Source organism: Capricornis sumatraensis, chromosome 10 (genome assembly GCF_032405125.1).
Source record: "Capricornis sumatraensis isolate serow.1 chromosome 10, serow.2, whole genome shotgun sequence".
Lineage (NCBI taxonomy): Eukaryota > Metazoa > Chordata > Mammalia > Artiodactyla > Bovidae > Capricornis > Capricornis sumatraensis.
In genome coordinates this window covers 103,456,426-103,523,942 of record NC_091078.1, presented here as the reverse complement: position 1 = coordinate 103,523,942, position 67,517 = coordinate 103,456,426, and the positions used below count along the sequence as shown (strand labels likewise).

The 67,517-nt window shown below is 54.7% G+C and overlaps 4 protein-coding genes across 19 annotated transcripts; 2 read left to right on the top strand and 2 right to left on the bottom strand.

Moving 5' to 3' along the window:
- Positions 1-7,085: 7,085 nt before the first annotated feature.
- On the bottom strand, positions 7,086-13,170 carry CHCHD4 (coiled-coil-helix-coiled-coil-helix domain containing 4). Of its 2 annotated transcripts, none has more exons than XM_068982700.1 (3): positions 13,068-13,170; positions 8,785-8,883; positions 7,086-8,099 (listed from the first exon to the last, which is right to left on the bottom strand). In XM_068982700.1, the coding sequence occupies exons 1-3, from the start codon at positions 13,087-13,089 to the stop codon at positions 7,801-7,803; spliced, it is 420 nt and encodes a 139-aa protein (XP_068838801.1). In that variant the 5' UTR covers positions 13,090-13,170; the 3' UTR covers positions 7,086-7,800. The 2 variants fall into 2 exon arrangements, with proteins under 2 accessions (XP_068838801.1, XP_068838802.1); XM_068982701.1 differs by lacking the exon at positions 13,068-13,170 and adding an exon at positions 12,215-12,329.
- Positions 13,171-13,429: 259 nt separating this feature from the next.
- On the top strand, positions 13,430-32,794 carry TMEM43 (transmembrane protein 43). Of its 9 annotated transcripts, none has more exons than XM_068981662.1 (12): positions 13,430-13,598; positions 22,403-22,552; positions 23,452-23,571; positions 24,115-24,209; positions 25,195-25,244; positions 25,476-25,545; positions 26,262-26,332; positions 27,261-27,382; positions 27,613-27,687; positions 28,127-28,228; positions 28,811-28,928; positions 30,786-32,794. In XM_068981662.1, exons 1-12 carry the CDS (start codon positions 13,587-13,589, stop codon positions 30,986-30,988), a joined length of 1,188 nt encoding a protein of 395 aa, XP_068837763.1. In that variant the 5' UTR covers positions 13,430-13,586; the 3' UTR covers positions 30,989-32,794. The 9 variants fall into 9 exon arrangements, with proteins under 9 accessions (XP_068837763.1, XP_068837760.1, XP_068837764.1 ...); XM_068981659.1 differs by having other exon boundaries at positions 23,437-23,571; positions 25,195-25,243; positions 25,472-25,545; XM_068981663.1 differs by having other exon boundaries at positions 23,437-23,571; positions 27,613-27,684; positions 28,814-28,928.
- Positions 32,795-34,278: 1,484 nt separating this feature from the next.
- XPC (XPC complex subunit, DNA damage recognition and repair factor) lies at positions 34,279-57,666 on the bottom strand. Of its 6 annotated transcripts, none has more exons than XM_068982634.1 (16): positions 57,558-57,666; positions 51,351-51,546; positions 48,953-49,071; positions 46,180-46,303; positions 45,214-45,298; positions 44,180-44,337; positions 43,800-43,920; positions 42,243-42,332; positions 40,807-41,442; positions 39,197-39,357; positions 37,992-38,073; positions 36,995-37,129; positions 36,743-36,912; positions 36,174-36,267; positions 35,744-35,833; positions 34,279-34,988 (listed from the first exon to the last, which is right to left on the bottom strand). In XM_068982634.1, the coding sequence occupies exons 1-16, from the start codon at positions 57,643-57,645 to the stop codon at positions 34,782-34,784; spliced, it is 2,556 nt and encodes an 851-aa protein (XP_068838735.1). In that variant the 5' UTR covers positions 57,646-57,666; the 3' UTR covers positions 34,279-34,781. The 6 variants fall into 6 exon arrangements, with proteins under 6 accessions (XP_068838735.1, XP_068838734.1, XP_068838731.1 ...); XM_068982633.1 differs by having other exon boundaries at positions 34,280-34,988; positions 40,561-41,442; positions 46,180-46,199; positions 48,960-49,071; XM_068982630.1 differs by having other exon boundaries at positions 34,281-34,988; positions 40,561-41,442.
- Positions 50,358-66,410, top strand: LSM3 (LSM3 homolog, U6 small nuclear RNA and mRNA degradation associated). 2 transcript variants are annotated; one of them, XM_068982638.1, is made up of 4 exons: positions 50,358-50,479; positions 59,136-59,246; positions 61,786-61,881; positions 66,043-66,410. In XM_068982638.1, exons 1-4 carry the CDS (start codon positions 50,465-50,467, stop codon positions 66,121-66,123), a joined length of 303 nt encoding a protein of 100 aa, XP_068838739.1. In that variant the 5' UTR covers positions 50,358-50,464; the 3' UTR covers positions 66,124-66,410. The 2 variants fall into 2 exon arrangements, with proteins under 2 accessions (XP_068838739.1, XP_068838737.1); XM_068982636.1 differs by lacking the exon at positions 50,358-50,479 and adding an exon at positions 57,915-57,952.
- The last annotated feature ends 1,107 nt before the right edge of the window (positions 66,411-67,517 follow it).

The window sequence follows — 67,517 nt, the reverse complement described above, 5'->3', positions numbered from 1 at the left end:
GGTTCAATCCCTGGGTTGGGAAGATTCCCTGGAGAAGGGAATGGCACCCCACTCCAGTATTCTTGCCTGTAAAACCCCATGGACAGAGGAGCCTGGTGGGCTACCGTCCATGGGGTTGCAAAGAGTCGGACACGACCGGGCGACTGAGTATACACACATACAGCGTCATCTCTGAGCTGATCTGTTAACCTTGTTCTTTACTAACGCATGATCATGGAGGGGAGGACATGGAGTTCAACTCCAGATACTATTTTAAAAGATTTCATTGCATTAAATGTATTAAAGCCTCTAGAAATAAGACACTTCTGTGTTGTGGTCTCACTGACTTTTCTGTAATAAATAAGGAAATGTATCATAGTTCAGACAAGCTTATTTTATCTGTTGCTCAATAATAGTTTATCTTCTAAAGGATTTTTCACTGTTCCTTCCTCCCAAATTTTAAGTGATGATGTTCTCATTGAGAACTTTCTTCCCAAAATATTGGTTAAGCAGAATTTTAATCCAGTCATTGAATTATCACAGATTTCAAATTTGGGGTATATAAATCAGGCAAATTAAGCATATTTTCCATTAAGTGATTTTGAAGGAGAAGAAAATGACTCAGGAGTACCAGTCTGAAGTGGGTGGGGAAAGATGTATGCCAAGGCCCCCAGTGGATGCCTCAAACCATGAATGGTACTGTTCCCTAACCTATACTATGCTTTTTCCTATGCAACATAACTATGAAGATGTTAAATTTATCAATTAGACATCAGTTCAGTTCAGTTCAGTTCAGTTCAGTCGCTCAGTCGTGTCCAACTCTCTGCGACCCCATGAATCACAGCACGCCAGGCCTCCCTGTCCATCACCAACTCCCGGAGTTCACTCAGAGTCCCATCCATCGAGTCAGTGATGTCATCCAGCTATCTCATCCTCTGTCGTCCCCTTCTCCTCCTGCCCCCAATCCCTCCCAGCATCAGAGTCTTTTCCAATGAGTCAACTCTTCACATGAGGTGGCCAAAGTCCTGGAGTTTCAGCTTCAGCATCATTCCTTCCAAAGAAATCCCAGGGTTGATCTCCTTCAGAATGGACTGGTTGGATCTCCTTGCAGTCCAAGGGACTCTCAAGAGTCCTCTCCAACACCACAGTTCAAAAGCATCAATTCTTCGGCGCTCAGCCTTCTTCACAGTCCAACTCTCACATCCATACATGACCACTGGAAAAACCATAGCCTTGACTAGATGGACCTTTGTTGGCAAAGTAATGTCTCTGCTTTTGAATATGCTACCTAGGTTGGTCATAACTTTTCTTCCAAGGTAGTAAGAGAATATCCAATTTGCCAGAGTATCAGTACTCTTGCACTTTGGGGACATTGTTAAGTATTATAGAAGGGTTGCTGCTGCTGCTGCTAAGTCGCTTCAGTCGTGTCCAACTCTGTGACCCCATAGACGGCAGCCCACCAGGCTCCCCCATCCCTGGGATTCTCCACGCAAGAACACTGGAGTGGGTTGCCATTTCTTTCTCCAATGCGTGAAAGTGAAAAGTGAAAGTGAAGTCACTCAGTCATGTCCGACTCTTCTCGACCCCACGGACTGCAGCCCACCAGGCTCCTCCATCCATGGGATTTTCCAGGCAGGAGTCCTGGAGTGGGGCGCCATTGCCTTCTCTGATATAAGGGTTACTTAAACACGAACACTGTGATACCATAGATCTGATAATGGAGACTGCTAGGTAACCAGCATGGATGTGCTGGACAAAAGAGTGATTCACATCCTGGGCAGAAGGGAACGGGATGGTGCAAAGTTTCATCATGCTATTCCGAACTGTGCGCAGTTTAAAACTTATGAATGAGTTTTTTATTTCTGGAATTTTTTAACTTAATATTTTTGGACTGAGATTGGCAGTGGTAACTAAAACAAAAAGTGCAATTTCAGATGAGGGGGGGTCGCTATAATGGTGTCATCATAATGGAGACTCCTCCCTTCTTGGTTCCAAGTACGTGACCATACAAATTGGCAGAGCGACTTTATAGGGAAATTCAGAAAATCAAATAAGATGGGAATGTGTCCATTCTACAGCTGAGTAGTTCTGTCTCTGGAGAGGCATCTGTGCACAGAGAGCCTGTACCAAGGTGTCCTCACCAGCATGAACTTCAGTAGGTCAGAAATAAGTCAGAAAGCATCTAAAGCCATCGAGAGAATAAAGGCATAAAAGTTTAAGAGATATATTAAAATTTTAATAAGATATACTTACCTCATGTTGTAAGAATGCCATCAAAAGTCAGAGTGTTAGTCACTCAGTCATGTTCGACTCTCTACGGCCCCATGGGCTGTAGCCCACCAGGCTACTCTATCCATGGGATTTCCCAGGCCAGAATCCTGGAGTGGGTTGCCACATCCTTCCCAGGGGATCTTCCCGACCCTGGAATTAAACCCAGGTCTCCTGCACTGCAGGCAGACTCGTTACCGCCTGAGCCACAGAGAAGACCCGAAGAATGCCGTGAAGAATGCCGTATGTTCCTCAGAATGACCCAGGAGTGCACAGACTTTAGAAACAGTGTGAATGACAAAAGTCGGCTATAAGACACTGATTGTGTCTAGTGTGTTGGTGCCAAATGTTTAAAAATTTAGTATTGGTGACAGATGTGTTAAAAATAGATTGGAAGGCGTGCAGCCATGTCACAGCAGCACTATTCACAGAAGCCAAAAGGCGGGAACCACCCAAGTGTCCATGTGACAACATGGATGAGCCTGGAGGACATCATGCCCAGTGCGATAAGCCAGTCACAGGAAGACAGACGTTACGTGACCCCACTCATGTGAGGTCCCTGGAGGAGTCAAAGGCATAGTCACAGGCAGTGCGAGGGGCTGGTGTTTCATGGGGACAGGGTTTCCGTTTGGGAAAATGAAACAGTCCCGGAGATGAACAGTGGCGTTGGCTACACAATGTGAATGGATTTAATGCCACAGAGTTGAAAAAGGTTAAAATGACAAACTTTATGTTACGTTTCTTTTTCCACCGTTTCTTAAAAAGCAGAAGAATAGGGACTTTCCTGGTGCTCCAGTGGTTAAGAGCTGCTTGCCAATCGATCCCTGGTCTGGGAAGATCCCGCATACCACGGAGCAGCTAAGCCCGTGTGCCACAGCCACTGAGCCGGCTCCCCAGAGCCCAGGCCCCGCAGACCGCGGAGCGCAGGCGCCGCACCTGCGGAAGCCGGCGCGCCTTGAGCCTGTGGTCGCCGGCGCGCCTTGAGCCTGCGCTCCACAACCAGAGAAGCCTCCGCGGTGAGAAGCCCTCGCACCGCAGCGAGGAGTAGCCCCCGCTTGCTGCAGCTAGAGAAAGCCCATGTGCAGCAATGAAGACCCAGCACAGCCAAAAAAAATTCTAAAAATATCATAAAAATGTAGATTGGAAAGAGAGCCTAAACTATAAGTTACATCTGAAGACGCAGAGGACAGGAATGGGGGCTAAAGGGATGTCAACCTGTTCAGTGTCTTTTTAAACGACTTTTCCCATCAGCCTTGATTTGAAGCTTGGAGTGTTAATTATAGCTGAGGTCAGGCAGCCACCATGTGGGGCAGAGCGATGTGGCCCTGAATCTCCCCCCAGCATGGATCAACAGTGTTGCTTAGCCTGTGCCTTTTTAACTTTTTCCATGGAAAGTTTCAGACATGTAGGAAAGTAGAATGATTCAAGTACCAGCACCTGGGGGCCCTGGCTCTGTTTTCTTCCTGCCCTGTTTGGATGAACTAAGTGTCCCCTTTCTCTGCTTTTCAGGTGAGCAAAGGAGGAAGTCTGTCTGCTTATCCCCCTGTCAGCTGTCTTCCAGAAGCTCTTCAGACCCAGCGGATCCTGAAAGTTATTGGTGAAACCATCCAGGCACACATGACTTTTCTTTGGTGCTTCCAGGTGAGTGAGGAACCTTTTATTTTACATGAGGCCTATAGTTTCTAATCATTTGAGATAATACGGGTTACTAAAATATTACTAAGTTAAAATGTATGCAGTCACATAACTTCCTGAGGACTTAAAATCCAGGGTCCTGCTAAAAAGCCTGCCTGGTGCACTTGCCTACGTCACAAAATAAAACTGGCACAAACCACTGGGCAACCGGCACTTTCAAGTCAGCTGGTCTTGAGCTGCCGCTCTCCAGAAACCAGTTGTTGTGCAGCTGGTTTGGTGTTGCTGAGTTCTCGTCGCTTTTGCTTTTCTGTATAAACTTTTGATTTCTCTATCAAATCTGAACAGGAGCCTTGTTGGGTAGAGAATTCTTGGTTGTAGGTTTTTCCCTTTCATCACTTTAAATATATTATGCCACTCCCTTCTATCGAGTTTCCCTGGTGGCTCAGTGGGAAGGAGGAGAAGGCAGTGGCGCCCCGCTCCAGTCCTCTTGCCTAGAGAATCCCATGGACGGAGGAGCCTGGTGGGCTGCAGTCCATGGGGTCGCTGAGGGTTGGACACGACTGAGCGACTTTACTTTCACTTTTCACTTTCATGCATTGGAGAAGGAAATGGCAACCCACTCCAGTGCTCTTGCCTGGAGTATCCCATGGACAGAGGAGCCTGGCGGGCTGCCGTCTATGGGGTCACACAGAATTGGACACAACTGAGCAAGTAAACACCACCCCCTTCTAGCCTGAGTTTCTGCTGAAAAACCAGTTGTTAACCTTATAGGCATTGTCTTGTATGTTCTTTTTCCTTTGTTGCTTTTAATATTTTTCTCTTTGTCATTAATTTTTATTAACAGCAATTGATGTCTATGTGTCTTGGAGTGTTCCTTCTTGGGTTTATCCTGCCTGGGATTATCTGTACTTCCTGGACTTGGGTGACTATTTCCTTTCCCAGTTAGGGAAGTTTCTAGCTATTATCTGTTTTGAGTATTTTCTCAGGTTCTTTCTCTCTCTCTTCTCCTTCTGGGACCCCTATAATGTGAACGCTGGTACGTGTAATGTTGTCCCAGAGGGCTCTCAAACGGTCCTCGTTTCATTTTTCTGTTCTGCTCCACAGCAGTGATTCCCGCTCACGTGTCCATCCTGCCGCCTCATTTACTCCAGTGACCCCTTCCGCTGCATTTTTCATTGCAGTTATCGTTCAGTTCTGTTAGCTCTTTAAGTCTCCTAGCTCACCGTTAGCCGTTTCCTGTATCTTCTTAGTCTGTGCTCCCATTCTTTTTGTGAGAGCTTAGATCGCCTTTGCTGTCACCACTCTGAATTCTCTCTCAGGTAGATTGCCTGTCTGCACTTGATTCAGCCGTTCTGGGATTTTACCTTGTTCTATCGTCTGTCACGTATTCCTCTGCCGTCTTATTTGCGGTCTCCATTCTGCAGCCTGCAAGACAGCAGTCCCTCTTGCTTGTGTCTGCCCTCTGGTGGGTGAGGCTAGTCAGAGAGGCTTGTGCAGGCTTCCTGGTGGGACGGACTGGTGCTTGCCCACGGGTGGGTAGAGCTGGGTCTTGACCCCCCTGGTGGACAGGGTCATGTCAAGGATTGTTTAGAGGTGGCTGAGGGCTCAGGAAGACTTTAAGCAGTCTGTCTGCTGACAGCTGGGGCTGTGATCCCATCTGCTGGTTGTTTGGCCTGAGGCACCCCAGCACTTGAGCCTAAGGGCTGATGGGTGGGGTTAGGTCAGTGCCTACTGGTGATCTCCAGGGCGGCTCAGACCAGTGAGCGCTCCCCAGTACCTGTGTCACTAGCGTCCTTGTCCCTGCAGCGGACCACCCCACCTCCCACCTCCCAGAAGACCCTCCGGGACCAGCTGGTAGGTCTGGCCCAGGCGCCTAGGAAGTCAGCTTTTTCCCCAGGTCCCGGTGTGCATGAGACTTGTGTGCCCTCTGAGCGGCATTTGCTACCTCCAGTCCCATGGGGTTCCTGTGGTCAAGCCCTGCTGCTGCTGCTAAGTCACTTCAGTCGTGTCCGACTCTGTGTGACCCCATAGACGGCAGCCCACCAGGCTCCCCTGTCCCTGGGATTCTCCAGGCGAGAGCACTGGAGTGGGTTGCCATTTCCTTCTCCAATGCATGAAAGTGAAAAGTGAAAGTGAAGCCGCTCAGTCGTGTCTGACTCTTCACGACCCCATGGACTGCAGCCCACCAGGCTCCGCCGTCCATGGGATTTTTGGCCCTCAAAGCCAAATGTCCTTGGGGCTCCTCCTCCCACTGCCAGGCCCCCAGGCTCTCAGAACTCTGACTCCTGTGGGAGAACCTCTGTGATATATTCTTTTCGTTTGTAGGTCACCTGCTCAGTGGGTGTGATACTTGGTTATATTGTGAATGCACCCCTCCCTACCATCTTGTAGTGGCTTCATTTTCTTTGGACATAGACTATCCTTTCTCGTCAAAGGTTGTTCAGCAGTTATTTGTGATTTTGGTGTTTTCATGAGAAGGTGAGCTCAGGTCCTTCTACTTGGCCATTTTTTCCTAGCCCCTGGGATCTGCCTTTCTCCCTGCTTTTCTGCTTTTAAGTAAATGCCGACTCCTGGCTGGACTGTATCTTCATGCAGTTGGGGACAAGACGGGTCACCTCCTCACGTCCCTAGGACATGCACCGCAGAGATTCCCTGAATGCATGGGATGCGTGGGGTCCAAGACACGGGCACAGATCACTGACGCCTTGGTCAAAATGTTTCCGGAAGAGGTATGTCTGTTAAACGTGCAAGGCTCTGCCTGCAGTTCAAAGTCCCAGGGCTTCTAGGTGTCAAGGCTTCCAAACCTGGCCACTGCAGCTTCCGGCCCCCATGCCCTCGCTCTGAGCTGGGCCTGCAGGCTTACTCTCTGGTGTCGGAGGCAGCCTCCTGTGCCGTCTCCATGTCCCTTGGGCACTGTGGGCTGTGACTCGGTTCTGATAAATACAACAGAAACATCGACAGCAACGCCCGTGTGCGAGCATCTGCTCACAGACAGATCACCTGAGCTTTGTCTGAATGCGACACGGAAAACCTGACTCAACTGATCTACCTACCGGCGTCTTCAGAGAATTTCAGTTGGGTTTTTCACAACTCCTATTTCCTTGTATCAGAAATACTTTTAATTAGTAAACACAGAGGACACACTCACAATCAGGTAAAAACCATGTTTTCCTTTTAATTGACAGTTTGCTCTCTTGCCTCCCACTCTGGTAATGATTAGGTCCCCACCTCTCAGGAGCGCTGCATCTGGACAGGCTGAGACAGAACCAGTGTGAACACGGTCCCAGAGCAGAGCTTTGGGAATAATAAGAACATCAACAATCAGCCCTTCTTTTCACTTACACAGGGATTCACTCAGAGGGTCCAAAGCTCTGCTTTCTAACCGCAGAAAACCTGGAGCTCAAGGCAAAACTGGAAACCAGAAGGAACCGGAAATGAAGCACAGTGCCTCCTCAAATACTCGAGGCCTGATCATCTCACCTCTGCTTACAAGGAATGGCCCCACCCCAGCATTTGTAAGGGAAAACGTTTTGTTTCTATTTCACTTTCCAACTGGGTATAAAATCTACTAAAAGGAACACAAAGAATCAAAACAAATCAGCTCACTCACAAGAGTCCCTCCCAGATAGTGATTTGCGGTTGCTGAGATGATTCAGCACGTCATTTCCAGGTGGCAAAGTTCAGGACAATCTGAGAACTCAAAAAAGTGGCAGCTGTATTCACCAACAGGTTCATGTGAGACACACATACACACAACCCCATTTTTCAGTGTAAATGCGGCAAGGGGCCAAGACCCCCGATCAGCACAATAACTTATTTTATACATTACAGTGCACGGAACAACGGAGGGAAAGACACTTTCTTGGAGAGGTTCGTCTGGGCTCTGAAGGCGGCTGGAGCCCAGTGCCCCGGCCATCGTTAGCTCGACGCCGCCGCCTCTTTGGTTGCGCTGGCCTCGGAGGCAGCTGCTTCCTGTGAGGGATCTGCTGGCTCCTCCCCCTCCTCCTCCCCCTCCTCCTGGGGGTAGAGGTCTGGGTACTTCTGCATGCACTCCTGCATGGCCCGGAACTGGCCCACACAGTCCGACCCCTTGACATCCTCCTTGCTGTAGTGGAAGCAGGAAAAGGCCGCCTTGAACTGTTCCCCGCATGGGCCACTGGCCATCCCCCCAAGGCACGGGCAGTTCCAGTTGATGTCTCCGTTTGGCAGGATCAGTCCTGGGGAGGGAAGATGGGCAAGGAAGCGAGACAGGTTTCATAAAAAGCAAACCCAAGCCCGGGCCTCACAGGAATAATTGTAAGACGAACTGCTGCCTGGCTGGCACTGGCCGGTGGCCCTGCTTCCCCCACGGGATGGGGTTTACACTCCCGGCAGAAACCCACCGAGCGTTCTCGGCTCAGCTGAAGAGAAGTCACCGAGGGCGACTTTCTCCAGTTGCAGCTCTGCCGGTGTGCTAAGCCGGCCCCCAGGGCTGTGCTCAGGGCTGTGGCCATGCCTGTGCTCAGGACTACACAGGGGAAACTGTTTAGTCCAAAGGCTTGGAGGAGGAGTCCTGGTCTCCCCCTTCCACATGGATGGTCAGGACCCCCCACGCCCTCCTCCAAGCCCCTCCTGCTCCTCGGCTGCTCTCAGCACAGCGTGAGGACTGGAAAGTGAGGCTGGACGGTGTCCAAGGGGCGCTGGGCGTGTCAGAGCACTGAGGCTCCTCCATTTTGTCAAAGTGGAAAACTGTTCACAACTCAGAAGCAACTCCTAGGTTTGGCCTGATGGCCCGGTCAGTGCAAGGCCCCTCCCGCCTGAGGGAGACGCACTCGTGTCCTGGGAGCAGTGCTGGCCGAGGCGGACACCCAGCTGTCCAGGAACACGGGGCTGCCGCCCGCCGACCCCGGCCCTCTCGCTCACCATGCTCCTCGTATGGGTCGTCGGGGTCGTCGGCCACCAGCTCTGCGTTGCTTGGAGTCTCGTGGTCCTCTTTGGTCACAAATATGATTCTATCCTTCCCTAGAGTTTGGAGAACAGAGGGAGCCACGTTTCACCAGCTGTGACGCATCCTGAACCCAAGCAGCCACGGAAGCCTGTCCCATCTGAAACCTTGATGCGCTCCCCCAGGGGACCCACTCACTGCCGACCTGGGGGGCAGTCTAGCAGCACCAGCGCACCACGTGCCTGTGGCTGGAGTGGGGAGGCGGGAGACGCACGTCTCGGTGCCACCGTGCGTCCTCGGCGGGGAGACGAGACGCCCCGAGCCCTCAAGTGCAGCTGCCCTCAGCCCCCAAGCTGCTGGCGTCTCACAGGCCGGTCCTGCCCGGCTCAGAACTCCCACGGCTCCACAGCTTTGCTCCTTCCCGTGGCCTAGAGCACCTCGTCCAGGCCCCGAGGGCCCTGCCAGCGGGCTCCCCCGGCAGAGGCTTGGGAAGAGCGCCAGGGTGACCGTGTGGAGCTGAGAGGCGTGCGGGAGAGGGCGGTGCGGGGAGAGGGGAGATGCGGGGCGGTACACCCTCCCCGCTGTCTCCCGGGCGGTTGACAGCGGTGACGTCTGACACTCCGCACACACAGGCCCACGCCCGCTCCAGCACCCCACACTGGACCTCAGAGAAGGCGGCTTGTCCCACACGGCCTGGGGCAGGACTGGGCCAGGCAGCTAGGGCGTGCTGAAGAACCTAAAGACCTCGGGGACTCCGGCCAGAGTTCAGAACACTCGAGAGCAGTCCACAGAAGTGCTGTGCTAAGCAGAGGACAGAAGCTGACACGACCGCTCAGCTCCGCTCTGACAGTTTTGTTCACCAAGATCTCAGCCAGGCCCAGCCAGTGCGGAGGCTGGTGTCAGGCCCAGAGTCAAGGGGTCCAGGCCTGGGCAGTGACTTATCTTGTATCTCTAGCCCTGGTGCTCGATGGCTATGCTGGTTTAACAGACCAGCTGACAGTCAGGGCTTGACACGGTCTGCAGGAAGAGGGCACGCGCGGCCCTGCGCGAGGGGGGGGCCGGCTTGGGAGGCGCTGGCTCCCGGGGCCATCAGCGTGCCAGAGGCTCAGGACGGGGGTTCAGACTGGGGCTCAAGCACACAACAGCTGCTGAGCGCACGCCTACCTCGGGGACCTGCCAGGCCGTGCTGTCGTCCAGGAGCGCATTCCAGACACTCACAGCCACCTCTCCCTGACTTCAGACCTCCCGCTCAGATGGCACCTCCCTTCATCCCTCCCCATTGCCTCTAACCCGCCTTCTCTCACCCACAATTACGTATCTGTTTACCACCCATCCCCCCGACTGACGTGTCAGCTCCTCGGGGGCAAGGGTGCATCTGCTCCAGTCACGGCAGTAGCTCAGAGCCTAGAACGGTGCCCGCGACACAGTGAGCAGTCAGTGTTCGCTGGAAAAGTGAGCGGGGACATGAGCTCTGAGTTGCCTAGAAAGTGCCCGCGACACAGTGAGCAGTCAGTATTCGCTGGAAAAGTGAGCGGGGACATGAGCTCTGAGTTGCCTAGAAAGTGCCCGCGACACAGTGAGCAGTCAGTATTCGCTGGAAAAGTGAGCGGGGACATGAGCTCTGAGTTGCCTAGAACGGTGCCCGCGACACAGTGAGCAGTCAGTGTTCGCTGGAAAAGTGAGCGGGGACATGAGCTCTGAGCTCAGACAATTAGATCCCAGGCCCCGCTGAGTATGGAGGAGAGATGGCTATCACCATGAAGCAGGTCACAGGGACAAAAATAAAACCTTGCTCGGGTGGTCTCATTTCCCCTAGAACACATCACCGCCTGCCACACCCAGCCTGCCCCCTCCACTGCCTCCACCGTGCCACGGGGCAGACTACCCACCTGTGCCAACTGCCTCTGCCATGTGGTCAGGGCTGGCACATCACAGGTGCTCAGTCACTGTTTACTGACAGAGCAGGAAAGAGCAAGACCAGCACTGGAAAAGGAGGACAAAGACAGGAGCAGTGCGGCCCTGGGCCAGGGAGCCGGCCTGAGTCCCTGCTGCCTAACACCTTGAATGACCCCAAGGCTGGGGGGCGGACCCCTGAAGTCAGGTGCATGGGCAAGTGATTCCCTCAGAAGAGAGGGCAGCCGTGTGTACCGGTTCACTGGGTGACGCTGCGGGGAATGTGGCCCATCTAATGCCCTCAGCCTGCTGCAACACAGACAAGCCCAAAGAGGACAAAAGTACACCAGGTAATTTCCGAGAGTTTAGGATGTGGAAGACACGAAGGCAGGGAAGACCTCACTGAGGAGGTGGCATCTGCACTGAACCCTAAAGGATGAGGAAACAGCCGTGAGAAGAGCTGGGGGGGGATGCACCAGGCCAAGGGAATAGCCAGAGGCCAGCCTGGCTGCACAATGACAGGTGCGTAGAGACCAGCAGGAGCCAGGTCAGGCCTCGATCAGGAAGGAGCTGGGGTCAGTTCTCTAAGTCCCATGGGAAGCATAAGGAATCCATGGATAGAAAAACAAGAAGTGCGGGACTGAGGGGACAGTGGCGTGGATAGATAAAAACCAGGCAAGGCCTAAAGTGAGTGCTTTTAATTCTTATCCCCAAAGAAAGAAAGAGATCTTTGATCCAGGAAAAGATATGTGTCTGAACACTTACCTCTGCTTCCCAGATAACATGTGACTCCTAGAAACCCACAAGAATGAGGATTATAGCCTCATTATACTCACAAGACTAAAAAAAATCTGCTACATAAAGGAGTAAATTAGACTCAGGACGATGAAATAAAAAACTAGAGACCTACTCTCTAACAAACTGGTGAGGGCAGAGGACTTCTGCTCATGGCAGAGTTCAATATCAATCAATGGGAACTGCTTCTCAGAGACATCACTGAGTGTCATGGCTTTGCGGCCCAGGGAAGGAGGGTTCCAGAGGCAGAATGGGGTACTGGGAAATTGGTCACTCAGTCGTGTCCAGCTCTTTGCAGCCCCATGGACTGTTGCTCTGTCCATGGGATTTTTCAGGCGAGAGCGCTGGAGTGGGTTGCCCTTTATCAGAATTCCATGGACTGTATAGTCCATGGGGTCACAAAGAGTCGGACAGGACGGAGCCACTTTCACTTTCCTCCTCCAGGGGATCTTCCCCACCCTGTGACTGAACTCGTCTCCTGCATTGGCATCTGAGCCACCAGAGGAGGCCACTGGCAGAAAGGCTTAGCATTTTAAATTGAGCCGTGAGCTGAAGCTTGACACACTTCTAATTGAAGCATGACCTTGGGGAGGTCACCTCCATCTCTGGGCTCAGGATTTCCTGTAATAACTGAGGGAGCTGGAGTATTCACTAGAGAATTTCCTGGGACTTCCACTTCTCTCTGGAGCTTCAGTCTCAGATAGCCACCCTCCCCCTCACCTGGCATGGAGAAGGTACTTCATGAATATCTGCGGAATGAATGAAGACTAACTTCTCATTTTACAAGACTGGACATCTGGGCCTGGAGGGTTTGGGTGTCAGCTCAGGGACAGTTCGCGGTTGCGCGGGGAGGCCCGCGGACCGCGGCCTGGAGACTTCCTTGGTGGGGGACCAACTTTTGTTTTTTTCTGCGGGATGTCTTCCCAGCGGAGGGCTCGCTGGAGTCCACTGGGCACCAGACGGCGAAGCTCTGGAATCAGACCGCGGGCTCCAACCCCAGCTCCGCGAGTAGCCGGCCGCGTGGCTCAGCCAAGTCTCCTCTGGGGTCTTGGTTTACTCTTGGGATAAGAGCAGGGCCTGATTTAGCAAAGTCGCTGCGAGACAGGCCACTCAAGGCTCCTGGCGCAGGGCCTGACCCGTGCCTGTCGGCGGTACTCCCACCGCCAGCGTCGCGCCCACCGAGGGGCGACCTTCCGGGTCAGTTAGAGGCGGTGCAAACGGGACACGTGGTGTGTGGCGAGCGGCGTAGCAACATAATTAGTAATCAGCACGTTTCCCGTTACCAGCCTCAGGCCCCGCGCTCGCGCCGCTCTAACCCCCGGGCCCAGTTTACGAGTCTCCCCACGTGCCGTTCCCTCCGAGGTCCAGGTTCGAGTCTCTCGGAGACCCGGGACAGCCTTACTGCTCCGCGGGCCTCGGTTTTCTCATCCGAATAGTGGGGCTGGCGACCCCGCCGCCAACCCGCACCCTCCTCCCGAGAACTTGTGCCCCGCGCCCTCAGTGGGGGCGCTGCATGGACCGCGTGTCCCCTGCAGGGCCTCGGAGGCCGTCTCCACGCAGCCCGCCCTCCTACCTTCCTGCCGGCAGTAGGCCATGATGCAGCCCGGCGCTCCGACCTCGCGGCGACCGCCTCACGCCGTGACCTCTCCGCGGCTGGGCGGGCGGCTCGGAGGCCCGCACGGACCCGCCCCCCAGGCCTGCCCGCCGCGCGCCTGCCTCGGCGCTTCCAGCTCGGCGCGCTCACCGGTGACTACATTTCCCGGCAGGCTGCGCGCCTCGCGGCCACGCCCCAGGCAGTGGGAACTACATTTCCCAGGATGGCTTGCAGTGCGCGGGCTCGTCTGTGAGGGGTCAGTGGGTTGCAACTTTCGGAAAGCCCCCGACTACGTTTCCCAGGAGGCAGTGCGGCACGGCGAGCGAGAGCCGAGCAAGCCCGGGCTCCCTGGGCGGTCGCTCGGTGGCGCGTCCCGGGCTCTGGGCTTGCGCCGCTGTCTGCCGCTCTCGGGCGGGCGAGAGGTCGCGGACTCAGTGCTGCGGCGTAAACCCTACTCCGCGCTGAGCCGAGCGAGGCGGGCGGCGACCGGGCCCCACCATGGCCGCGAACGTGAGTGTCTCCTGGCCCGCCGGCCACACCCAGGCCTCCCGGTCCTCCGGCCCCCTCTTCCCGCGGGCCTGTCGCGGCCCCCTGCCGGGTGGCCCCCTCCGTCCACTCGCCCGCCTCCCTCCCACACCCGTGTCCGCGCCTTCCGGCAGCTGTGCCGTCTGTCTTGCTCAGCCCTGCCCGACTCCTTGGGCCCCGCGGTGTTGGGGACCGGGCCTCTGGCCCGTGGCTCCGGCTCGGGGTCCTCTGGTGCGGGGCGCCTCCCCGTAGCCCTTCCCTTCGTTCCCGGTTCCCTCCTGGACCTTCAGGGTTGTCACGTGTGCGGACTTGGAGGGCCGGACGGGGCCGCAGAGAGGTGGCCAGTCCACGGGGGCGGTGGGGAAGCCGATCCGCCCTGGTGGAGCTGTCCAGCGACGTGCTCTACGGGGCGGGCGGTGAGCTCCGTGCCCAGCGGGGTATGTAAGACCGGGGCTGTTATGATACAGGAGCGCAGGCCAGGTGGGGAGCGGAGACTTCAGGGCGGCGGGCAGAGGGGGGCATTTCCCTACGGCCGGGCGCTCGTCCTCCTAGCAGGGGTTTAGTTGCAGAGCCCCTCGCTGAAGGTGGTGCCCCTGGAAAGGCTGCTGGCCTCCTGCCAGGAGCCAGCCTTTCTCAGGAACCTTTCTATTTAAGCCAAACATTCATTCAACAAACCGAGGGGCACCTCCCACCAGGGTGTTGGGAGAAGGAGCTGGTGACTCAGGCTCCGCTCCTCTGTGAAAGTGTCTGGAGCCAGCTCGGAGCCCTGCCAGCCGGGGCACTCCCTCCCTCTTGCTTTGGTTGAGCGTCCTAGCCACTCTCCTCTGCTCTGTTACACCCTTCCAGGCTCCTCCTCTGTCCCCAAGCGTCCTCTCTGCCTCCCACACCCCCTGAGAAGCCAGGGCTTTCGTCACCCACAGCCCCAGTACACCCTGCCTGGTGTAGAGTTGTTTGGGAGGCCGAGAAGCCTTAAGCGGTGCACCTAGAGGTGGTGCCCCAGATGCAGGGTCTGCCCGGGGAGGCCTGGGCTGTGTCAGGAGACAGGCGTGCCCCCAGACCACCGCCACGAAACCTTACAGATGAGGGCTTCCCAGCAGGGGCACGTGCTTGCCCAGGGCCCCACAGCCAGCTCGGCGGGTCATGGGAAGGTGTGACAGGCTTTGGAGTCAGGCCCACCTGGGGAAAGATCCAGATTCTTCCTCAGTAGCTATGTGACCTTAATTTCTTGGGATTTTTGTTTCCTCATGGGCTCGGTTACAGTGAAGTTTAAGGAAGACTCTGCTTTTAGCACAGTGCCTGGTGCACCGTAGGTCCTTAATATATTAAAAAGCATTTATCTTCAGTCCTGATGGGCAGAGAATCTTGGATACATAGGGTCCTGATCTTTGCCAAAGAGTGTAGATGAATTTGGGTATCCTCTGGCACCAAACCTTCGTTGATTGACCCAGTACTGGGGTGCACATTTACAGGGACCAGAAGGCCCGGTGCCGAAGAAAGATCAGAAGATTGTGGGCTGGAGCAGGAAGGACACAGGATTCTTAATCACTCTAACCTCCATCCAGTAATGGAGTTACTGTTGACATCTGTGCTTTATAAATGAGTAAACAGGGTCAGAGGGGTAAAGCAGCTGACCCTGGGTTACACAGAAAGTGATTTTCAGGAGCTGTAGGTCAGCCCCTATCCCGCCATGTACTGCTCATCGCTTCTAAGCCTGGAGTAGGGGAGCGGGCAGAGGGGAAATCTCCACCATCCTTGTTTACTGGGAATTTGGTCTAGAATGTGGGCCGGGTGTGTCATGCCAGCCTGAGGATCACCTTCTTTCTTCTCTTCAAGGCCATCTTTGAGCCGCTTATCTTGATGTTGGCTGTTAGGGGTGGCTGGGGGGAGGCCCAGGAGGAAGCCAGGCCTTCCAGGACCCAAGTTGGGGACTGGCTTCTTTTCCTGTCCTACGTGCCTACCTCGGGCTCCCCGTGTTCAGCTCCTGTTGTGGCCCCAGGCGTGAGGAAGGCAGTCTGGAGTGGAGTGGCAGAGAGTGGCCCCCAGTTGCCCAGATAGGAATCCTGCGTCCGCCTCTTAGAGGCTGTGTGGTGTGAACTGGTGCTGTGACGGCTGACCACTGTGTCCCCATCTGTGACGTGCGGTCGTGACGGTGCCCACCTCCTCCGGCTTGTGCAGGACTGGCGTCTGATAGACTGGCGTGCTTGCCGTTGCCATCATCATAATGGCTGATGCTCACGTATCTGCCTGCAGCGAATTGCTCCACTCACGTTTCCAAATGGCCTGGGAAGTCAAGACCGTCGGTGATGCTTGTGTTAGAGGAAGCTGGGTGTAGAAACGGGTCGAAGTCCATTCAGGTGGAGGAGCCTTTTCAAAATGAGAGACTTGAATCCATGAATGAATGTTCACTTTGACTGAGCAGAGATAAGTTAACAACGGATAAAGCACTTGCTCTCTGTCGTGGTTGCAAAGAATCATTTATTTGATGTCCTTTTCAATAGACAAAATTTCTGTTATAATCCATGATCTGTAGGGTTTTCTGGAAGCTATAAAAAAAACTTGTTACCAACTTTTTTTTTTAAAGCGTCTCAATAAGACCCTGACAGTAATGTAAAGTGTCCCTTGAGCCACCATGGGGGAAAGTTTTCAAAAATACTTCTTTCCCCCATGAGCCATTTTCTCGGGTGCACAGTTAAAGGAGATACGTGCTAGAGTAACGGCGGGTGTGCTCCAGGCGTGAGCCTCATGAGCTGTTTGGTTTTTAAATTAGGTCTAAACCGGATTTGGGTGGTGGGGTCAAAGTCCCCCTTTTTGTGGCCGTGTCTGTCAGTTTTTTGAGCCTGTGAAGGAACGCTTCCGCTGGGTTAGGAGCGTTCCCTGAGAGCAGCAGGCATTCTGGAGGCTGGACAGCGTGAGGATTTAAATCACGGCCTCAGCGCGCTGATTGCTTCTGGCTTCCATAGCGTTGACATTCGAACGCCCAGTGTTTTCAGCAGTTAACTGTTTTGGCAGTTGTATAACGATAACTCTTCCATTTTTTTTTTTTTATTAGGTTGTCCTGAAGAGGTTAGTCACCTCAGTGTTTCCATAGCATTCCAGAGTCGTGTGTCACCCCAGAGGCACGGGGTGTCAGTGTGAATATGTATCTCCGGGTCCTTAGCTAGAGTTGGGGCAGTTCGTTCAGCTTGTGCTTGTTTCCAGTAAATAAAAGCTTCTATGATGCCCACTGTGGGCGTTGCTGCATACCCATCTTGGTAACGTCCCTGCTCCTCCCTTAGACAGGACCATCTGTAAGTTAAATTAGATCAGCATTATCGATACGGGCTTCCTGGGAACAAGAAGACGATCTAACCGGCTCACAAAATGCAGTCGTGGCTGTTTTCTGACTGGCGCTGGCAGCAGAGCTGCAGGTCAGGGCTATCCCGTGGAAGCCAGGCAGCGCCAGGCAGCCACCCTCACGGGGAGCTGGGCAGCTCACCGAGCAGCGCTGCGGTTGGCGAGAGTGCAAAGGAAACGCAGCTGGGTGCAAGACCGAGAAGGCAGCCTGTTGCCGTTTCCTCAGGGCCTTCCCCTCAGGGCCTTCCGGAGAGCTGTGGCCGAAATGGCCCTCGAAGGGGAGGGAGTCCCTTGGCTGCTGAGTCTAGTTTAGTTTGAGAGCCTAAAGCAAGTCATGAAACAGTTTTGTAAAAGCGTCAGTTACTGGATAGACATAACTGTGTATAAATGACAGAAGACTTAAAATCTTGGTGAAAGACCTGGTTACAATACAGTTGTCAAGGAAACTGGCTATTTCTGTAGCATACAACATTTTAAGAGAGTAGCCAGAATCATGACTGACACATACCAGGAGATTTCAAATTTTAGGAACTTCCTGCAATTTCTAGAATGTTTATATTAATATATTTATCCACACAATATGACCTAAGAATTTATCATTACTCAGTGTTTCCCATGTAATGTAACATACCAAATGAGCCCAATTAGCTTAATATTTCTCTTTGAGATGTTTAGGGGTTTTCTGAAGCATCCCAGAGTTAGCTGGAGGTCGAAAGAGCTTCATTAAGAATTTGATTCGAGGAAGTTTGGGAAAGATATCAAAAAGTTTTAAATGTTTGACTAAGTAGGATCATAAATCACTGTGAAACAATATATTAAAATTCATTCATTTAATTAAATTTAGTCTGATCTTAGTCAGTCCTGGCCATGTACAAAAACTTTTCTCAGGGTTCCCTTTTTAAAATTGATTTTTAAAAATATATGTTACTTTATAGTTCAGTCTTTGAGTAAAGCGCAGAGTGTATTTATTAATAGTCTCAAACACATTTAGTCTCTGTGTGTGTGTCGCTCAGTCGTGTCCGACTCTGCGACCCCACGGACTGTAGCCCGCCAGTCTCCTCCATCCATGGGGTTTTCCAGGCAAGAACACTGGAGTGGGTTGTCATAAAAGTGAGTACTTACAGACTTATTTAGCAGCTAATCTTTCAGTATTTTCTTATTAAGAAAATGATCTAGACATTCAGTGAATTCCATCATTTGACTTCATTTAGCAGAACTCTAAATACAATTTCAAATCCCCCCAAATTGGGAGAAACTGTTTTTAGGCATGAAAGTGAAAGTCACTTGGTTGTGTCTGACTCTTTGCGACCCCATGGACTATATGTTCCATGGAATTCTCCAGGCCAGAATACTGGAGTGGGTAGCCTTTGCCTTCTCCAGGGGATCTTCCCAACCCAGGAATCAAACCAGGGTCTCCTGCATTGCAGGTGGATTCTTTACCAACTGAGCTATCAAGGAAGCCCTGTTTTTAGGTACATATACCCTAAAACAAAATTATTCTTAAAAGAATTCACCCCAAATCTTATTCATTATTTATGAAAATATTACCATACCAAGTTAATTTTCTTGTTGACACATTTTATAACCACAATAACATGAGCATATTACCTTTCAGGAAACCTGGGTACAGCTAAAATATTACACTGAATGGTGACTGTAAAGCCATGTCTGTATTAATTAGACCATCAATTTTAACTTGTTTTCTTCCATTAAAGATTAATCCTAGATTATGTGATCCTTTGACATTTTGGTCTAGTTTAAGTGAAATATTTGATTTGTAAACATTTACTTTTAAATCCATTAAGTAGAACTCTTTTACATTAATGTTGATAGTAAGCTCTGAAGTTAGAGATGGATCATACTTGTGTATACAGACATACACACAGATGTATACATCCAGATACACAAAGAAATAGCTGTCCTGCTTGAATTTTACAAAGATCTGTTTTCACACACAGATACACCCCCCCCTTTTTTTTTTGCTTTTGAGTCTACTAATTAAGCCAAATAGACTCTAAAACTGGAAAGAAGAAAAAAGGTCAGTCTTCATCCCAGTTCCCAAGAAGAAAAGTACTAGAGAATGTTGAGACTATCAGATGATTGCTCTCACTTCCCTTGCTAGTAAGGTTATGCTCAAAATCCTTTAAGCCAGGCTTCAGCAGTACTTGAATTGAGAACTTCCAGATGTACCAGCTTAGAAAAGGCAGAAGAACCAGAGATCAAATTGCCAACATTCATTGGGTCATAGAGAAAGCAAGGGAATTCCAGAAAACCATCTACTTATGTTTCTACATTAAAGCCTTTGACTGTGTGGATCATAACAAACGGTGATAAACTCTGGGAAAAATGGGAATAACAGGCCATCTTACTCGTCTATTGAGGAACTTGTGTGCAGGCCAAGAAGCAATAGTTAGAACCTTATATGGAACAACTGACTGGTTCAAAATTGAGAAAGGAATATGACAAGGCTGTTTACTGTTACCATGCTTATTTAACTTATGTACAGGGTACACCACACGAAATGCTGGGCTGCATGAGTTACAAGCCGGAATCAAGATTGCCAGGAGAAATATCAACAACCTCAGATACACAGATGATACCACTCTAATGTCAGAAAGCAAAGAGGAACTAAAGAGCCTCTTGATGAGGGTGAAAAAGCTGGCTTAATACTCTGGCCACCTGATACGAAGAGCTGACTCATTGTAAAAGACCCTGATGCTGGGAAAGATTGAAGACGGGAGGAGAAGGGGACGACAGAGGATGAGATGGCTGGATGGCGTCACTGACTCAATGGACGTGAGTTTGAGTGAACTCCGGGAGTTGGTGATGGGCAGGGAGGCCTGGCGTGCTGCGGTTCATGGGGTCGCAAAGAGTCGGACACGACTGAGCGACTGAACTGACTGAAAGCTCAGTATTAAAGAAACTAAGGTCATGGCATCCGTCTCGTCACTTCATGGCAAACGGAGGGGTAGGAAAGGTGGGAGCCATGACCGACGTCCTCTTCTCGGGCTCTGCAGTCACTGCGGATGGTGACTGCAGCATGAGATTGGAAGACAGCTGCTTCTTGGGAGGAAAGCTGTGACAGACCTGGAGAGTGTTTTAAAAAGCAAAGACGTCACTTTGCTGACAAAGGTCCATATAGTCAAAGCTATGGTCTTTCTAGTAGTTACGTACGGATGTGAGAGTTGGAGCATACAGAAGGCAGAGTGCCAAGGAATTGATGCCTTCGAAATGTGGTGCTGGAGAAAACTCTTGGGAGTCCCTTGGACTGCAAGGAGATCAGACCAGTCAATCTGAGAGGAAATCAACCCTGAATACTCATTGGAAGGACTGATGTTGAAACTGAAACTCCAGTACTTTGGCCCCCTGATGTGAAGAACTGACTCACTGGAAAAGACCCTGATGCTGGGAAAGATTGAAGGCGGGAGGAGAAGAGGGCAATAGAGGATGAGATGTCTGGATGGCATCACCGACTCAATAGACATGAACTTAGGCAAACTCCAGGAGATGGTGCAGAACAGAGAGGCCTGGCGTGCTTTAGCCCATGGGGTTGCAAGGAGTTGGACATGACTTGGCAACTGAACCACAACAGTTAAGCCAACACTATAGACTCAAGGCAGTGTGGGCTGTGTTCACATTTCAGGAACATGATAAGGGGTGTAACTTCAGGCTTTCTCCTAGGAATGCTTCTGTTCCTCAAGGTCTGAATTTGGAAGATGTTTTATCAAGCCAGCTTTCTCTACGGGGCTGGAACATGTAAGGCGCTCCCTCCCGGCCGTTCACGAGTTAAGTGTTGGCAGGCGTTGGTTCTGTCAAGAAGCCAGCCAGGAGGCCTTCCGGCCTTTGAGGGGTGGTTTCCCGTTACCACTTTGGCGCCCAATTATAGGGTCTCGACAGCTTTCTGAGGCCCAGTGACGGGACGTACCTGGCTTCCTGAGGGTTCCCCTGGGGCTGGCGTGGCTCTCCTGTGTCTTGGCTTCTCTCTGCAACAGCTGAGCCTGCTGCAGGTGCTGGGAGTGCCAGGTGGCCAGCTGCCATGGTGCCCCCCAGCAAGCAGAACTTACTTAGTGGCTGTAGTGGGCCCTGTGGGGCCGCTGCGCGGCACGTCCGCTAGGTCCTCTGCCGCCTGGGGGCTGCTCCTGGCTGAGGGAGCAAGCGTCCCTTTACCGTGGAGCTGCGCAGGCTCAGTCTCTCATTCCACTGGCGGTTTGTTCACACCACATATACAGTAGTCTTTCCAATTTAAGTCAATCTGTTAAGAAAGACCAGTGAGCAGAGATCCCAGGTCTCTGCCTAGGAGACGGTCCAGTAACCCCTTTAAGACTCCAAGTCCCAAGAGGAGCAGCTTGAGTAAAACTCAGAGTGGGATTTAAAGCGATGATGTCCAGGCGTCAGGAGAACTCAGGAAAACTCTCGAAAGCACCGAAGGAACACAGAGAAGCGGGTGGTGCCCCGGGGCCCGTGCTGGCACCAGGCCCTGGTTTGGGCTGGACTCCAGCTGTCCGCTGGTGGATGCGTCTGACAGCCCCCCAACTACACCAGTCAAATGTGGATGAAAATTTAGTTAACAATCAAATCAAGAAGAAACAAGGGCATTTTATTTGAGCCAAACAGGATTATAGCCCTGGAGACAGCCTCCTGGAGGCTCTGAGAACGTTGCCCTGCTGGAAGTTGAAGACACAGCTGTGTGCATTTCTGGGACAGAGGGTCACACAGGAGAGGGGCACACTGGTGGCTCACACACGGTTCACCAGGGAGGCCCGTGGACAACGCGAGCAGCGAGTCGCCCTGGCCCCCTGCGGAGCTGCGGAAGAACGCTGCTCCTTTAAGGAGTTTCGCTGCTGACATCGGAAGAGAGGGGAGGAGGTCCTCACGGCTGAGCAGGTGCTCCCGTCGCAGAGAGGACTGCGTGCTGGGAGCGGGGAGGCCCACACGGCACAGAGTTCTCTGTTCAAACTTTCATGTCCTGCCCTCAGACAGAAATTACATTTCACCAGCTTGTAAATGAGTGTTCCTAGAAGCACTGTTCCTAATCGCTAGGAGCTGGAAATATCCCAGGCATCCATCGACTGGTGAGTAAGTTGACAGACGTGGAATTCTGCTCGGCCATAAGAAGGAGCAGACTCCTGATACCGTGACCGAGATGGCCCCAGGCGCTACGCCGAGTCCGAGAATCCGGACAGGAGCTCGTGCTGCGTCACGGCCCGTTCGCACCACGTTCAGGAGGAGGAGGACGAATCGCAGTGAGGCAGATTCAGGTCACTGTCACCTCTGGGCGGTGGGGAGACGGATATTGGCAGGGAGGGGCACAGGGAGCTTCCGGGCGAGAGACGTGTTCCGTGTGTTGACGAACATGGCTCTGCACTTGTCAAAACCGAACACTCAGTCTGTGCATGTAACTGAGTGTAAAGGCAGTTTGGTTTTTAAAAACTAGCTTCCTTTTTTGTGTTTTTCAGTATTCTAGTACGAGTAACAAGAAAGATCACGTCAGAATCACCAACAAGTCCCAGCCGGGCTTCTTGGAGCGGCTGAGCGAGACCTCGGGTGGGATGTTTGTGGGGCTCACGACCTTCCTGGTCTCCTTCTACTTAATCTTCACCAATGAGGTACGATGTTTGGGGTCCCTCTGTGCAGAGGGAGGGTCCCTGCAGGGCCTTAATGCAGAGGCTGGATATGGTAGTAAGGTCCAGATTTCATGGGGATGAGGGTCGGATCAGTCGGCTCGTTCTGTTGTGCCCCGCTTCATGACTAACAGAAGCAGGAGGGGAGATGGATCAATTCACACACCTGAAATGGGGTGAAAGGAAAGGTGGAAAGTGACAGGCGCTCAGTCGCGTTTGACTCTTTGCCGCCCCGTGGACTGTACAGTCCATGGAATTCTGGCCGGAATACTGGAGTGGGTAGCCTGTCCCTTCTTGAGCAGACCTTCCCAACCTGGGAATTGAACCAGGGTCTCCTGCTTTGCAGGCGGATTCTTTACCAACTGAGCTGTTCACACTCTGAAATGGGGACAGCCTCGGCCGCAGGCGTGGCTGGATCCAGGCCTTCACGCTGGGCCACCAGCAGCCTCCGTCTCTCCATCTGCTGCCCGTTTTCCTCTGTTGTTCCGCGGGCTCTTCCCCTGTGGCGGCAGAGGTGGTCCGGCAACAAGCCCAGAGAAAAGAGGCCGCGTCTCTGTTCCTAAGTCAGTTTAGCCAGAGGCGCAGGGAGATCTCTGAGTGTCCTCAGTCTGCTCTGAAGCACTCCTGGGGGCCAGTGGACACAGGATGCGGTTGGCGAGGCCTGGGTCACACTGAACGGCTGTGCCATCAGCCCTAGTGAAGCACATGGATGGAGGGGAGGGGTGCAGGGCAGAGGCAGCCGCTGTTCTTCCTGGTGTGGCTGGTGCTGCGTGGGTGCGGGGAGGCCTGGAGAGCGGGCATCCTGGGTCCTCCTCGCCCCAGGCAGCAGGCGTCCAACAGTTGAAATCCTCACTCTCCGGCGTGCACAGGGCCGCGCGTTGAAGACGGCGACCTCGCTGGCCGAGGGGCTCTCGCTGGTAGTGTCTCCCAGCAGCATCCACAGCGTGGCTCCGGAGAATGAGGGGAGGCTGGTGCACATCATCGGGGCCCTGCGGACGTCCAAGGTAGGCTGGTGGTGCCCGCTGACCACAGGGGCTCGGGCCCCTCTTGGGTGTCATCTGGAGGCCTAGGCCTCGGAAACATACTTCTGGTGTGAGTCGGGCTGCACCGCTTGGCGGCAGGGGACCCGTCTCTCCAGGGCCTCAGAGGCTTCCTCTGTCAGATGGGGAGAAGCCTTGTAACAGCCCGAGTGGGCTCTGCAGATCAGCCAGATTCAGGAGCTCCCGTCCTGGCACAGTGGCCCTTGGCCGGAGCCTCACACAGAGGTGCTTTAACAGTGATGACGGGCCTTCGTGCCTGGGGCGGCGTCTCCTGTCTGAACACCCTTCATGCCGCTGGGCCCTGCAGCCCTGGGCTCGCAGCCTGAGCCGTGCGTGCAGCTTGGGTCACAGGCTCAGCTCTTGGGGCGGCGGCTCTGCTTGGCACCCATATGAGCAGCGCAGAGTTCCCTGGGCTGTCCTGCCCCCTGGACCTGTTTTTCCCCAGCCTAGCTTCCCCTGAGCTGAGTATTCTTGTCCTTCGTTTTCCTGGTCTGTTTCTCTGTGAAGCTCCTGTCTGATCCTAACTACGGGGTCCACCTCCCGGCCGTGAAGCTGCGGCGGCACGTGGAGATGTATCAGTGGGTGGAGAGAGAGGAGTCCAGGTGAGAGGCTGGCGGGGGCTGCGGGGGGCTGGCGGGGGCTGCGGGGGGCGCGGGGTCGGGGGGGCGCGGGGTCGGGAGGCACGGGGTCAGGGGGAGGCACGGGGGCTGCGGGAGGCGCGGGGTCGGGGGAGGCGCGGGGTCGGGGAGGCGCGGGGTCAGGGGCTGGCTGGGGCTGCGGGGGGCGCGGGGTCAGGGAAGGCGCAGGGTCGGGGGAGGAACGGGGTCGGGGGAGGCACGGGGGCTGCGGGAGGCACGGGGTCAGGGACTGGCTGGGGCTGCGGGAGGCGCGGGGTCGGGGGAGGCGTGGGGTCAGGGGCTGGCTGCGGCTGCGGGGGGCGCGGGGTCAGGGGAGGCACGGGGTCGGGGGAGGCGCGGGGGCTGCGGGAGGCGCGGGGGCTGCGGGAGGCGCGGGGGCTGCGGGAGGCGCGGGGTCGGGGGAGGCGCGGGGTCAGGGGAGGCACGGGGTCGGGGGAGGCGCGGGGTCAGGGGGAGGCGCTGGGGCTGCGGGGGGCGCGGGGTCAGGGGAGGCGCGGGGTCAGGGGGAGGCGCTGGGGCTGCGGGGGGCGCGGGGTCAGGGGAGGCGCGGGGTCGGGGGAGGCACGGGGTCAGGGACTGACTGGGGCTGCGGGAGGCGCGGGGTCGGGGGAGGCGCGGGGTCGGGAGAGGCGCGGCCGGCCTTCACCGCGGCACTGCTGGAGGCCACCGTGGGAAGTCTTCCTTGCGGAGGAATGTCAGATTGTCCCAGAGGGACTGGCCCGTGGTCTCGATTGGAGGCGGCAGGGGTCTTCTGCGGAGTGCCTGGGGGAAGAAAGTGGCTGGGCTAGTTCCCGGGGATCGCCGCGTGTCTGGGCTGCTGTGGACCAAGCCTGCGCCATGTGGGGAGAATCTGGCCTGGGAGCCCCGAGGCCACTTCAGGCTGGAGATGCCTGGAGGTGGGGCCGCCTCGGGGATGGCGGGCTGACTCGGGCGCCTGTTTCCCCCGCAGGGAGTACACGGAGGACGGGCAGGTGAAGATGGAGAGGAAGTACTCCTACAGTGAGTCGGGGGCCCCGCCCTGCTCTCTGCAGCCTGTGTCCTTCCTCAGCCAGCATCAGGCCCCCGGAGTGCTGGTCCCGGAGCCCTGCTCCCCCGTCTGTCCAGCGAGGCTCCAGGAGCTGCCCCTTTGGCCCGCGGGTGGTCCCAGGCTTGGATAAGAGGACGGGGGGCCGGCGGGCCTCAAACCTGAGGCTTACCATGGTTTCCCCATGTTCCTTCTGCTCAAAACAGACACAGAATGGAGGTCGGAGGTTGTCAACAGCAGAAACTTTGACAGAGAGATTGGCCACAAAAACCCCAGGTAAGAACCAGCCCCTGGCAGGTTCCTAGCCCCGCCTCCTCATCTGAGTAATGGGGCTGAGTTACTTCTGTCTCGCGGGCTGATGAAATGTGGGCCAGGGTTCGGAGGCCCACTCCGGCACCGTGAGCAGAGGCGGGGCCTGACGCCCCTCGCCCTAGGGCCTGGGTATGAGGCTGGGCCGAGTGCCCAGAGGGGTGGTCAGTGGTGGGTGTGGGGAGACCGTCCACAGGGCTTTCAAGAGCGGCCGCATTTGACGCCCCCGTTCAGGGTCCGGCAGAGGATGGTTAGCTCAGGGGCAGGGGTGAGGATGTTGAGACGGGTGTGACGCTGGACAGGGCCCGTGTGGGCTGTGTGCTGTGATGACCTGGGCAAGGCCAGAAAGGGCCTTGAACATGCCCAGTGAGGCTTGGATGCTGGCAGGAAGGGTCTGGAGGGGAGGGTGTGAAGTCCATGGCAGGGCCGTCTGACGGCCGGGCACCAGGGTGGGACAGGCTGGCAGGGGTCCAGGCAAGATCGTAAGAAGCTCTGGGCGACGGGAAGCCAGCGGAAGCTGCTCTTCCTCGGCAGGGGATGGGGTCAGGGGAAGACAAGACTGCGGGGCCGGGCTGGGCTGGGCTGGCAGGAGCCCCCGGGTGTGGACCCTGCCTAGCACCTCCCCTGGGACGCGGGCAGCTCCTCTGGTGCCCCACATCGCCGACAGCTCCCCCTCTCCCCAGCGCGATGGCCGTGGAGTCGTTCACCGCAACAGCCCCCTTCGTCCAGATCGGCAGGTTTTTCCTCTCGGCAGGTGAGTCTCAGGCCGTTGGGTGAGCCACCGTGGACCCAGAACCCTGCACTTCCACCCGGTTGCCTCCCAGGAGCCGGGGCCCTGACTCAGTCCTTGGGTGGTTGAAGGGGTCTCCCGCGGCCCTGGGCAGGGGCCAGCCAGCACTTCTCCAGCGTCATACTTTTGGGCTGGGGCCAGAGGGCAGGTGTGTCCCCAGGAAGGGGGCCCTGTGTGGAACCCCCCGAAACCTGTTCAGGGAGCAGCTGCCAGGTGTGGGTCCTTGCCAGGCTGAGCAGGCGGGGCTGAGAGCCCCTCCTCAGGCAGCCCTGGAGGGCAGCGCACATAAAGCCCCGGGCTGCACTCCTGAGCCCTGCGGGCCCCTGGCCCTGAGCCAGACCCCGGAGGGCCTCCCACAGAGAGGGGCTTGCAGGGGACAGCGTGGCTGTGAGACTGCCATCGAAACTCCTGGGGCTTGTCCCTGGCCAGACCTGACGAGGGAGAGAGGACACCTAGGGTCAGCGCGTCGAGGGGCAGGGAAGAGACTGTGTGAGCAGGGCCTGGCTTGTCGGCCGTGTGCTCTGGCCCTCAGTTGGTGCCAGCTATGCCGGGCAGCCCGGCCTCGTGCGGGGCAGCAGGGAGCCAGGCCGGGACGCAGGTGACTGGCCTGGGGAGCAGTGGCCACAGGGCTGAGGCCCTCCCGGGCTGCGGTCACTGCCTGACGGGGTTGGCTTCCTGGAGGCGCTGGAGGCTTACGGGGCTGGCCCTGTGGATGGATGGAGCTTGGAGCAGGGCCTCCGGGTGGGAGAGCGGGTGTGCAGAGGCCCCGGGGGATGCGCCGGCAGGCGGCCCCGCAGCCGGGCTTGTGGGGCCGGCTGGGAAGGCGTCAGGCTGCGGGTTTGCAGGCGGGGGTGCAGCAGACACGCACTGTTCCTGACCACCCGCCTCCCAGGGCTCATCGACAAAGTGGACAACTTCAAGACGCTGAGCCTGTCTAAGCTGGAGGACCCCCATGTGGACATCATTCGCCGGGGGGACTATTTCTACCACAGTGAAAACCCCAAGTACCCCGAGGTACCCAGCGGGTTCGGGCGCTCGATGGCAGAGGTCGGGGCCCCTGAGTCCCACCCCCGACAGCGCGCAAGAGTCCGAGCCGCAGCCGGCAAGGGTGGAGGGAGCGGCTGTCTGCGCAGTGGGGCTGCCTGGGCGTGGGTGGGGGTGGTGTGACCCCCTTGTGGGCGGGTAGGCGCCCTGGGCCCCAGGTCGGACTCCCACCTCCCTCACGTGCCTCTCTTCCACCCCAGGTTGGGGATCTGCGCGTCTCCTTCTCCTACGCAGGGCTGAGCAGCGACGACCCCGACCTGGGCCCAGCTCACGTGGTAAGCGGCTCCCCAGGCGGACAAGGGGGGGGCCTCCCGGGTGCAGACACCTGGGCCCAGGTGTGTGCTTAGGGCATACCCCTTCCCATCGTGTGTGCGCACGTCCAGGGGTCCCAGGCGGGCGAGTGGCCCTGGAGGGTCTCAGTGCGGTGCCTGGAGAGGGTCTTCCAGCCCTGTGCAGGCGCTCTCCCTGGGCGCTGACCTCTGCTCTGTAAATGCTTGGTCCTGCGCCCCAGACCCTGTCACCCCCGCCCCGCCCCCACCGGGTCCTCCCCGGGGCTGTGGAGGGAGCAGCCCAGCAGGAGCGCCTCCCCCAGGCCCACATGGCGGCAGGGGCTGGGGCGGCCTGGGGCTCCCTGCTGCCTTGGTGCACAGTGAGGAGGGCAATGGCCCCGCGGGCAGATGGCCCTGCAGCTCTGAGCTAGAGGTCTCTGACCAGGTCACCGTGATTGCCCGGCAGCGAGGCGACCAGCTGGTCCCCTACACCACCAAGTCGGGGGACACCCTGCTTCTCCTGCACCACGGGGACTTCTCGGCAGAGGTGAGTGGTCGCGGCGTGCCGCGTGGCGCACTGGTGCAGCTCCAGTGCTCTGGTCACCAGCTGCCCCCACGGAGGCAGATCCAGGGCCGCAAGGCAAGAGAAGGCAATAGAGGGGTGAGGTGTCCAGAGAGAGGGAGCGGTGAGCAAAGCAGAGAATCCCCGGACCCCCCGGATGCCCAGAGGTGGCAGACGTGGTAACAGGAGCCTCCTTTGGCAGCGGGTGGCGAGCAACATCTTTGCTGACTCCCAAGTGAAGAGCTGGGTGGGTCAGTCTTGTCGCAGCCCAGGGCCCCCGTTGCCAGGGCCAGGGCGCTATGTGGCCCTGAGCACAGAGGGGCAGGCAGAGGCCCCTTCGAGCTGAGTGTGAGCTGGGGCGAAAGAGTGAGTTTTGCAGGACCAGGTGAGTGAGGGCAGGCGCCCCCAGGGAGACCTGCATACCCCCATCCATAACATAGGGCCAGGCCTCACCCACACCACGAGCACAGGGTGCAGAGAGGGGCCTCTAGTCCAGCGCCTGCTGGCGGGGCGGCATGAGACCCCTTGGTGGGCTGTGGCCACCTCCCCTCCCTGCTTGTCCTGCAGGAGGTGTTTCGTCGGGAACAGAAGAGCAACTCGCTGAAGACGTGGGGCCTGCGGGCGGCCGGCTGGGTGGCCATGTTCATGGGCCTCAACCTCATGACACGGATCCTCTACACGCTGGGTAGGTGGGCAGACGGGCACCGCCCACTGGGTGCGCTCAGCCACTGCTGTGACCTCAGGGCCTTGGGATGGGTGAGCTGGGGGTGGATGCTGACCCCCGAGGCTGTGGTCTCCCTGCCCTGCCCACCACCATCCCCTCAGCCTTCACCCCTTCACCCACAGCTGAGGTGCTGTGCTGGGGGGCTGGCCTGCCGGGAGATCTCCAGGTTCCCTTCCTGCCCCAGCCTCAGTTTCCTCACACCTAACTTGCTGAGTTTTGTGAAGAGCTTGGCAAATAGGAAACACTCAAGAGCTGTCATCCTTCACACCCCACCCCCCAAACCCTGAACTAGACTTGGGACAGCCCTAGCAGCTCTGGAACGCAGGGGAGGCTGTGCCGGGCTGCTCACGGGCCCCAGGTTGGCCTGCTTGAGCCCAGACGCTCGGCTCCGGAACCAACCCCAGGGTGGGTGACTGGCGCTGGGCCTGGCTGCTGTGCAGGAGGATGGGGCTTCTCGGGGGACTGAGCCCTGTCCAGTCAGGTGATTATGGTTCCCGGAAACCCCTCCTCCGCTTAGCCTTTCCAGCTGGGAGTCTGGCTACAGCCCCCAGACGATCAGCCCATTTTACAGGTGGGAAGACTGAGGAGCAGTGGGGGTGGGGGAGGCTGCTGCCCCCAGAGGGCGGAACCGCACCCAGGAACGCAGCCCGCATGGCCACGAGGCCCATCGTGGCCACGACCTCGGGTAGGCCCTTTCCTCTCGGGGCCCGGTCCCCCTCGTCAGGTCTGTCTTGGGGGCTGCCCTCTGACTGGTTCACTCCATGGCGGAGGCTGAGCCTCTAGGGTCAGGACAGAGTGAGCACACAGAGGGACTCGGTGCGGGGGAGGGACGCGGGAAGCTGCCGGCGGGGCACCCGTCCACGCCACTCCGCCCTCCGTTCCTGTGACAAGCACCTTCTGAGAGCCTGCTGCGTGAGCATGGGCTGTGGGCCCTGGAGGCCGAGCCGCCAGCAGGACAGGCAGGGGCCCCGTCCTGGAGGCCGTGCCACGAGGACGGGCAGGGTCCTGGTCCTCTGAGCTTAGTGTGGTGGCTAAGAGCGGAGGCTCTGCACTCAGACAGCCTGGATTTAAATTGTGGTTCTGGCACCTTCTGTCTGTAACTTAAGTGCCAGGCCTCGGTGATCTTGTGGGTGAACCGAGGTTAGGAACAGCACCAGCCTACAGGAGGGCGGGGTTGGATGAAATGCGTGGTCCCCCAGCCAGCGCCCACACACGAGCCCTGCTTGTTGCGGGGGCTGTTGGGCCTACGTGGGGCTGGCCCCAGATGCGCCCCAGGCGGCCTATGGGCCGCTGCACCTCGCGGGCCTCTTGGGAACTGAGTGCAGGCCGGCCAGCTGGTACATGCCGGCCACGGAAGGCCTGCCTCAGTGGTCCGCAGGTGAGGACAGGGCAACTGCAGAAGGGCTGATGGAGCCCACGTTGGGTGGCAGCCTGCAGGGGTCTCCGGGTGGGTGGCTCCTCCGGTCCATCGAGCTCTCACAGGTCCTCCCTGGAGCTGGCACACAGGTGACTGGTCACAGCTTGGGTGAGCGACAGGCTCCTCCAGGAAGGGCTGGGCGGCCCAAACAGGCCTGCGGGGGGTTCAGCCCTGCTGCCTTGTCGGGTAGCAGAGAGGTGCTTGCCAGCATCTCCCATCTGCCCCCGGGGCCTGCCCGGGCTGGGCTGGGCTGAGCCGGGCGTGCGCGGGGCTCTTCCTCGTGTGTCCCGGCCGCTGCTTCTCCCTCCACACCTGGTCCAGAGACAGGTGGGCTGCCGGCAGGGGGAGCTCAGGAGCCGAGCTGGGGGCCCGGGAACCCTGACCGCACTCTCTCTCCACAGTGGACTGGTTCCCCATCTTCCGAGACCTGGTCAACATCGGCCTGAAGGCCTTCGCCTTCTGCGTGGCCACCTCACTGACCTTGCTGACCGTGGCCGCCGGCTGGCTCTTCTACCGGCCCCTGTGGGCGCTCGGCATCGCTGGCCTGGCCCTGGTGCCCATCATCGTTGCTCGGACTCGGGTGCCGGCCAAGAAGCTGGAGTGAGCGGGTGCAGCGCCCGCAGACACCCCCGCGCCTCAGACCCAGGCCGCCCTCCCCTGAGCCGCCTGGGTCTTGGATTCCACACGCGCCCCACCCCGGCCGCACACACGGGCGGCGGGTTGGTGTCCGTCAGTTAGCCCTTCACGCCGCTTCTTGCCGCGGGCAGCTTTGCTGGCAGGAGGCAGCTCCCGTCTGGCAGCGTGACCTCCGGCCTCCGCTTGCCTCGTTTTCCTCTCTGGGCACCGCGTGGCCGCCTGTGTCTCTTAGCTGATGTCTGTAGAGGTGGTGACGCTCAGACCAGAGACGGTGCCAGGACCCACCACAGCCACCGCCACACCAGGGTCCAGGACAGGGTGGCCTGGGCACCACAAACCTGCTCTGCGTGACTCAGCTCGGTGCCCCGAGGGCCACGGGGTGTCTCGATGAGTGTGGTCTGTCCGGCTTCGCACGCGTGCTGCAGTTTGGCAGAGTCCTTTCGGTGTGCAGGACCTTCCGAAGGTCTGGCTACTTAATGTTTCTTATCGCTTCGTGTCTCTGCATGAAACTCCCTGACAAGGGGATTGTTTGGGGGGTTGTTAAGTGGGGGTTGTTTGAAATAAGACTTAAAAAACAAAACCCCTCCTGAATGATTCATATCTCAGACTGTTACACGAAAGCCCTCTGTGATCTGTCTGTTGAAGTCAGTTCAGAGCATGGAAGGTGTGACTAACCTGGTTGAGGAAGTTACCTGTCCGTATTCTGGGCCCCTGGGAAGGTTTTCAAAGCTTCAGTTGCTTTGAAACCAGTGTTAGCAGAAGGCTTGTTTTCCCTCAGAGAGGAGACGGGTGTCTCTGCATCTGAGAGAAAGGCATTTCCTTTCTTCTCTGGCATCAAAATGCACTGTTTTCTTGAAGGTGACTTTGCATTATTCAGCCATCCCAAGTGTGTTCCTTCATGGTGACCCCCTTGCACGCGCGCACACACACAGATCGACCACAGTCGGGCATCAGAGGCTGCGTGTTGGGAAGCTCTCACCCAGCTCTGCTCACCACACGCTTTGCCGTTAGCACCCGGCCCCAAGTGGCTGCTCCGGGGGCCTTATGCGCTCAGTGACCACAGCTTCATTCCTAACTCAAATCCACCCACACTTAGTTCACAGTTTCTAAGTTTCCTAACTGCTTTCACACCCTTCGAAAGATAAGTATGTCGATGTTTTAAGAGATGGTACGTCCTTTGACTATTGGAACTTGCTATGCCTTGCTGGGGAGAAGGCGGTGGCACCCCACTCCAGTACTCTTGCCTGGAAAATCCCATGGATGGAGGAGCCTGGTAGGCTGCAGTCCATGGGGTCGCTAAGAGTCGGACATGACTGAGCGACTTCATTTTTCACTTTCATGCATTGGAGAAGGAAATGGCAACCCACTCCAGTGTTCTTGCCTGGAGAATCCCAGGGACGGGGGAGCCTGGTGGGCTGCTGTCTGTGGGGTCGCACAGAGTCGGACACGACTGAAGCGCCTTAGCAGCAGCAGCAGCAGCAGCAGCATGCCTTGCTGGGGTGGCTGCTTTAGTGAGTAATCTCTCTCTGTCCTGGCGGACTTGTGGTGTAAACTGAGCTTTTTCATGTACAAAACAGCCAGCCCCAGGGATGTTATCTGGGTTTGACTGAAATCGTGTTCACTACTGCTTGTTAAATCAGTGGTTTCTTTTATCAACTCCTAAAGGTGCATCTGGAAAGCACAGCGACAGCATGATGGCCAGATACAAAATCCTTGACATTCGCCTAACTTTTTTCTAGTACAGACTTTAAATTACTGCCAATTTCAAGTGTTCTTAAAGAACAAAAGAATGGTAATAAATATTTCAAGCATTTGGAAAATCATAATGAAACTTGTATTACCTTTGTATTTTTGAGAAAAATTCAAAATAAACTTCTAAATATCTTTTGATATAGAACTCGCCATATTCCCCTTTTTGCATTCTTTCTGAAATTTCTATCTCTTAAGAATTCAGCCATAGAGTTTCTTTAGAACCTATGAACTTTGCAACTTATGTATTGCTTTTAGTAGTTAAACTTGGTTTAAGTTTTTTAAAACGGCACCTGGATATTCGCCACACTTGAAAACCTACCTTGTTCTGCGTGGACTGAGTGGCTCCCGAGGCCCCATCTGTAGGTGGTTCTCGGAGGTGGGAGGGAGTGAGTGGGGCCCAGCGCAGAAGGCGTCCCCGCCTTGGCAGATGAGCTGTGTGGCGCCTGCTATGACAGTGGCCTGAGCCTCAGCTTCCTCACCTGTGACGCGGGGGGTGTCTCTACCCCACGGGTGGTGGCGGGCACGGAACGAGAGGAAGCCCACGAGCCCCTGTTCTGAAGCAGCGGACGGCCGCCAAGCGTCCATCCTGCCGTTTGAACTTCTTTTCCCCTTATTACAGGATTCGAGGCAGGTGAGTGCTAACTTGTCAGAACCCGAGGTTGGGCTCCATTTCCACGATGTGTCCCCAGGAGCTGCCTGCCGTCTGCCTGAAGAACAGGTTATTCCTGCAGAAAGCGGCAGTGCTCGACTCCACTCCCAGAAAACAGGGCGCTCACCTGCAGGAGGGTGAGACCGAGCTCTGACTCAGAAAGTGCTGGAGCCAGTGGTTTCCACGGCAACCCCCCGTGTTTCTCAACAAGAGCCTTCCTGCCAGTTCCTGCCACATGAGTCACACTCCAGAGGGTTTTGTCTGTTTCCCTTGGATAAAACAGACTGATTTTTCATGGCTACTGTCAAGACTAAGTAATGCCTCCTCAACTAAACAGAAAAGTATTCCTCTGTAACGCTGAGCTCTCAGCCTGCGGGAAAACAAACTCCGGTCTTTAATGTGGTCCTGAGCTGTGTGCCCGCTCCACGGACCAGACTTGTGGAGCCGTGAGCCATGCCAGTCAGTCCTAAAGGAAATCAACCCTGACTGTTCACTAGAAGGACTGATGCTGAAGCTCCAAGACTCTGGCCACCTGACGCGAAGTGCCAGCTCACTGGATAAGACCCTGATGCTGGGAAAGATTGAAGGCAAAAGAAGGGGGCAACGGAGGATGAGATGGTGAGATGGCATCACCGACTCAATGGACAAGAGTTTGAGCAAGCTCTGGGAGACAGTGAAGGACAGGGGAGCCTGGCGTGCTGCAGTCCGTGGGGTCACAGAGAGTCAGGCGGCTGAGCGACCGAACAGAGACAACGTGTGTGCACATCACTGTCACCCAGGTGTCCTCAGCTGATGTAAAATCTGAAAGAAGATGTGGAGCCAAGCCTTTTTAGATAAATGCTTTATTTTTTTCTCAAAATGTTATAAAAGTTATTTCTCCTAAATATCTGCAGTGTTTAGGGTTTATACATGTATCCAATAATGAGTAGAATCGAGTTAAACACTGATCCATTCTTCCCAACTTTTAAGTCACGCCCTCCTCCGGGGATGTTCTTGACCTGAGGATCAAACACTGTCTCTTTCGTCTCTGCGCTGGCAGGCAGGTTCTCTGCCACCAGTGCCACCTGGGAAGCCTCTTGGTGACGTGGAGTCTCGCTGTCTTTCCTCACTGTAGCTCTTGGTTCTAGTCCTCTGCTGCCCTGAAGTGTTCCTGGCAAAGCGGAGGCAGCAGGATCGCCTGAGGGGGCCCGCGCTGACCCGCTCTGCCTGCACGCAGCGGCAGGGAGCTGCCTGGGAACCACAGGGGCCCCGAGGCCAGGCCTGAGCCGTCTGCAGCGGCTCGAGTGCGGACGCGGGCGGGACTCTGCCCGGGAGCAGGGTCTGGGGCAGAGCCGAGCCGCCCAGGAGGTGACTGCCCGCGTCACAGCTTCTCAAACGGGAACAGCTGGGCAGCCGCTTCCTTCTTCTCCCTCCTGGTCTTCCTGGGGCACTTTGGCTTCTCGGCCTCTCGGTTTTGGGGCCAGGAGGCCGCCAGGATCCTGGCCGCTTCCGCTTGAGAGCTGGTCCCCTCCTCCTCGTCTGATGAGAGCCCGCCTCCCGCATCCGTGTGGGGAGCGGCCGCCTCACTCTGGGGGGGGCGGGGGGAGACAGAAGCGGCGGCGTCAGGAAGCCCGCGAGTCCCGGAGCATGGCCGTGGGACGCAGGGGCCAAGGTCAAGGGACTGCCCACAGGGAGCTGAGCCTCACCCAGCAGGCGACTGCCAGGGGCACCCTGCACGCACTTACTGGGTTTTGAACCAAAAAAGTGCCCAAATGCTTAGCCCTAACACTCAGTGTCGGATGCTCCGAGGAAGCAGCCCTGGAGGTCTCGAGTCTGGGGAGGAAGGGGCAGAAAGCTCGGGTGGGAGGAAGGAGCCCGTGGGAACATGGAGCTGGGAGAGGGGGCATCAGGGATCTGAGGGGGCAGATGCAGGTGGGGGGGTGGTCAGATGCTGCCAGAGCACGTCTCCACATCCGTGACCCAGCACTGACGGACCACTCCATGTGACTGTGCCCCCGACGGGAGCCCTCGGGCCACAGTACTGCAGAAGGGCCTGAATGAGCACCCGGGGTGGGCAGGCCTGGGGTGGGTAGCAGCCCCAGGGGCAGTACGAGGCCAGGAGGTGCAGACACCTGTCCGCCCGAGTGGGCTCAGCACCGGGTCCAGCCCACGGTGGACACCCTTGTGTAGACAGGGCAGGGCCCACGGCCTGACTCCGGGACACCTTTCTCAACACGGACAGAGCACAGGCCCAGGAGACACAGGTCTGCGGCAGCGGGACAGAGCGGCCCGCGGTCCCCGAGCCCTCCCCCGGGCGCGCCGTCATGCGGGGGCCACACTGACCTGGGCCCCGTAGCGAAGCTTCAGCCGCTCCCGGATCAGCAGCCCTTTGACGAGCAGCTTCCAGTTCCCCAGAGCCCGCTTCTCCCTCTTCTGCAGAGGCGGACAGACAACGGGAGGCCATTCAGGAAGATACAGGGGACACGGTGGGTCGGCAGAGTCGCTCGGCCTGACTCATGAAGCGATACGCAGGAGAGGCACCAAAACCAAACCCCTCTCCTTAACCGGCACCCGCTCTGAGGTGTTTTGGGAGGATGCGGGGGCGTGCCCTGGCCCACGGCAGATGCCTTCAGGAGGCAGGTCGCTGCTCAGCGCCCCCGGGGAGGCAGTCAGCCGGAGAGCGTGCTGGGCCCGGCTTGCCATCCTCGCGGCCGTGGTGCAGGCGGCCTGGGGGGAGCAGCCCCGCCCTGTGTGCCCACGCCCGCCCGCTCACCTCCTTCTCCTTCTTCTCTATGAGCGCCTGCTCGTTCTCCCAGGCGGTCAGGAGCACGTCTCTGTACTCCTCGCAGACCACGTAGCCGTCGGTTCTGCGGGGTCAGCACACGTGGTCCTTGAGCCCGCGCCTGCTCTGGCCTCTCTGCTCCCCGCCGCGGGGACAGCCAGCCGCCCCTAAGCACTCGGGCCCTGAAGGACTTCCTGGCCGGTGGTCCACCGTCCTGGCCAGGGCTGCCGGCAGACACCACCCGGGCGGAAGGCGGGGCGGTGGACCCTCCCCTCTCCTCCTCCACCGCGGGAGTGGGCAGAGGCCACCCGCCAGGAGGCATGCTGCTCGGTCGCCCTGAACGCCCCCAGAACAGTGTTTAACCCGGCACCTCAGGGTGCTGGTTTCACTGGCTTTACAGCCTCTGGATGGAAGCCCCAGAGGGAAAGTGTGAAAAGGTCAAGGATCGAGGCTGACCCTGCGAATCCAGAGGAAAACCCTGAAAGTAAGAGCCGGGGGCCTCGCCCCCACGCCAGCCTGCCGCGCCGCCTTCACGCCTCGGCGGAACGCCCCTCACGCACATGGGATGGCAGTAGCCTTTGTGGAAGTCGAAGCCGGTGACAGCCTGCGCACAGTCAATGTTCAGCTTGCGGGCCACGCGGTGCAGGTTGGGCAGGTTCAGCTGGACGCAGCCAACGGGCATCATGCTGGGCAGGAAGAGGTACACGTTCCCAAACTCGTTCCGGGGCACCTGCGGAGGGAGGCGCCCAGGTCCAGCCAGCCACAGAGGGAGGCGGCCTGGTCCCGGCCCCCGCGGACGCGGCCCTCCTTGCCTTCCCGTCCACGGCCACCGGCGGCTGGTACTCCTCGGTCTGCCATCTGCCAAACAGGCCCAGGTCGTTGTAGTCATGCAGCTGTGGCTCGGCCTGGCGGGCTCTCCGGGCACGGTTGGAGTAGCCTTTCACCATCTACGCCAGAGGGAGTGGCCACCGCTCACACCACCACTCCCGGCATGCTGGGCACTGAGCTCAATGCAGCCTTTCCAGCAGACCCAGAGGTTGGGGTGCGTCATTAGCAAAACCTCCGTATTAACAGGTGAGCAATCTAGGAGGCATCAGCAGTTCACCCCCCATCACGGCCTTAAACTGTGTCCTGTGTCCATCACTGAAGGGCAAAGTGGCCTCGAGATGTTTCTGTGGCTGGTGAGCGACAGGCCTGCTTTGGGCCATGACCAGCTCCCTGCGCCTCAATCCCTTCCCATGAACCAGAGGCCCACTACCCAGCCCAGCTCCCCAGGTCTCAACAACCCAAAGGGCTCCTCCCAGGGATCTCTCAGAAGCGCCCGTGGCTCACGACTGCCCACTGTCCTCTGCTGGCTGAACTGGGCCCCGCATCCTGTCCCAGCCTTGCAGTCTGTGCTGAATTCACGTGTCTCTGGGCAGCCAGCCGACCCAGTGTAGCACCGAGGCCGGGGCAGGGCCCTGGGGCCGCTGTCTCACTAGCTCAGGCCTCAGACAAGCTGCCCTTTCTCAGCTCCTGCTTTCCTGTCAAATTCATGCGTGATGCCAGCTCCAAGACTCAGCAGAGACCGCAGAGCTGGTGTGGGCGTGTCCACACTAGGCAGGGCTTGTGGCCTCTCTGAACATGCAGGGGACACTGATCTGACCCCAGGGCCTCAGGCACACACCAGGGGTCAGAGGGCTGCTTTCCGGCCCGGCTCTCCTGCGTGCCCACCTCTTACGAAGTCCTCGGTGCAGACGGACAGCGTGCCCACGCTCTTCCCCCCTGACCCCCAGGGCGTGCAGCCGCCTTCCGTCCCGCAGCTCTCACCTTGTATGGCACTTCCCCAAGCCGCACCACACGCGCTTGTTTCAGCCACGTGTCCCTGGAGTGCAGGGTGTGAACGCAGTCCCTAAGGAGCGGACGGGAGACAGAGGGCTGCTCACACCCGCTGGAGCCCCAAGCGCCCCGCTGCCTCGCCCAGGGCACTGGGGAGGCCCCCGTCAGGCCCACGGCCTGCCGTCTTGTGGGGGACGCGTCCACTCAGACCCCAACCCCAACGGCCGCACACGGCACCTCCTTCCACGGGAGGGCGCCTCCTTCCACGGGGAGGTCCCGGCAGCCGGGTCAGGGGGCGGAGCACCCCAGCAGTGCAGGTGAGGTGCGTACCCCCTGCCTTAGGGTTTGGTTGGCTGCTCAACACCAGATAAAGAAAGAGAGGGACAGCATGTAGGTGGCGGCTGGGGCCCCTGACCAGGCAGCGGACAGGGAGCTCCCACACAGACCCTAACCCCGGGGGGTTCACCCACAGGAAGTAGCTCCCAGGCAGGGGCCTTGAACCACGTACTCCTGTGCATTTTCTGAAGCTTCCTTTTCTGCCTTTCTTTTCCCATTTACCAAGAACATCCTCTGTTTTTGGGGCTGGTGGGTTACTGTTTTTAAAAAGTCACTTATTTCCTATTACCATTTCTTAAATTTCTTCTGGTTGTTAAGTTTTACTCATGTTATGAAAACTTTGTTCAGTTTTAACTGCATATATTTTGTGTTCATTTCCCATGTTTATTTCTCCTTGCTCCTTGGCAATTTCTCTTTACTGCAGAAAAGATACACGAGATAGAATTCACCACCTGAGTCATTTTCAGGTCTGTGGCTCAGCGGCACTGTTACGTAACCATCACCACCATCGTCTCCTGAATCTCTCATCTTCCTAGGCTGAAACCCTAAACCCTTTAAAATATCCAGTCATTTTGATTTTCACTATCAAATCCTTTATTCCTTCCTTTTATGTGTGTGTTTGACTTCAGTTTTGCGTTTTTTTATTGCCCATATAAACCTTACCTGCCCTACTTATTTGTCCTCCTATAAAATCGGCCTGCCCCCGATCTTTTAATCCCTGTGGTTTTAACTTTCAGGCTTTAAGCTCAGTTACACACTCCCCCACGCCCCACCCCTGCCGCTGCACACGGCACGCATGCGCAGTCAAGCTCGTCTCCCAGCCCTCGGAAGGCCGCAAGCCCCGCCGGGCAGCTCCGCACCTGGAGTAGACGGCCTCCCCACGGCAGTACCCGAGGATAGCGGCCGTCTCAGGGTAGATGGCCTCGAACTTGAGGAGGTGCCTCTTAAGGGCGTAGAGAGGGTGGTTCTTATACGTGCCGATGACGGTGGGCAGAGGCTGGTCCAGGTGCTTCGCCTGAAACTGCAAAGGCCAGAGAGACAGTGCCGGGTGTGCTACACGCGTGCTGACTCTGTGCAACCCCACGGACTATAGCCCGCCAGGGTCCTCTGTCCATGGGATTCTCCAGGCAAGAAGACAGGAGTGGGTTGCCATTTCCTTCTCCAGGGGATCTTCCCGACCCAGAGATCAAACCCACGCCTTCTATATTGCAGGCCAATTCTTTACCACTGAGCACTGGGGAAGGCCCAGGTTTGGCAGGGGCAACCCTCAAACAACTTGCTCGGGTAGCAGATGGTGGCAGGGCTTTCAGGGCCCCAGGCTGCTGCCCTGGGCTGTAACCCGGCACTCTGGTCTGCAGACGCCGATGTGTCGAAAGCGCTGCACAGTCTGGCGGCTTTGCAGCTCCTGGCGCTAGAAAAGTCACCCCTGCCCTTCGACACTGTGGCTGGCCCGAGCAGAGCCTTCCTCGGGAGAAGGCTGCACCATAAGTGACACCATGATTCTGTGATGCGGGTTCCAGGGCCCGGCTCCCATAGAGACCAAGATAGCACCCACAGCTTCTCCATCCGCTTCGATCCACGCCTGTCCCCTCCAGTGTCCAGGGCCTGGCTCCTCACAGGCAACCGCACTGCTCCCACCCTCATCCCTCTCCCCCGCTCTCCTGCGCTTGCCCTCAGCGTCTCTTCAAATCCCCGACAGACGAGGAGGACCAGCACGTGGGGAGGCGGGAGCAAGCCCGCGCGGCCAGCTTGAGCAAGCCCATGAACTAGGTGAGTCACAGCAGGCTCGGCACGGACGCGCGACCCGTCACCTCGGAGCCACTCCCTGGGCGAGCTCCCAGCGCGCCCCGCAACCAAGGCGCCTCCTCAGCCCTCCGCGCTCCTCCCCGGGGCTGAGTCCGGGGTCACGGCAGGGATGCTGGTTTGCACACCTGTGCGCGGGCGCATGCTGAGTGTTCGCTCGGGACGACTTACCTGACTTACATCAAGCTCCACATTTCTAACCGGGCAATAACTGCAAGGTCACAGGCTTTGGAGCCAGAGCAACCTGGGTTCCAATACCAAGTAAGCTCATCTCTCAGAGCCTCAATGTGTAGCTGGTGAGATCAAGGCTGCAATACCCCAGCTTGATTTTAATAACCAGAGCGCCCCGGCCGCTCTGACCGTTAACTGAGGCAGCACTCCAAACCCCCCGGCGCGGGCCCAGCGCTGCCCCCGTCCTCACCTCCTGGTCCTCCTGCTGCTCCCTGTCCACCAGCGGGCTCCGGTAGGGGCGCAGGGTCTCTGCCCACCAGGCAGCGTCCACGCGGCTCCTGCGAGTCGCCGTCAGCCAGGCGGGGTCGTACCTCTGCGTGACGTCGCGCACGCAGCCGGTGCCGTCGATGCCCACGACGTAGGTCACGGGCTTGGTGGCGTACTGGTAGCAGGTCAGGGGCTGGCCCACCACGCCGTGCACACAGTCCACACACACCCACTTCTCCTCGCGCTCCAAGAACACCTCCAGCCACTGGTCCACGCCGGGCGCTTCCTGTCTGCTGCCTGCCTTCCCACCGGCCCCCGACGGTTTCTTGCCCCTCTCCAGCTTACTGCCCGCAGCGCTGGCCGATGCTTCTGCGAAGCCAGGGGGTGGATGGCGGCTTCCGTGCTGGGACTTGGACCTGCTCTTGGACCCCGCCTTCGTTCTCTGAGGGGCGGGGGCCCTCCGCCGCCTGGGCAAGCCGGGCTCGGAATCCTCATCGGACGGGCGGCAGCTGTCCTCGCTGGAAGGCTCAAAGTCAGAGCCGCTGCTGGCTGCATCACTCCCGCTCTCCTCCTTGTAAGACACCCTGGCAGCCGCCCGCCGCCTCCGGGACTGCGCTCGCCTCTGGGTCCCCCGTCTCTGCCCCCGAGCCTGGCCCGCGTCCTCCCCACTGGACGGGGACTCCCCCCGTGGCCTCCTGCCTGCGGCCGCCTTGCCCCCCTTCCCTCTGGCACGGGCCCCACCAGCGCCCCCAGAAGATGCGACGTCTCCTCGGCTTCCTTCGCTGGGCTTTCCCGGAGCGTGGCTGGAGGCTTCTGAGGAGCCCCCAGGCGCCTCTGTGGATCTTTCCTTGGAAGGTTTCTTTCCCTTAAACAGAACAGGAAATTTCTGCTTTTTATCTTTAGCTAATGATACGATAAAGATTCTGCCATCTAACAGGCCTAAGTCCTGCTGGAGCGCCAGCGTACACCAGACGTCCCCAGCTCAGTGATGGGGTGGCTGCCCTCCAGCGGGGGGTGAGAAAGCGCTCACTAAATTCTACAGCACCCGAGAGGAGCCCACAGTCTGATTCTTCCCACTGTCAAGTGAGCACAGGATGTGGGACCAGACAAACCCGGGTTCAAATCCACTTCTGCATCTTAGTTTTCTGTGACGTGGATAAATCATGTCAGCGCTGAGTCTCAGTTTCCTCAGCAGGAGTACCCATCTTACACATAAGGCACTTTGCAAGCAAAATCGCATTATTAAGAATTCAGAAATTATTAAAACTTGACTTCTGGACCAAATTTCAGACAGTGCCCACACCCCCAAGGAGCACTGTTCATCCCCCTTCCTGGATGACGGCAGAGTCCAGAGGCTCCCCATCCTCAGCCCACACCGCGGAAGAGGACGAGCAGCTCTTTATCGCACCATCCACAGAGCAGAAACGAGAGCGCCAAGGAGCCCGGCCCACAGGCCCCTCTGCACACGCAGAGCCCAGGCTGCTAGATACCGCCCTGCACACAGCTTCCCTGCACAGCGCCCGAGCCAGGCCCACTCAGAGGAAGCCTGCTCTGCAAAGACTGCCTTTAAAGGCAGCCTCGCGAGCAGGTCTGGTTAGACCTCAGGTAATGTCTCACTCCTCCCTGGCCACCCACCCTTTCCTCTGGGAGGCCCGGGAACGTCACCTTCGCTGCTGATAACTTCAGAGGAATTGGCTGCAGAGACAGTACGAGGCGGGTAGGGAGATGCAGGGCCCGGAGAAGCAGCAAAAATATCTAGAATGAGAAAGAACAACATGCTTATCCTCGGGAAAGAAGTAAGGATTGGCATGATCCCGTGTGGTGAATGAGCCCTGAAGACACGGCAAGTCAAAGGAGCCGGACACGGAAGGCCACACGGAGCTGCCCCTCGGCTACTGCGAGGACCGCCCCCAGGACCCGCTTGGGTTCCAGAGCCTGGGATGCCGCCCCACAGCCGGGTACAGCAGCCAGCCCTCTGTACCCTCGGGTCCCGCCTCTGCGGGCTCAGCCCCTGTAGGGAGACGTCTGATGGGCAGTCAGTGAGTCTGTGAACGCACAGGTGGGAGACAATGAGCACTGAAGTATCCAAGCTGTGTAAACCCACAGACAGAACACGGGCCGGTGGCCGCCAGCCCCCGGGGAGGTGGGTGGCTGTGTGGTGGGCACGGGGCTCCCTTCTGGGGCAGCAGCCGGGATTTGGGACCAGGCGGTGGCTGGACAGCACTGTGAACAGAAATACTCACTTCTTTTCTTAAAAAAACAAAAAACGATTGTTTTGCTTAATAAAACTGCAGGAAGAAAACGTGCACACGGATACACAGGAACACAGGCTGGGAGGATGCTGCTGAAACACCACCGTCCTCCTCTGGCTGGTGGGTAAACAGCACAGTTCCTGGCCAGATCCTCAGACGTCTTCATGCCAAACCAGAAGAGAAAGTAACGATGCCGATCATACGGTCTCTAAAGATACAAAACGTCTGTCTCTCTCCCTAAACAGAATCCGAGGCTCGGACACAAGTGCATATGCGCTGACAGGAATCTTCGAGGATAAGACCACGTTTCTACCTGTTTCACTGAGACGAAGCTCTACCTGAGTGGATTTTGAGCGTGTGACGAACCCTGCGTGCACAGAAGCTCTTCGCTACGGCTCCTGGACAGAACCCTCCTTGCCGCACAGCCGTCTGCCAGGTCACTGCCCAATGTGGACGGTACGGAAACACCCTCTGCGGGATTTCTGCAGCCAACATTAGGCCTTTTTTTTTTAAATGTTTGTTTTTTATGGCTGCACTGGGTCTTACTTGTGGCATCTGGGATCTAGTTCCCAGACCAGGGTTCGAACCCAGGCCCCCTTCACTGGGAGCATGCAGTCTTAGCCGCTGGACCACCAGGGAAGTCCCTCCTTGGGACTTCTGAACACCACTTTTGAACACTGTAAACAACTGTAGGGCACCTGACCACGAGCTAAGTGCTTTACTCCAGGACGCCAAGTGGAGACGGGAGAGGGCCAGCTCTCAGCGCTCAGGCTGGCCCCAGGCCTGACTCCAGTGCTTAGACTGGCCCTAAGGAAGTCATTCCGCTTCTCTGAGCTCCGGTACCTGCTTTTATCTTATGAGAACTGAGCGAGGAAGCGTCTGTACAACAGTCTGAACGGTGCACGGCACATAACTGACACTGTCGCCGGCTCACAGACCTACAGAGCAGTGCTGCCAGGGCGGCACTCACGTGGACCAGCTCCTCGTTGTCTCTTGCCGAGTAAATGGCAAACCTCCGCTCCAGCGTCGTCTGCAGGCCGTCCTGGTCGTTGGTCGAGAGCTCCGCATTCACTGTGAATGTCCCGATGAACCTGGAGAGAAACCAGGTACTTCTCTGTGTGAGAGGCCAGGACAAAGAGAAGCCTTGTCCTCCTACGGCCAGAATTCATAGCGGGGAGCCTCGAGAGGGGCTCAGGAGCCCCCCTCCCCGTGTTCTTCTTTGCAGCCTGGCCAACTCCTGAAGACCCAGCTCAGACTTTCCCCTCGAGGAGGGTCTGTGGGACTGACCTGCACCCAGTCCGAGACCCAAATCGTGCCCTACGCTCTGTAGGACAGCCCGCAGGGCCCTACCATTTCACCAGGTTGGACAGGTAGGAGACATCCACGTCTCGGGGTGGCACTTTGGTGAAGCGTGTTGGGATGATGGAGAGGCCAATGGCTTGCAGGTCTGGCTGGTTGCAGATGCTGTTTCGGTAGAAGCCGTTTGCCAGCAGACACAGCAGGTGAACCTGAGAAGAGGGAAACGGGAAGCCTGAAAACCAGACGGAGTGTGGCTGCCAGATTCGGAGACGTTTTGAGGACAGGAAATACCTGCCATCATCTCCATATACAAAAACACAGAGCTCCTAGCACAGCCAGTCCCTGCTCTTTCACCCTCCTCTTCCCTCTAGATGCTCCTTCCCTCAGAGAAACAGTCAAATCTCGAAGCTGCAAAGTACAAACTTCTTTTCTCTAAGAGGTCTTGCTGTTGGAGGTGCATCCTGAAGGATCTGCGGATGCAACGTCAGGAAGCCTGGGGTCTAAAGGACCGTCGGTGCGGCCTCTCCCCGCTCCGGCCTCCCCTGACCCGCCCCAACCCCTCTCCTAAACGAGGCCTTCCTCAGCTGCTGGGGCCCGCACTCATCTCCCCTCGTCCTGCGTCCTGAGTCTCCCTGTTCTGAGGTCTCTCCCATTCCACCTGTGAGACAGAAGGTCCTGAACGGCAGGAGACGAGCTTCGCCCAAGTCTCTGCCCACAGCGCCAGGCTCCTCGCAAGGCCTGTGTGTGTCCAGCAAGTGCCAGCTGGAGTCAGGAGCCGCCACGCCTTCAGCTGAGGCCGGACCCAGCGTTACCGATCGGCCGAGCGAGGGGAGGGGAGGGGAGTGCGGAGCTGACGCCTCATGCGCCCTCCTGGGCAGATGCCACTGTCAGCCCCTTATCACCCCACTCGCTTCAGGAGAGCCAGAGGCGTGGCCGACGGAGCGCCAGCGCCCCACACACCGCCCCCTCGTCAGAGCTGCCGCCCCGTCCGCCCCGTCCGCCCCGTCCGCCAGCCCATCGTCCGTCAGTCGTCCGCCCGACCGCCATCCGCCCGTCCACCCCTCCGCCCGTCTGCCCCTCCTTACCTTGTGCGTGTCCTCGTGAACCTCCTTACTGAAACGTTTCATCATCCTCCGAAGATACGTCTCAAACTCCATTTTGATCTTTTCACTGCAACGCACATTGAACAATCCCAAAGTGGAGGGGGAAGCCTGACCCCACTCGCCCGTCCCCGCTGATGCGTTTCGGGGACAATGACTCAGGCCGTGCTACCCAGCAGACCTGCCGCTGGCCGGTCCTACGCCTCCTCGCCCGCAAACCCCGGCCCAGGTCATTCCCTCCCCTGACCCACACCTGCCAGGCCCCCCTTCTGACCGCCCCCTGACTGCCCCACCTCCTGGGGCCCACTGCCTTGGCGTTAAGTCAGCACACGTCGCTTGTTTGTGCAACGCTGTCCTGCCGTAAGATCCCTCTCGTCTCTGTCCCAAGCCCCTTTAAGAAAACCTCCTGGACGACTTCTTTTATCTCCCTCCTTGATCAAGTGCCTATCACGTGGGAGACTCAAGACCAGTTAACTACCAGGAGATGCGCTGCGTACAGCCAGGCCACCAGGGGCTGCAGAGGGACCGGAGACCCCTGGAAGGAGCCGGGGAGGCCCCCAACCACGGGGGGCACTGCCGCAGGCCCTGCAGCGATGCCGCGGGACACAAGCTGGGCTGTCCAGTCAGCCGGACAGACACAGATCGGGGCTCCTCCACTCGCAGCTGAAACGTTCCTTAGCCTCTGAGTCTCCGGGCCCTCAGCCACACGCTGTCCTGAACAGTCAATACGGTAACAGGCGCCCTGCACGGCCCTTGGCATGTCTGCACTCGCCTGGACACAAAGGTTTCGCCTTCAAGTCCTGAAGGTGCGCCCAGGGCTCTCTCGCCTAAGGCTCCTGACCACCTGGACACTCAGCCCGCGAATCCTATGTGCTTTTCAAAACCTTTCCTGGGGAGCAGCTGCCGATGGTGAGACGTGACGGAAATCTGGAAGCAAGTGCTTGATCGTACCTTCTTTCTCTGGCCTTCACCTGCTCCGGTGTCTCAATCTCTATCTCCACTGGCTTCACGGGCAGAGCAGATGCAGAGAAGGCTGCGCTTTCCCCCACGGCACCCGGCACGGGCTCACTAACTTCTAACAACAGTAATTTTTTAGATCAATGATAACAATTATTGTTATAAGAGGCAGTGTACTGAACAACAATAAGGTTCTGCTGGGGTGGAGGAAGTGAGGCAGGAAACCGTCGAGACCCCTGCTCTGAGTTCCTAGGAGAGGCCCTGAGCACGCACGTCTAGGTGTCTCACTAACCTGCGTGAGCGCCCGGAACAACAGCCCTGAGGGAAGATCCTCAGACACACGGATGGGGGTGAGTCAGACACAGACCCTGGGGCCGTGGAGCCGGGGGGCGGGAGCACTGTTCTCCCAACTGCTACAGTAAAGCCCCCCGCGGCTCACTGTGTAGAGGCATGGCTTCAGACTAGCCTGTAAACGCACACACGGCGAGGCGTGCACCTTTCTCATCTCCTTCTCCACTACGCTGCTTGTAAACACTGCTGCTGCTGCTGCTGCGAAGGCGCGTCAGGCGTGTCCGACTCTGTGCGACCCCACAGACGGCAGCCCACCAGGCTCCCCCGTCCCTGGGATTCTCCAGGCAAGAATACTGGAGTGGGTTGCCATTTCCTTCTCCAGTGCAGGAAAGTGAAAAGTGAAAGTGAAGTCGCTCAGTTGTGTCTGACTCCCAGCAACCCCATGGACTGCAGCCCACCAAGCTTCTCCGTCCGTGGGATTCTCCAGGCAAGAGGACTGGAGCGGGGCGCGGGCCAAAATTAACTTTGCTGAACTGAACGTGACAGTGAACTTCATTAGCTGAGCTCCTCTCAAAGCGGCTCTGGACCTAGAAGCAACGACCACACCCGGTGTTGAGACCCCGGCTTCTGTGTGCCAGCTCCTCTAAAATGGACGGGGCCGATTCCAGCTCTGCCACAGGGAGACCCTGGAACACCCACATGCTCACTGTGCCAAAGAACAAACCCATTCTCAGAAACTACCGAGGCCACATCAGACAGCACAGCGCATCTGCTTAAAGGGGCTCCTGCTCGCCAAATGTGGGGGCAGTCTGAAGGTCAAAAGGCTAAAGAGGATAGTTGCTGGCAGAGTTAAATTTTTACGTCCACGGTGATGGCCGAAAGAAATGACCAAATAAACACGGGCCTTAAGAGGGAGACCTCTGCTTTACGGATCAGTCAGCTAATAATTATACGTGAAACGACAATCAAAATAGTGCCACTTTGTAATGCTCACTAAAATGATCTCTGATTCAGTCAAGATCACACCGACACCATTAAGTAGAAGGGACTGGTGCACAGGGTCTTCACAGAGACTCAGAAGGAAAATGAGCCTTTCCACTGGCACAGCCAGGCAGGGCCACAGACACAGTCGAGCTTAGCATTGCCAGCAGGACCACCCGACGCCAGGCACCTCTTACTGGATGCGCTAGGAAGCACAGAGCTCAGTGATAATATGGAGTGTTATCACTGGCAGTATTCCTGCCAAAGAATGTTTACTCTAAAGGCAACCAAGTCTTTGGACTCACGGTTCATAGGACATGCAGGAGGGCATTCAAACAAGCTAACCACCATTATAAACCAGAACATGAGACATTCTACAGAACAAGAGGCCAGGACTCTGCCAAAATTTAAAAAAATAATAGTGCTATGAATTGGAGCAAACTCCAGGAGATACTCGAGGACAGGAGATGCTGGCGAGCTGCTGTCCGTGGGGCCACAAAGAGTCAGACATGGCTTAATGACTGAAAAACAATGGAAAGCGAAACAGTGAGGCGGGGGGCGGGCCGCTTCCCTGGTGGCCCAGTGGTTAGAGCTCCTCACTCCCATGCAGGGGGCACAGGTTCAGTCCCTGGGCAGGGGACTAAAATCCTGCGCCCTGTGCAGTAGGTGGTGGGTGGAGTCTCTGCTCGAGATCAGAGAGACTGAATACCTTGATTAGATCCTGCACTTGGGGGTGGGGGGGAGAGACAGGAAAAAAAGGCAGCTATAATGGACCATCTCACAGTAATCAGGGCCTTAATTACGTGATGACAGCGTTTCATCAGGGAGGACAATGCCCTACTCTCAGGAGAGAAAGGCTGAAGTATTTACGCGTGAAGAGTCAGGGTGTCTGTGACTGACTTCCGCGTAGTCCCACCAGCAGAGTTACAGAAAGAGAGACACGGCCCCTACGGCACAACAGTCAAGTCAAGGCATCCAGGCAGACAGAGCCTGGACTCCAGGCTCCATTTCTTTGTAGGTCTGAACACTTTCAAAAGGAAAAGCTAGGAAAACCCTGCCAGGCAGCAGGGCTCAAGGACGGTGACCCTGGCTGCTGCTTACTCCGAGTACAGGATGTGCCAGGCCCGTCACGCTCTCCCACAACCACCCGGCTCGCAGGGATGTGCAGTGTTTACCGACCGTCCTGGAAAACAAGCTCAGCTAGCACCGCTGGACACACTCACGCACACGGCTGCACGAGGGGCAGAGCTGGACCCGAGGCACGTGTGAGCACACGTGTCTCTCTCACTGAGTGCCTCCAGAGGAAGAGGAGGCACAACCCTCGGGGGCGACCTGGCCGTGAACTGCCCCTTACATCCAAAGCAACTTCCTGCTGCGACCTTATCTTCGCCTCCCTTGTTTTCCAAGAAAAGGACAGGGCTGCCGTGACAGGACCCGGAACAGAGCCAAGCAGGCAAACAGGACGACGGTTCCGGGGGCAGAGGGGCCACCTCACCTTCCACCTCTTCCCAGTCCTCCTCGCTGTCTTCCTCGTCGTCCCCCTTGCAGCTGCCTTTGTCCGCAGCGGCCTCTCGCTCCGGGGGCTGGCCCTTCCTGCGGGCGCTCGGCAAGTCCCTGTGCGGAGACCACAGAGGAAGGTGAAGAAAGCGCACACGTCCCGGTGCCACGGGGAAGCTAAGCTCCCCTCTCAAGGCTCCTTCTGTTTACTGTGAATCTGCTGCCGTTAGTTGAAGATGGTTTGGGAGCTCTGAGTCTCACACCCTGCATGTTCCTGGGCCTCGGGTTCGCACCAGGATGGGCTCTGATCAGGGGTCTAATACTAGACGCGTCTTCGGAAACAGGAGGAGCGTGAACCTGCACCCTGAGGCTGTGTGAAGGGAGACAGGTGTCTGCAAACAGATGGGGAAGGGAGACGAGACCATGAAGAGAATGCAGGTCCCAGAAGGAGAAGCCACGATGCCTGCGCGCACACGTGCAGCCAGACGCCAGCAAGAAAGAGGGAAGGGTTCGCACTCGCTGCCCCTCGCCGCCTCTGAGAGGTGAGATGAAAGGCGACTGAGGCTGGGAGAATTGAACTCCTAGGTGCGTGGGGGTGCGTCATGAGGAACACGGACGGCTGGAGCGGAGGCACAGAACTCTGCAGATGGGCAGCTGGCTACACACTGGCTCAGGACTCAGGGCTTGCTTACACGCAATGTACTAACGTTTCTGCAAATTCACACGTAAAACATCTTTAGAGCCCCGAGTTACTTTTAGCTTTTGTTAAGATTTGACACATGGTGTCCAGTGAGAATATTACCCAAGATTTTAGCACAAACACTTAACTTAACAAGCTTCAGACTTCAGCTCTAAAAAGACAAGACACTCCCTTTTTAGTCTGCCGCTTCCTTTCAAAAGCACAGAAACAAAAATATCCCCTTAAGAGTAAATGTGGGAGAAATGTCACTTCCCAGCCTAGAGGCAAAAAGGGGAGCCGGGCTTTCCCTGGCAGCGTCCTGGCTGATCTGTATGTGGGCTTCTCTGCAGAAAGAATCCGGCAGGTGGGAGCGGGAAGCGGGAAGCTCAGTGGCGCTGCGAGGAAGAGTCTTAGGGAAGAGGAGGCGAATGACGGTGGTGAGTCCACGCGCCCGCCGTGCTCCTTCCCACAGCTGCCCTGTCCTGGGCTACCTCCCAGCCAGCACTGGGGTATGCCAGGAGAGCTGACACTGAGAGAGGCCTTATCTCTGACGTAAAGCAGCAACTGCGGCCTCTCTGTTGGTCCTCTCCCCTGCACCCCCCCACCCCCTCCCGCAACATTCCCCGGAGGCAGATGATCAAGTGATCACGAGGTTTACAGGCATGGTTCACCAAATTGTCAATACGCTCAGTCACTGTGAGAGGCCCTGCCCTAGATGCCACGGGGCATACAGAGGTGAGCCGGCGTGGTTCCAGCCGTCTGAGAGCTCACAGGGGTGTGTGGCTTGGACACAACTAAGTGTAACAGCCGTCTGTGCACTCACAGGAGGGTATGATGGAAACACAAGTAAGTGTAACGGCCGACTGAGAGCTCACGGGGTGTGTGGCTTGGACACAAGCAAGCATAACACAAGGAGGTGAGTTACACTCTTCAGAGATGCGGCAAGAAGCCAGAGGAGGAGACGGGGCCGAGGGGCGGGTGAATTCTGTTCTGCATCGTCAAGGTGGCAGGACGCAGGCAGATGGTGAGCACGTGTCGAGTGAAGGGGGGCGTCCAGCTGGGCAGGAGCAGCGCGAACGCGAGGGGAGCAGGACAGGACGCGGCTGGGACGCCGGGGAAACGCCTCATGTACCTAACGTCTGTGGGGTAGAAACAGCACTGAGCCAGGAGCTGAAGCCCTGCGTCTCATCCTGGCTACTGCCACGAGTAACTCACTCTCTGCAAGCGGTGGTCCTCATCTGCAGAGGCTGGGCGGTGACCTACGGTCACCACGACACTTCCAGTCTTACAGTGGCCCGACCGCTACCTGCTGCTGCTGCTGCTGCTGCTAAGCCGCTTCAGTCGTGTCCGACTCTGTGCGACCCCAGAGACAGCAGCCCATCAGGCTCCCCCGTCCTTGGGATTCTCCAGGCGAGAACACTGGAGTGGGTTGCCATTTCCTTCTCCAATGCATGAAAGTGAAAAGTGAAAGTGTAGCCGCTCAGTCGTGTCCGACTCTTCGTGACCCCATGGACTGCAGCCTATCAGGCTCCTCCGTCCATGGGATTTTCCAGGCAAGAGTAGTGGAGTGGGGTGCCAGTGCCTTCTCCGCGAGCGCTACCTAGATCTGTTTAAAGATCCCACTTTTCCCACAGACCCCAGAGGCGAGCAACAGGAGCAGGTTTCCTTAGTCATACTTCCCTGATGGACCCGGTCAAGACGTTTTCCGCCGTCTCACCTGAAATCTTCCCCTTCGCTGAGGGCTTCTTCCTTTACAGCCTGGGGCTCTTCAGATTTCACTGAAACCTTGGCCGCCTTCCTTGTCACTGGACCGTCTGCTGAGCTCCCAGCATCACCGCAGCCTCTCTTCCTCTTTCCTCGGGAAACTTTTGTGGGAGGGCTCTTCTTTCGTGGTTTCTCATCTTTGACGACGTCTGGATGACCACACGGAACACGAGAGGAGGGACACAGGAAAAGCGGAGACATTGCAGGTTCGTGGGCAGGGTCACAGAAGTCCTCCCTGGTAACCTCTCTCCAGACGCCCATCAACATCCCACGTTTGGTCAAAAAGAGCGTTCAGCCCCTTCCACCTCCCACCTCCAGCTGGTCTGCAGACTACACGCTTCCTTCATCAGTTACTCTGTTCTACCTCCGAAGGCTATAGAGACACCAGCACACGACCCATAAAACCTAAACTGCAAACCTTAAATTTTACCTAATGTCCAGCAAAGAAAACGCATCAATCCATTAACTAACACCTTGCTTGTTACTACCTGCTGAGACTAATTATTTTAGGGATAATCCACCCCTACTAAGTGAAAAGCTTCAAGTTTATAAACATGTCTGAGTGCGAAGGACAAGGAAGCCTGGCATGCTGCAGTCCATGGGGTCGCAAAGAGTCAGACACGACTGAGCAACTGAACAACAATGATTTCCCCTAATCTAAGCTTCTGCTGTCTTTTAAAACCAAACGCTGCTCAAAACACACACTTTATGAAATCTATCCAGTCTAACCCAAATGCCACTCATACGAGCTTGTGTGTACGCTAAGTCATTTCAGTCGTGTCCAACTCTGTGCAACCCCATGGACTATAGCTTGCCAGGCTCCTCTGTCCATGGCATTTTCCAAGCAAGAATACTGGAGTAGGTCGCCATGCCCTCCTCCAGGGGAGCTTCCTGAACCAGAAATTGAACCTGTGTCTCTTATGTCTCCTGCACTGGCAGGCGGGCTCTTTACCACCAGCGGCCCCCTGGGAAGCCCCTCAGCAAGCTTGAGGTTGGAATAAGTTAGCAGTAATTGAAAAACAACTTTATTTTAATAACTAACCATTATTAATAATTAATAAATAAAATAATAAAATTTTCTTAAAAGGAAATATAAAAAATCCATACACTATTCATTTTAGTTCAACTAGGGTATCTAAAAGCATGGTCTCTTAACACATAACTATATTACATATGTTATAATATATTAATACAACAGGGGAAAATGTTTTTCTATTATAAATATAGCCAGGCAAATAATCTTAAATCTGAAATAAATCATCTTTTTTCCTCTGCACAACTCTGCTTCAGTTAATATTGCAAAACAAAAATACTCTAACCTTTTTTGAGGTTCCAGAAGGAGCTGTGATAGTAAAACCTAAAGTATCAAATTAATTCATTGCTTTCATTTATGGTTTGAACTGCTGACACCCTGGATATGCATTTTTAGTCCCCAAGAATACAATTTTGCATGGAAGAAAGAGACTCTTCCTTTAGAGCTAAAAAACAACAACAACTAAATTTTAACAGATTTCACCTTTTAGCAGCGTTTGTTTCAATGCTGGCTAAAATCACTGATTGGGTTCTGTTTCTTCAGATTTCTTATTTCAAGGCCAAAAGTTTATTTACGACCTGACAATTTGGTAGGGCATACTGAAAACCAGGATTTCTAGATCCTACAATGGTTTTTAGCCCTCTGTTAATAAGATGCTCAATACTTTACTAGTCTAAACATGCAGGTGGGCAGTTGCTTCAGAAGTCCTGTTTCTTCCTCTCTAAACTTACTTGGTTGGTTGAAAGGCAGAGGTGTGCATTTCTGTGCTTTGAATAGAGAAATAGAGAAGTTAAAAGTGAGAACAAGGGAAATGAACTGTGACTCTAAAAAACGTTTATAGTATCATTATTCAAAGTATCCAAAATTTTAAAAGTCTGACTGCCCATCCAGTAAATGGACATTGATTAAATCGTTAATTATGGTGCAGTCACACAATGATATATGATGTCATCATCTCTTAAGACAAAGGAAGAAGATGTGATAAAACGCTGAGAATGCAAAGCTGTCGGCATAGTTTCTACTACACAAAAAGACGCAGACTAGAAGGAAACATAGTATTATTTGGTGGTGGTGGTTTCTGGATGGGAGATGTATGGTAACATTTTTCCCCTAAATTATTTGTGTGTGCCCCAGGGCATCAAAGAGGCTATCATCTAGATATTCCAAGCAAACGGAAGCTAAAATATAGCTCAGACAGCAATAATCGTATCAGGCAAGATAGACCATAAAATAAAGTCTATAATAATAGACAAAGACATTATATAATGATAAAGGGGTCAATATAAGAAAATGATAACACTGATAAACATATATGCATCGAATGCAGGAGCATCGGAATATATGCAAAAAATATTAACGAAAACAAGGGGAGAAGTTGACAGTAATACAGTAACTGCAGGCAACTTCAACACCCGAGTTACGTCAACGGACAGATCATTCCGAAAGAAAAATCAATAAGGTAACGGTGACCTTAAATGACACTTTGGACCACATGAACTTAATAGATAACTTCAAGACACTGTGTCCAAAACAGCAGAATACACAGTCTTTTCAAGTGCGCATGGAACATTTTCCAGGATCGATCGACCGCATGCTAGCCACAAAACGAGTCCCAACAAATTCGAGACTGAAAAGGTATTAAGTGTCTTTTCCAATGACAACAGCAGGAAACCAGAAATCAATTACAGGGGAAAACGAAACACAACTCGAAGACTAAACAGGACCCTACAAAAAGCAGACAGCCAGTGGCAGCTCACGACGCCGCAGAGAGAACCAGAAAATACCGTAGGACAGCGAAGATGAAAACACAGCTTTACAAAATCCACAGGGCACAGCGAAAGCAGTTTCAAGAGGGAAGCTTAGAGCACTACAGGCCCACCTCCAGAAACAGGAAAAGTCTCAAACAACCTAAGCTACCATCTAAAGGAATCAGAAGTATCAGTCCTAAAAAAAGAAATCTTGCCATTCGCAACAGGGAGGATATTATGCTTGGTGAAATAGAGAAAGACAAACACCATGTTTCCCCTTATACACAGAATCTAAAAAACAAATGAACAAATTAAATAAAAACAGACTCACAGAGAACAAACCAGTGGCCACCAGTGGGGAAAGGGGTAGGAGGACAGGCAAGACAGGGGAAGAGGATGAAGAGGCACCAAGTCAGTAAGTTACACGGATGTAACGTACAGCACGGGGATGTGGTCAATACCTTGGAATAACTTTATACGGAGTATTCAGTGTGAAAGTGCTAGTCGCTCAGTCATGTGCGATTTGTGACCCCGTGGACTGTAGCCCGTCAGGCTTCTCTGTCCATAGAATTCCCCAGGCAAGAATACTGGAGTGGGTGGCCATTGCATTCTCCAGGGGATCTTCCTGACCCAGGGACTGAACCCAGGTCTCCTGCATTGCAGGCAGACTCTTTACTGTTTGAGCCGCCAGGGGAGCCCTTATCTGGAATATAATCCAATACCCAATATCCAATCCTTGTTGTCCATCTGGACTAATGCTATAGTAAGTCAACCAGAATTTTAAAAGAGGCCATTTTCCAAGACTCTCCAGGATCTAGAGCTGTCTGCTAGAGTCACCCCTCCGTTCTGGATGCCCTGGTTCCAAATCTGTGGATTTAACTAACCTCGGATTGAACTTTGCTTGAATCCACAGATGTGCAACCTGTGGAAGGCTGACTGTACTACACTGTTATATAACCTGGGTCTTTCAGCAGGGCAGGAATTAACCACTGGGTTTGCTCGGCCAGCTACCAATTTAACAACCACCAAAAAACCCCACCTGCTTAGAACTGCCGGCAGCGCCTCACAGCACCAAGAATAAAACACAAACTCCTTAGTCTGGTCTCCAGCCTAAGGTTCCCAGTTATTTCTCTCACCTCAATTCTAAAACATTCCTAAGAGCTTTAAACTTACTGATTCCTCTGCCCACATCCTACAAAAGGCCCCTCGTTACGGTCAGTAGTTGGCTGGAAGCACCAGGTCCTCGGACGGGACTTCGAGGCCACCGATTCTGACTCTGCTGCGTCTTCCCTGTGCCCGTGCCAGGTTTGTGACAGAGACCTCTCTGCCTCCTTCCTGGCTCCTGTCACCGTGGGAATTTGTTTTTTAACTTGTTTGTCCGACCTCCCCTTCCCCAAAGATTACAAGCATCGTGAGAGCAGAACCTTGCCTGTCCTGTTGACTGCTACCCTTCCAGTGCCAATAACTGGGCCTGAACACAGCCAGGCGCTCAGTAAGTATCTGCTGAAGGAGCTAATGATGGAGCAAATCCGCGGAGCGATGTTGAGATCCGACGGGTAGAAACTAGAGGGGCCCTAATAGAAACAAAGATGTGATGGGAAGCCAAATAGTAGGCTGTTGGAAGCAGCCAAGTGTCTCCATTATTTGCACGCATGGTGGTGCTGTTGCACGCTACACTGACGAGTCACCAAATCAACGTCAGCTGCAGCCGAAACCACAGCCAAACTGTTCCTCCACCAACCACAGCAAAGACAACAGCTCTTCCCGGAAGCTGCCTTGGAAACGTACTGCAGCTCCACTGGCTCACAGAGTGCAAATGAGGCTTGAGTGCAGTTAGCCCATGTGGTCACCTCACCCAGACCAGGCCCGGAGCCTTACGTGCCATCTCACTGAAAACTCACACCTACCCTGCAGAATCACAGAATTACTCAATCTAGTGTCACAGGGGGCCTCACTAGTGATCTGGTCCGATCGTCTACTCCGTTATGTGAGGGACCCCGGAAGTTCCTTCTACCGCCTGCATCGTGCAGTTATTTATACTGTTTATTGAGCACTTATTATATGCAGGGAAGTGGAGAGGACAAGATGAGATACAGCGAAAAGTAAGACATGTTTTCATAAGCTCATCTGGCTAAGACAGGTCAAAAAGGAAGCAAATAAATTACCAAGATCCTCTGTGATGAGGTGTGCCTGGGAAAGACCACCTTAGGCAAGACACTCAAGGAGTGCCTGGGTTGAGACCTGCAGGAAGAAGAAGGCAGCCGTGGCAAAAGCTATGACGAGCATTCAAGGGAGAAGGAACATCAGGGGCAAAGGCTCAGGTGAGAGATAACGCGGGGTGCCTGAGGAACCGAAAGGAGGCCACAGAAGGGGTTATCTGGGAAAGGAGAGAGCAGCGCGGAATCATGCAGCGTCTTGAAGGCCATGTGAGGGAGCTAGATTTTATGCCAAGAGCAATGGCAGCCAGAGCGTCTGAAGTAGGAGCGTGGCAAGACCTCATTTATTTTTTTCTTAAGATCACTTGCTGCCGCATGGAGAACTCTTGCGAGTAGATGAAAGGGAAGTACAGACAGGTAAACAGACGACCGCAGTCGTTCAGCTGAAAAGTGAAGGTGGCCTGGGCAGGGGGTGTGGCCAGGAAGATAAAGAGAAGCGGAGAGATTTGAGGCAGGGTTCTGAGGGGGAACTGACAGAGCTTGCTGAAGGATTGGAGGGGTTTGTTCTAACAAGTGATGAAGGGATCAGTGAGATGGGGATAAGTGGGGAAGGGGCAGGTTTAGTTTGCCCGGGACAAATATAAGAAACTTATTCGATATGCACGTGGAGAAGTCGGCTGGGATCCGAAATCTGGGGCTCTAGGGTGGGATTTAGCTGAAGGTACCGTTAAGGAAGCCTGGCGTGCTGCAGGCCACGGGGTCGCAAAGTGTCGGGCACGACGCAGCGACGGAACAACTACTATTCAGGAGATCAGCACACTCCCGCACGCTTAAGTACGGGTCCGCTGGTCTCGTGGGGGCACAAAACAAGTGCCTTTTGCCTATTCGCCCTCAGCATCTGCCAGGAGACCGGACTTGACCCTGCGGGCGGCAGGGCGCAGGAAGAGACCGCGCAGGGGAGCTCGTGGTCCGGCCAGGATCGGCGGAACCGCTCAGTGCGCATCCGGCACGGAGGGCAAAGGCGCAGCGACGTCGGGGTGGCCCGGGGCGGGCGCACGCCGCCTGCCTCCCGCGGTCACCGGGACGCGGTCTCCTCCGCGCGGGTGGGCGCAGGATTGCCTACCCGCACCCGCGGGAGGCCGGCCTCGCCCTGCCCGCGCCCGGCCCGCCTCCTGCCCTCCTCCAGCCTCTCCCCGCCAAGCCCGGCTCGGCCTCGCTCTCACCCGCCTCCTCCTCCTTGCGCCGGGCTTTGGTTTCGCCCTTGGCCGTCTGTCCGCGGGGGTCCCGGCCAGCCGCGCGTTTCCGAGCCATCTCTGCCCGGGCAAGACTCGCCTGGCACGGGACGCACTGCGCCGGCGCTGGACGCTGCCCGCGAGCTGGCTCCGCCCCCTCGCATAGGCCACACCCCCACCCCGCGCCCCCGGTGAAGCTCCGCCCCAGCCCCGAAGTACCAATGCCAGTCGCCGGAAGCGAGAAGCCGCAAGACCGATTTCTTTCTACTTCCGGTGCGTTGCGTTCTCGCGTTTCCCGAGACCCGAGGCGGGGGTGGGGTTCTCGTGCTATCGCGAGAGGCGGGAAAGAGCGAAGGGTTTGAAAGATGGCGGACGACGTGGACCAGGTGAGTGTCTTCTGAAGCGCCAGCTCCGAAGCAGCTTACTTATTCCCGGGCCTGGTTCTGCCCGGCTTTGCCTGCCAGGGTTGCTTTTTCCAGTCTCACAGGAAGGTGGCCAGTTGTGCCGCCTCTTTCTGGGTCTTAACGGCCTCAAATCTGCCTTTTGGCTAACCGCGCCCCCTCCGAATATTACGCCAGGCCTTGACATCTTTTACTGTTCGAAACCCGCTGAAAACTAATTATTCCTCACTCTCGTCACTTCCTTTCTCTTGAGTATATTTCTGTTTGCCAGATACTGTTTAAAATACATCAAGTTTAATACACGAGCCCTTTTTTATTCCTCGCAATAATCATGAAGGGAGAATGGTGGTAAGTCGTGTCCGACTCCTGCGACCCGTGGACTGCAGCCCGCCAGGCTCTTGTCCATGGGGTTTCTCAGGCAAGAATACTGGAGTGGGTTTCCATTTCCTCCTCCGAGGGATTCTTCCCGACCCCGGGATCGAATCCGCGTCTCCTGAATTGCCAAGCGGATTCTTTACCAGTCATTTGTAAACAGGGAAACTGAGAATTAGAGATGGCACGATTTTAAATCCCAGTTTATAAGTGTCAGAATCACGAGTTGAGCCCACACTCCCAGAGTCACAGGCAGCGCTTTCACGGGTTATTCTATACTGGATGCTAAATACTGATATATTCATCTTACTGGCCAAATGGCTCGCTAAACTCAGCCTGCCCTGCACTGAATTCATAATCCGCCTTCAAACATTGATCTCTACTTAGCATTCTCTCGTATGTGGAAGTCATTAAGTGTATGGTCTTCAGGCTACTAAATGATACTTGAATTAAAGGAGAAGTCCCTGAGAGAGTGACTCCCTCCACCCTGAAATGGGGTCAGACACTGGGGATTTTGAGGGGACAGAGTCATGATTGTTTTGTCCTCTCTGTCTTCATACATTTCAGCCCCCGCTCATCCAGCACTTAGTGTCAGGTGCTGTTCTGCACCGTCATATACGGTCCCTTAAGCCTCACGACAGCAGTGTTAGGCAGGCACGGTTGGTGCCCGCGTTTTACAGACTAGGAGGCTGAGGCAACAGAGGGGTTGCGTGGCTCGCCTGCTGCCACGCGGCGCGGGGGGCTCCGTTCCTTCACCCTAGTCCTGTAGCATCACTCAGCCTGTTTCTTTCATCAGCAACAAACCACCAACACTGTGGAGGAGCCCTTGGATCTCATCCGGCTCAGCCTGGACGAGCGCATCTACGTGAAGATGAGAAACGACAGAGAACTTCGAGGCCGGTTACACGTGAGTGGCTATCTCCTTGAGGTTGTTTCCCTCTCCCTCCTCTGAAAGGTGGAAACCGTCTGCTCTGGAAGAGAGTGTTGACTGTTGACCAGAAGCGGGTGGAAAGTCACCCATATTTCTAAAGGCCAAATGCGATGGTATTTTATTCATATTTTTCACATTTTTTTCCTCTTAATGGAAATGGTGTATTTATTAAAGAACACTTTCATTTATTTTTTCCTTTCTGTTTTTTTGTGAATAACATTTACTTGTTCTCCATTCTCATTAAAGTGTTCGTTAAACTACTGACATATATACCTATATAAACTTGTGATTAGTTGTGAAAAATTTGAGATAGCACAGACACACGTAGAGTAAAAGTAGAACGCTGTTGCTTCTACCGGTAGCCATTCCTTCTGTCGGGTCTATGGTCTTTCAGGTCTTTTCTCTATATTTACGTACATGAATATGTGTCTGTGTGCACATATTTGCACTGTATACACTACTTCTAAAAAAATAAATGACACCTTTCTATACCTTTTGGGAGAACCGTTCTTTTCCACTTAATCTTTCCTGGAAGTTATTGGTCATGAGTACATGTTAAAGCTTCTTTATTATTATTTTTTAATGACTTTGCAGAATGCTTTACGTGGTAGTAGTGATACCAACGGAGAAGGCAGTGGCACCCCACTCCAGTGTCCTTACCTGGAGAATCCCAGGGACGTGGGAGCCTGGTGGGCTGCCATCTGTGGGGTCGCACGGAGTCGGACACAACTGAAGTGACTTAGCAGCAGCAGCAATGATACCAAAATCGTCTTCCATTTCTTGCTGCTGAAAGTAATGCTGCAATAAGCATTTTTATACGTAGACCTTTGTTTATATCTGCAAATATAAATATTTCTATAGGATTGGTCCTTTGAGGTGGTTCCATTTATTCATAAAGAGAGTATATTAAAGGTTTTGTCTCTTCTTGGTAACTTATTTCTTTGCTGAGTGTGTTCTTTTCATTATTGCCATTCTACCCTAAGTGATTAAACATAGCTAGTTTTTATCCCAGGGATGGGGGAGCCTGGTGGGCTGCCGTCTCTGGGATCACACAGAGTCGGACACGACTGAAGCGACTTAGCAGCAGCAGCAGCAGCAGCAGTTTTTATCCAACACTAAACCAGGTGCTGTTACTCTAAGTGCTTTGCCTGTAATATCTCGTTTATCTCTATAACAACTCTGTGAGTGCAGATACTCATTATCCCCATTTTGCACTTGAAGAAGCTCACGCTCAGAAAGGTAAAGTTGCTTGATTAAGGTGACAGAGCCAGTGGAAAGCAGGGCCAGACTAGAAGCCTAAGCTGCCTGACTACCAGTCTCTTCAGGACCATGATTCTACCTAATGTGAAACCTAAAGGCAAAGAACCTCCTGTGCTTGGAAAGAAGGTGGAGACCTAAATCTTAAATTGCAGAAAGGAAGATGACCCCAGGACATGGAATAGTGGCGACTTTGCAGAGAAAAATAGAACTGAGCTTTTTTACCTGGGCCAGTGGCACATAGACAGGCCCTCCCGGACAGACACGTTGCCTTAACTCTTGGAGGCCTCTTCAGTTCTCTGTGTGGACTCACCTCCCTCTGCGCTGAATGACCCCTCCACCCCCGCAACCGTCTGGGGATCCTTGCTCTTGTTCGTGTGCTTTGCTTGGCATTTCCCTGTGTTGCTAATTGGCTGCTTTTATTTTGATGTGAGCTGGTGAACCATTTAACACTTGACTAGAAGTAACTCAGGTGGGTTCTAAACAAGACCCTCTGCCCCTGGCTCTGGAGGTTCACCGTTCGGTCAAATGCATGAGCTTTGGAGGTTAGATTGAGGACATCCCTGAATATCTGAGTTGCACTATTTGTTGGTTGTGCTGAGCAGTTAATTCTGGCAAGGCTGTACAATGTGCAGGTGCTGCTCTACTCGAGTCTACTTTGTGGTGTTTCGTCTGGGACAGGGAGGTTTGAGTGACAGTGTCTTGTGCCTTCGGGAAGCTAGTGCTGTCATCTTAGCAGTTAAAGAATTTGTTTTCCTTTCCTATGAAGTGAAGTGAAGTGAAGTCGCTCAGTCGTGTCTGATTCTTTGCGACCCCATGGACGGTAACTGACCAGGCTCCGCGGTCCGTGGGATTTTCGAGGCAAGAATACTGGAGTGGGCTGCCATTTCCTTCTCCGGGGGATCTTCCCAACGCAGGGATCGAACCCCAGTCTCGGCATTGCAGACGCTTTACCGTCTGAGCCACTAGGGAGTGCCTCCTTCACTATATGTAACTTCAGATTATTTTGAGTAAATTCATCTTTGACCATAAACAGTTTTATATTTGTGTTACATCAATTAAGTAATCATGGGAGATGATCTGCAAAGAAACAGTGTATTAGTACAGCAGGGTTATTTTTTATTTGCATGTAAATTTTGTGGTGTAAGTATTGATGGTATATGTTACTTGTAATTGAGCCATTTGCATATTGTAAGCCCTGTTTATTTTTTCCTAATTTGCTTATTAAATTTCTTGGTCCCCCACCTTCCCACTTCAGGCTTATGATCAACATTTAAATATGATATTGGGAGATGTGGAAGAAACTGTGACAACTATAGAAATTGATGAAGAAACATATGAAGAAATATATAAAGTAAGTCATGCAGTTCTAGTCAGCACTTTCAAAATGTCGATTCTCAGAATACAACAACTTAATACTTATTTATGGAAAGCCTTTCATGTTTTGATACCTATGCATGGGGCTCAATAGAATGTAACAATTAAAAGCAAAGGCTTTGGAGTTGGACAGACCTGGGTTTCTAGTGTTGGTTTGGCCACTTCCTACCTGGGATATGTTGGGCAGGAAGTACCTTTGCAGATGTAACTTCCTCACTGGTGGGCAGGTATACTGGTCACCTCTGTTTAGCTTGCCAGGATACATTGAGATATGCCTGTGTAAGAGGCCGCTGTGTGCTGTGTGTAACGGTAATACAGGACAATGTTTTGTTTGATGTGAATTTATCTATCAGTACTTGTTGGAAACTAAAACTGAGAAATTTAAAAAATATTAACTCATTAAAAACAAATCTATTGCACGCTGACATACGTAACATGAATACTAACTGTATTTTCTGAAACAAAACATTTAGTGAGGAGTGTCTTTGTTTCATGTTTTGCAAATGCTTGACTTAATAGACAACATTAATTCCATCTTCACTTCTGCGTTTAATCTGTCGTGCTGCGTTGTGGTTGAACATCACACAGATAGGTTAACTGGAATTGAGAGAGTGTTTTTGTGGATACTTGCCTGTGATGCTGCCTCCAAACTGAACAAGCAGTGGTTTCTTAAAGATCAGTTGTAGTGCGGACTCTGAAACTGCATTGGTGAGCTCTCTGTACTCTTGGTGTGTGTGACGTCATTGGTACCTCGCGCTTGGAGTGGACCTTGTATACATGCACGATTTTGTTACATCAGACTCTGGTCATTTGGGAAATACTAGCTCACTGAATCATGCAGGTCTTCCGTATATCGGCGCACTTTATTCTTCAGTCTTTTAAGGACTGAGAAGCCAGTCTCTGACCCTCCTCTAGCAGAGTGCTTTGCTGTGGAGGCTCAGACCACAGGGCCGCCTGTCGCCTGGATTCATGTCTTGACTGTTGCTTGCCAGCTCTATAATTTTATCAGTTACCCAACTTGTCTGTGACTGAGTTTCTGTGCCTGTAAAATAGGGATGGTAGTACCAACCCATTTAATACTACCGTTGAGGATTCATTGAGAGATTCCATGACTAGCCCTCAGACGGTGACAGGCACATAGTAAGTGTTCTGATGTTAGCCTTTGTTGGTTTTTGTGCTTCTGCTTTATCCTGGCTCTCCTCTTTTCAGGCACTCTTGACTCCTTGGCTAGTTTTCTTTTTCCTTCTGAACGTGGATTTTTCTTTGTTTTACTATGCATTTTTCCCTCTCGCGTGTTAATTGGTAGTCACTGTTAGTTACAAGCCATCAGTCTCTAATGACAGTGCAGCATAAAAGCTTGAGCTCTGGGTGAACAGATGTTTGTTCACATCCTGGCTGCTGCTGATTAGTTTTGTAACCTTGGGCAAATTCTAGAAATTTTGTAAGCCTCGAGGATCTCCTCAGTAAAATGCCAGTGCACTGGATTTGGTGCTTGCAAAGCTGGCGGCAGGTGATGGTTGCTGGCCATTATGATTGTGGATAAATCTGTATCTTTTCTGAGCATCACTCTTTTCTAATATTCTTACTGCATAAATACCCACTTTGGATGTTATCTCAAACTCAAAACCAGACTCCTGGTGTTCTTCAAAATGAGGTCATTCTCAATTCCTTGTTTCTGGTCATGACTTTCTTAGTTATCTGGACCCTTTATCTCAGAATTTTAACAAGTCAACCCAAACCTTAGTGTCTTAAAAGCACACCCACTTACCAGCTCACAGTTTCTGGGGGTCAGGTGTCCAAACTCAGCTGGGTCTTCTGTGTTAGGGTCTCTCACGAGGCTGCACAGGGTTTGGGGTCTCATCTGGAGACTACAGTTGGGAAGGTTCCGCTGCTAAGCTCACTTTGATGGTTGTTGGGAGGATTAATTTCCTCTAGGGTTTTGAAATATGGGCAGACCCAGAGCTTGTTAGAAATGCAGGTTCACAGGCTCCACCTTGGCCTATGGAGTGAGGATCTCTGGGCATGGAGCCAGAAAACAGCCTTAAAAGCTGTTAAACAGGTGATCTTATGCATAGTAAAACTTGAGAACGCTGAGATATACAAAGAGTTAGATACATTTCATGGCTGACAGGTATACTCAATTTAACATACTAAATTTATAGGTATTATTTGAATTTACTGTTCAGGGTTCTCTTTTTATGTTCCAGTACCTAAGAAGCTCATAAAACATAGTTTTTACATGTTAAAAAAACGTTCTGGAAACCTAGCTATTACCAGTACTTTCTGCCTGGCACAGAAACAGTTCTCTGTCAGAGCTACACGTGGTCAGTTGTACAGATTCCTGTAAGCGAAGAAGGATGGATTGTCGCCGTCCCTCCCGCCTGCACTGTAGCAGAGCCAGGGACAGGATATCCACAGCCGTAAACGTTCCCTTTCAGAAAAGGGAAGGACCCCGAGCAGTCACTGGTCCTTCTGTGACAGATCCCCTGGGAGGTGTGAATAGTAAAAGAAACCTTGCTTAGGTCAAGTATGACCTGTGCCATATTTGGGACACACTTATACTAAAAAAACCTTATTCTTTCTTTGTATAGAACTCTTCATTGGTTACCTGTATTTTTATTGTTAAATATGGGAGCTGCAGAGTGTTGACAGAAACACTCGAGTATGCTGGGATATTCAGTTTGTCAAAGGCTTTTGTTAGCCAGTCACTGGATCCTTTGTGAGAGCCATTTCTTTAAAACTTATGACTTGTTGTGTTTCCCGTCTGTTTACTTCCAACCAGTTCTTTGGGCCAGTAACCTCAAAATCCTTCTCTAGATGAAACTTGCATATGCCTTTGTTTCTTTAGTTACCCACCTCTAACATGGTTCCTCTTGTACAAAGTAATGTTGGCTACCCTGGGTCACTTGCTAATGTGAACTTGAATGGGAAGGCCACACCCTTAATCTCATCTTCCCCTCAGGGCTGAGTTTGTTTAACTGAGAACATTGACAGGGCTGCTTTGTGCCTCAGAGCTGTTTTTCTTGTTTTTGTCCACAGTTTGGAGTCTAAAAACAGTTGGCTTTCTGACCTTAGGAATGCTGTTTCTTATCATCGCTGCTTGAAAACCTGTTAGTTATCGCCTAAGCTCATCTCTTCCTTACACTGCCCTGCCCAGCGCATCAGATTAACAGCAACACTACCGATGTTTGGCTTTTTCGAACCTTTTCCCCAGAACCTAGGTTTGGGCCGTCTTCATGCTACTCTTTAGCCACTTTCTAGGCAACAGTTTTGGGACTTCCCTGGTGACTCAGACGGTAAAGCGTCTGCCTACAGTGCGGGAGACCTGGGTTCGATCCCTGGGTCGTGAAGATCCTCTGGAGAAGGAAATAGCAACCCACTCCAGTACTCTTGCCTGGAAAATCCCATGGACAGAGAAGCGTAGTAGGCTACAGTCCATGGGGTCGCAGAGTCGGACACGACTGAGCGACTTGGCTCCACTTCACTTCAGGCAACAGTTTTACTGAGGCCCGAGACGGTTTCAGGCCTCCCTTGTCTGTTTCCTTACTGCCTAAGGCTCGTCCCCTGGCTCACACAGAAGGTAGCCATACGTGAGTGGATTAGTGCCACAGTGAAGCAGATGGGAGGGCTTTATTGGTGCCCACGCGACAGTCTCTAGCGAGGTTTCAGCTCAGCGCACCAGCTCTCCTCGTGCTCAGTCAGGGATCCCGGCTTACTGGCTCTGCCGTCCCCAGGGTTCTCCGTAGTCTGAGTCCATGTGGTGGGGGAGACCCCAGAGGGGCCTTTGTGGGAGGCTTAGGGTCAGCCGTCCCTCCTGCTCACTTCTCGTGGGTTAGAACCCCGTCCGTGACGCCACGTGGTTGGCAGGGAGTGCGAGGAGTATCTAGCCGTGTGCCGGGAAGAGGGGGGACGGCTGCGTGGATGGCTGCAGCCCCTCCCCTGGCTGTGTTCCAGGAAAAGAAACACTCAGGAGATGGTTCCTTGTGTCACAAAGGTAAGTGACCAGGGTTTTAAAGCCATTTGTTTGTGTTATGATGAATCTGGGTTTTTCTTTTCAAATTTCTATCTCCAAAAATGAATACTACTACTACAAATTTGTACAAGTGGGTTCTGTGTATTGTTTTTTTCCCTCTTCCAGTCAACAAAACGGAATATTCCGATGCTCTTTGTACGGGGAGATGGCGTTGTGCTGGTTGCCCCGCCGTTGAGAGTTGGCTGAAACGAGAATTCATCACGTGTGGAAGATGGGCTGTACTGTGTGATTGCCTCTTTGAATGTGGAAGATGTTCAAAAGAGAGACCGATGTGCATCTTGATGCTAAGAAATAACCAAGAATTCTTCCACTCCTGAAATAAGTTGATTTGTAGATAACTCACAAATTCTTCAGCTAAACGGCATTTTAATTTTTCTCCAACCCTTCCAATAAATGTGATCGCCGCGATACAGAGCTTTTTCAGGAATTGATTTGCTCCACTGTTTTTTTTGGACAATTTCTGGGTTTCTTCCTTTAAATTAAATGTGTCGTTTCCTTTCTTGGTTTTTAACGTGGTCTCCTGTCTTGTGAATTCTTTGAAATAAGCACGTCTTCCATCCCCTTGCCCACTTGTCTTGCGTCTGCTGTGTTTGCAGCACGAAGTTGAGTCCTGGGAACTGCAGCTTTGGGTTTGCGTCCCTCCCTGGACCCTTCTGGGAAGGCACTTGTTGAGGCGCAGTGACTGCAAGGCAGGGAGGGCCGTGCTGATGGTGGCGTACGTGTACGGGATGCCGTGAGCACGCAGGGGCCAGCGCCCAAGCCAGAAGCACCTGGCTGGGCGGGTATGGTGCTGATGATGGGGTCTCAGCGGAAACAGCGCTGCAGGGGCCGGCGAAGCCCAGTGCGCTTCCCTCTGTCTGGCCTGGTTTCCTAAGGTCGGGCTTCATTGTCTAGCACACTGTGCTAACAGGCAGTGTTTTAAGCCATGTGCAAGAAAGATGCTTTCGTTAGACATTTTATGAAGTGGTTTCATTTTCTTTATTATGCCTATTCCTACAAGTTAACGGAGATGAGGAAAGCAAGTGTGGGCAAACCGACAGAGGCTTCATCTGCGTCAGAGCTCGGACGGAGCTCTTCTGCCGCCCACACACTTGTCCTGGCTTCAGGGAGTTCCAAGAGCGGACCTGCTTACAGCAGCCTCTTCACCGTTGAAGAAGTGGGACTGTGTTTCTGATGGTGGCCAGTGGTTGATCCTTGGGCTCACTCTTCCGGGACAGAACACTTGTTTCGGAGCCGCTGTGGCTGGTCCGCGTGATAATCGCCATCTCCTGTCAGAGTGCACCGGGCAGAGGCACTTGGTGCCCGTCTGCTGTGCCATCCGTGTGGCAGCTCTGCAGGATATTACGAGAAGCTGAAGCTCCGTGAGCTCTCAGTTCTGGCCTGTGGGTCCCAGGCAGTTCCCGGGGGAGCATGCGGGCAGCCCTGGCTCCTGATGTCCACCATGGGCTGCTGTGATGGCCACGCCGATTCTCTCCCTGTGGCATCCAAGATCTGTGCTTAATTCTTGAATATTTCTCCTAGAATTGATAGGTTACATAGAACTATTTTTGGGTGTGAGGACTATTGTCTACACAACTATG

Coding starts and splice junctions, on each gene's coding strand:
- TMEM43 (XM_068981655.1), top strand. CDS start 19,707: ATGAGATGGCTGGATGGCGTCACTGACTCAATGGAC. Junction 22,553..23,436: donor ACTTAATCTTCACCAATGAG/GTACGATGTTTG, acceptor CGGCGTGCACAG/GGCCGCGCGTTGAAGACGGC. Junction 27,383..27,612: donor AAAACCCCAAGTACCCCGAG/GTACCCAGCGGG, acceptor CTTCCACCCCAG/GTTGGGGATCTGCGCGTCTC.
- CHCHD4 (XM_068982700.1), bottom strand. CDS start 13,089: ATGGCCTACTGCCGGCAGGAAG. Junction 8,884..13,067: donor GGCCTACTGCCGGCAGGAAG/GTAGGAGGGCGG, acceptor TCCAAACTCTAG/GGAAGGATAGAATCATATTT. Junction 8,100..8,784: donor CGACCCATACGAGGAGCATG/GTGAGCGAGAGG, acceptor TTCCCTCCCCAG/GACTGATCCTGCCAAACGGA.
- LSM3 (XM_068982636.1), top strand. CDS start 57,932: ATGGCGGACGACGTGGACCAG. Junction 57,953..59,135: donor TGGCGGACGACGTGGACCAG/GTGAGTGTCTTC, acceptor TTCTTTCATCAG/CAACAAACCACCAACACTGT. Junction 61,882..66,042: donor CATATGAAGAAATATATAAA/GTAAGTCATGCA, acceptor TCCCTCTTCCAG/TCAACAAAACGGAATATTCC.
- XPC (XM_068982630.1), bottom strand. CDS start 57,645: ATGGCTCGGAAACGCGCGGCTGGCCGGGACCCCCGCGGACAGACGGCC. Junction 51,547..57,557: donor GCGCAAGGAGGAGGAGGCGG/GTGAGAGCGAGG, acceptor GTGGTCATCCAG/ACGTCGTCAAAGATGAGAAA. Junction 46,304..48,952: donor GGACTGGGAAGAGGTGGAAG/GTGAGGTGGCCC, acceptor TACTGTTGTTAG/AAGTTAGTGAGCCCGTGCCG.